General features: G+C 47.2%; 3 protein-coding genes across 5 annotated transcripts in view; all 3 read right to left on the bottom strand.

Annotated features, from left to right (window-relative positions):
• Window positions 1–26017: 26017 nt before the first annotated feature.
• On the bottom strand, window positions 26018–30142 carry HMGN2 (high mobility group nucleosomal binding domain 2). The gene is made up of 6 exons (XM_032863841.1): window positions 29938–30142; window positions 28896–28940; window positions 28694–28723; window positions 28290–28340; window positions 27395–27490; window positions 26018–26887 (listed from the first exon to the last, which is right to left on the bottom strand). The coding sequence occupies exons 1-6, from the start codon at window positions 29950–29952 to the stop codon at window positions 26852–26854; spliced, it is 273 nt and encodes a 90-aa protein (XP_032719732.1). The 5' UTR covers window positions 29953–30142; the 3' UTR covers window positions 26018–26851.
• A 2449-nt stretch (window positions 30143–32591) lies between these two features.
• Window positions 32592–63191, bottom strand: DHDDS (dehydrodolichyl diphosphate synthase subunit). 3 transcript variants are annotated; one of them, XM_032863839.1, is made up of 9 exons: window positions 63088–63191; window positions 62460–62575; window positions 60491–60607; window positions 57393–57535; window positions 53715–53831; window positions 52662–52763; window positions 44319–44433; window positions 41400–41507; window positions 32592–33540 (listed from the first exon to the last, which is right to left on the bottom strand). In XM_032863839.1, exons 2-9 carry the CDS (start codon window positions 62520–62522, stop codon window positions 33304–33306), a joined length of 1002 nt encoding a protein of 333 aa, XP_032719730.1. In that variant the 5' UTR covers window positions 62523–62575; window positions 63088–63191; the 3' UTR covers window positions 32592–33303. The 3 variants fall into 3 exon arrangements, with proteins under 3 accessions (XP_032719730.1, XP_032719728.1, XP_032719729.1); XM_032863837.1 differs by having other exon boundaries at window positions 32592–33543; window positions 62460–62576; window positions 63074–63123; XM_032863838.1 differs by having other exon boundaries at window positions 32592–33543; window positions 62460–62574; window positions 63087–63112.
• Window positions 63192–67000: 3809 nt separating this feature from the next.
• LIN28A (lin-28 homolog A) overlaps window positions 67001–70190 on the bottom strand; it is a 12307-nt gene continuing 9117 nt past the window's right edge. The window contains exons 3-4 of the mRNA XM_032864070.1: window positions 68579–68763; window positions 67001–67818 (exon numbers count right to left, since the gene is read on the bottom strand). Of these exons, the coding sequence (XP_032719961.1) occupies window positions 67599–67818; window positions 68579–68763 (405 nt within the window). The 3' untranslated portion in view covers window positions 67001–67598. The remainder of the gene's footprint in view (window positions 67819–68578; window positions 68764–70190) is intronic.

Below are 70190 nucleotides of genomic sequence, written 5' to 3'. Positions count from 1 at the left end.
CAGGCAGGAAGCCTAATGATGGAGGGCTCCATCCCAGGACTCTGGGATCATGACCTGAGCTAAAGGCAGACGCTTAACTTACTGAACCACCCAGGCGCCCCTACATTATAATATCTTGAAGGCATCATAAACTTCTTATGGACCAAAAAAATTTTTTGCTCACACATCATTAAAGTATTCCCTAGAACCCTTAGTGCTAGTCACACCTGGTTCTGTAAAACTACCAAAAAAAATTACTGGAGAAACCCTGGGGAGGTAGGATGAGGTCAATTTTGGTCAAGCAAGGGTCAACATGTCCCAAGGGGCTTGCTGCTTTTCATAATTCTGAATCTCAGACCTACCAGCATGTCTGATCTTATCTTTCTTAGTTGGCTCCTCATTCTCTTCTGCATAAGGAATAAATGCCTGGAAGTTCCTGGGTGGCTCAGTCAGTTGAGCATCTGACTCTTGATTTCTGCTCGGGTCATGATCTCAGAGTCATGAGATCGAGCCTGACGCCAGGCTCCATGCTCAGCAGGCAGTCTGCTTGAGATTCTCCTGATCCTTCTGCCCCTGCCCTTGCATGGCCTCTCTCTCTCAAGTAAATATATATATATATATATATATATATATGATTTTTTTTTTAAGATTTTATTTATTTATGTATTTACTTTTTTTTTAAGATTTTATTTATTTATTTGACAGACAGAGATCACAAGTAGGCAGAGAGGCAGGCAGAGAGAGAGGAGGAAGCAGGCTCCCTGCCGAGCAGAGAGCTGGATGTGGGGCTTGATCCCAAGACCCTGAGATCATGACCCGAGCCGAAGGCAGAGGCTTTAACCCACTGAGCCACCCAGGCGCCCCATGATTTTTTTTTTTAAAGCAAATGGCTTAATAGGTCTACAAGGTCCTTTGGGATCCTGGTATCGTCCCACCGTGGCCCCATTAGGCTGATGAAGAGAGGAATGCAGGAGATGGGGAAGATCTCCTGGAGGAAATGACACTTGAGCTGAAATCTAACCAATTTGTGGGAGAGAACTAGGTGATGGTGGTGAAGAGCTTTTCAGGTAGGAGGAACAGCATGTGCAAAGTTCCTGAGGCTGGAGGGACTCCTGTGCATGTGAGCAACTGAACGACTCTTGAGGAAGAGTCAGGGAGAGGAGTCTGTAGGTGCCAGATCCTGCCTGTCATTCCTGGAGGCATCACAAGCACTGTGATTTTTTTTAAAGGTTTTATTTATTTATTTGATACAGAGAACATGAGCAGGAGGAGGGGCAGAGGGAGAAGCAGACTCCCTGCTGAGTGCAGAGCCCAACATGGGCCTCCATGTGGGGCTCAATTACAGGACTTCAAGATCATGATCTGAGCCAAAGACAGATGCCCAACTGACTGAGCCACCCAGGTGTCCCAACAAGCTCTGTGATCTCAGTGCTGTGCCCTACGGGGAGCCATTTTGAGTTTCAAGGAGGGGGAAGACTTCTATCTAATCATTAAGTAACAAATATTTTTTGAGCTCGGGATTTTATAGTAACAAGATTCTTATGGTCCCATACCATCCGGAAACTTATATTCTTTTTTATTTTATTTCTTTAAAATGCATTTTTAAAGTTTGTTTACGTAATCTCTGTACTCAATGTGGGGCTTGAAGTCACAATCCTGAGATCAAGAGTTGCACAATCAACAGACCGAGCCAGCAAGGTGCCCCTAAGATCCTTTCTTTCTTTCTTTTTACACAATGGGAAGATTCTTTTTATTTTCATTTTTTTTTTTTTAGATTTTATTTCTCTATGTCAGACCGAGAGATTGAGAGAGAGAGAGCACAGGAGCAGTGGGAGAAACAGATTCCCTACTGAGCAGGGAGCCCAGCTTAATCCCAGGACTCTGGGATCATGACCAGAGCCCAAGGCAGACACTGAGCCATTCAGATGCCCCTAAGATTTTTTTTTAAGTGAAAGTTATACATACACATGGTTTAAAGAACTAACAAGTATTACAGGGTTTTCTATGGAAACAGAAGGCAGTCCATCACCCTTTCCCCACATTTCCACTTTCCCAGAGGCACCTATTTTCAATTCTTTCAGCTGACTGTTTTTTGCATTTATCTCCGTCATCTCTAAGTAGCCTGCTTGTTTGGCCATTTCTTGATGTTTTGATTTTAAGCACCATCTCTTGACTTTCTACTGAGAAAGATAAAGTTTTAACTCTTTCCCCATCACCTGCCCCACTGTACACATAATCTTGCTTCCCCCAACCACCAACACAATTTTGGTTGGTTCAGTAGTCATTGCATACATTATTACATGTAAACTATGTTTCCTTTCTCTCTCTTTTTTTTTTAGATTCATTTATTTATTTGAGGGAGGGTACAAGTGGGAGGGGGAAGGGCAGAGGAAAAGGGAGAGAGAGGGAAAGAAGCAGTCTCCCTACTGAGGACAGAGCCAGAAGGAGGCAGGGAGGCTCAGCTCCACAACCCCGAGATCATGATCTGGGTTGAAACCAAGAGTCAGATGCCCCACCCACTGAGCCACCCAGGTGCCCCTATTTTTCCTTGTACAGCTGTCTGTTTTCCCCAGACTTAATAATTGTCCTATTTTGTCACTTGCTTAGTTTTTGCGAATTTCACCTTTTTTTTTTTTTTTTTTTTTTTTTTTTTTAGTTAACTCCAGCAGTTATCTAAATGTCTTCCCAAAATGTTCACACTCAGCTGGGTGAGGAAGTGGGTAGAAGCAGGATTGGGCAGAGGGAAAGGAACTTCGATGAGGGATTCATGTGCATGTGCAAAGCAGGGAGATTTGGAGCAAGGATTGCCCATCAGAATGTCCCAAGCCCAGCGGAAATCTCAGGCCCTTAGACCCTGCCTGGCTCAGTCACAGTGTGGGGGCTGCCCCAGGGAACGCTGCTCTCTTGCACAGTAGCTCTCCATCTGGGTCCAACCCGGAGGAACAGGAGTTTACACCTGGTGAATGGTTAGCATTCTGGGTAGGAAAGATCTGGATTTTGTAGGGTTTCAAGTTTTAAAGTGTATACAGTCTGGAGACCCTTAAAAAAAAGAATACAAATTTAGGTATAATTTATAGGTTGATGAGATAAACCAATAAATTCCTGGAGCTTCGAATCCCGTGGAGACTCAGGACCTTTTCTTCTGAGATCTCGTCAGGCAGTCTAGCAGAAGTGCTTTCTGATTACAACTTGGCTTCTCCTGCCCACCTAGAGCCCTCTATAGCTCCCAGCGCTCACAGGGTCCCGTGGACGTGCAGGACCCCGGCGCTTAGGCTGTAGGAACTTCTTGGGAAGTTTGCCACTGATCCCGGGATCTTCTTCAGTCTTCCTAGGGATCTGCGATCACATTTTTCTTGATTTACTCCATCCTTTCTGTGGAGCCCCTGTTTCAAAAATCTCTTGGGAGGGGCACCTGGTGGCTCAGTCATTAAGCATCTGCCTTCAGCTCAGGTCATGATCCCAGGGTCCAGCTCCCTGCTCAGCGGGAAGCCTGCTTCTCCCTTTCTCTCTGCAGCTCCCCCTGCTTGTGTTCCCTCTCTTGATGTGTCTCTCTGTGTCAAATAAATAAAAATAAAAATCTTAAAAAAAAAAATTTCTTGGGGAAAAGGGTGTGGAAAGTGACATTTTGAGACCTTGCATGTCTGCAAATATCTTCATTCTACTTTCATCCTTAATAATTTGGCTGGGTACAGAATATATTTTAAAAACTTCTAGAACAGTGCCTGGCATAGAGGGGCACCTGGGTGGTTCAGTTGGGTAAACATCTGCCTTTGGCTTAGGTCATGGTCCTGGGGTCCTGGGATCTAGCCCCGCATCAGGCTTCTTATTCAGCAGGGAGCCTGCTTTTCCCTCTCCCTCTGCTGCTCCCCCTGCTTGTGTGCGCATGCTCTCTCTCTCTCTCTGTCATATGAATAAAGTCTTTAAAATAAACAAATAAATAAAAATTTAAAAGAACAGTGCCTAGCATATTTTAAATATCATTGGAGTTTTGGTATTACTATTATAAAAAATTCTAGTTGGAAATTCTTTTTTTTTAACTTTCTATTTATGTTTTTCTTTTCTTTTTTCTTTTTTTATTATGTTCAGTTAGCCAGCATAAAAGTACATCATAAGTTTTTTTTATTAATATATAATGTATTATTTTTTTCAGGGGTACATGTCTGTGAATCATCAGTCTTACACAATTCACAGCACTCACCGTAGCACATACCCTCCCCGATGTCCATCACCCAGCCCCCACATCCTTCCCACCCCATTCCCCCCAGCAACCCTCAGTTTGTTTCCTGAGATTAAGAGTTTCTTATGGTTTGTCTCCCTCTCTGGTTTCATCTTGTGTCATTTTTCCCTTCCTTCCCTGATGATCCTCTGCCTTGTTTCTCAAATTCCTCCTATCAGTGAGATCATATGATAATTGTCTATCTCTGATTGACTTATTTTGCTTAACACATTACCCTCTAGTTCCATCCACATCGTTGCAAATGGCAAGATTTCAGTTTTTGATGCCTGCAAAGTATTCCATTATATGTATATACCACATCTTTTTTTTTAAAAGATTTTATTTATTTATTTATTTGACAAAGAGAAAGGGAGACAGAGAGACAGAGACAGAGCACACAAGCAGGGGCAGTGGCAGAGGGAGAAGCAGGCTTCCCGCCAAGCAGCGAGTCTGACGTGGGGCTCTATCCCAGGACCCAGGGATCATGACCCCAGCCGAAGGCAACTGCTTAACAGCTGAGCCACCCAGGCACCCCTATACCACATCTTTATCCACTCATCTGTTGATCTATATCTAGGCTCTTTCCATAGTTTGGCTATTGTGAATTTGGAAATTATTTTCTTTTAGTGCTGTTGCTGAGAAGTCCAAAGGCATCAAGATTCCTGGTGCTTTGTATGGGATGTCTTTTCCACTCTGGAAGGTGGAGAATCTTCTCTTTTTCTCTGGGGTTCTGACATTTCACAACCGCATCTTGATACTGGTCCATTTTCATCCATGCACTGAGCACTTTGGAGATACCTTTCAATATGGAAGCATCCATCCTTCAGACCTGGGAATTGTCTTCAATCTTTGGTTGATATCTCCTCTCTTTTTGTGTTTTCTCTTTCTGTAATTTCTGTTGTCCACATGTTGAGTGTCTTGGACCAGTCCTCTAATTTTCTTTTTTTTAATTTCCTCCTTTCCATGTCTTTCTGTTTTAGTTTCTGGAAGGTTTCCTCAAATTTATTCCAACCTTTCCATTGAAATTTTGATTTGCAGGGCCTCGTTGTTGATGATGTTTGTCGCTCTTCTTCTTCTTTGGTGTTTGTTCTTTTTATTTTTATTTTATTTTAAAAATAAAAATTGTACTTTAAAGATTGCATTTATTTATTTGACAGAGAGAGACACAGCGAGAGAGGGAACACAAGCAGGGGCAGTGGGAGAGGGAAAAGCAGGCTTCCTGCCAAACAGGGAGCCCGATGCAGGGCTTGATCCCACAACCCCGGGATCATGACCTGAGCTGAAGGTTGACCTTAATGACTGAGCCATCTAGGCGCCCCAGATGTTTGTTCTTTTTAAAATAACACCCTGGGGGTGCCTGTGTGGCTCAGTCGTTAAGTGGCTGAGAAAACTTTTCTGATCCCCTGCCTGGAGCACAAAGCCCCAGCTGTCATCTTCCTGGGGGGCCAGCTGGGAAACAGGAGCATTTGGGGGGAAGGTCTCAGCATTCCCAGCGTGTATGTTCCCGCCACTTCCTGACTTGGGGAGGTTGCCCCTGCCCTCCCCTGCACCTGCGGTTTTCCTGTTCCCCAGAACTCGGGTTATCCTTTCCAGAGAACAAACCTCCATCCAGTCTTCTGCTGGGATTGAGGAAGAAACCCTGATGTCGGGTCCCCAGGGAACCTGACAATTCTGATTTGAAAGTTTCCAAACTCGTCTTATTTCAGATGCCCCCATGTTTAAACGGGTACCTGGACCTTTTGAGGGAGTCTGTGACCCTGTGACCCTTCTTCCCCACATGCAGCTTAGCCTAGGTTTTCTTTTCTTTTTTTTTTTTTTTTTAAGATTTTATTTATGTATTTGACAGACAGAGATCCCAAGTAGGCAGAGAGGCAGGCAGAGAAAGAGGGGTAAGCAGGCTCCCTGCCAAGCAGAGAGCCCGATGCAGGGCTCGATCCCTGGACCCTGGGATCATGACCTGAGCTGAAGGCAGAGGCTTTAACCCACTGAGCCACCCAGGTGCCCCACAGCCTAGGTTTTCTTGTACTTACCACCCAACCGTCTGTGTTCCAGCTTCCCGATGCCATGCTCTCATGTCTGCCCTCATTCTCCTCATCTCAGTGGGTTTGTGCCTTAAACAAAATCTCTTAACTGTAGTTTTCTCAGGGTTGTAGGAGAAATGTGGAATTAGATATGTATGTTCAATCTGCCACAATTTTCAGAACTTCCATTCTTCCGAAATCAGTAAGCAGGTGAGTAATTAATTATAGGCTGTGAGAGTTATGGAGGGAAACAAACCTGGGGCCAAGATGAGCACAGCAGGCAGGACAACTCAGACCTAAGAAACTCAGATTTTGTCTTTTTCTTTTTTTATGATTTATTTCTTTACTTGAGAGAGAGACTCTGCACGTACCAGTGTGAGTAGGGGGAGGGGCAGGGAAAAGAATCCCAAGCAGACAGACTATCCCGCTGAGCCCGGAGCCTGAAGTGGGGCTCGATCCCACCACCCTGAGATCATGACCTGAGCCGAAGCCCAGAATTGGATGCTCAATTGACTGAGCCCCCACCCCCCCAGGCGCTCTATCAGATTTCTGTCTTTAAACAACACCCCTCACTGCTGGGAAGAGAAGAGACCATCCAGGACCAGGTGTGGAGTCAGAGCTGGTGGGGAAGCCACCAGGAAGATCAAGGTGAAGAGGGGGGAGGTAGGTTTGCAAAGGTGACAGGCTCTAGAGCTGGAAGGAGCGGTTTAGGACAGGGGCCATGAAGGCAGGAACCTCCCAGAGGTCATTGCACGCACCACATCTGTTTTGTCCCCTGCTGTGTACATATCCAGGGCTTACCAATGTCCCTCGCTACCAGAGACACTTTATAAAATGTTTGTGAATGGACACAGTGAGGGTGGGGCGTGAGAAAGGGGGGCGGTGAAGACCATCTAGAGGCTTCTCCTGCTAGTGTGGACTTTGGAGGCCAACTAAGGGCTGTGCAGTGAGCAACCAAAGGGAGACACAGAAGGTGTGGGAGTTGGGGACTGACCAGGTGAGAGGAGGTCTCTCCCTGCACACAGGCCCAGCATCACCATGTCCTTTCCCCTTCCAACTTGTCTTCTGTCACGCCCTTTCCCCTCTGGCCACTCCTGCTGCAGCCTGACTCCTGCTGACACTTTGGCCTCTGCCTGATGCCTCCTCCTCCTCCCGGCCTCACCACTCCACCTCACCACTCCTAACTCCTGTCCTGACCCCAGGAAGCCACAGTCTGATTCTTCAACCATATTCTTATTCTGCGGACACTGACGTCAATCTGCGATTGGATTCTGTGTTTAACGTCAGATTCCCCCACAGAGGTGAGTTCCCAAGAGAGGGAGTCAGCCTGTTTTACTTGCCATTGCGTCCCTAGCAGCTAGGGCTGGGCCTGGTGTGCAAAAGTGGGCTCAGTTAAAAAAAAATATATATGATTTATTTATTTGACAGAGAGAGAGAGAGCACAAGTGGGAGAGGCAGAGGGAGAGGGAGGTGAGCGCCGAGCTGGTCACAGGGCTCAGTATCAGGACCCTGAGATCACGACCTGAGCCGAAACCAAGAGTATGACACTTAAGCGACTGAGCCACCCAGGTGCCCATGGCTCAGTAAATTAAAAAAACAAACACTGAATTTAGATTTTATTGACATATGATTGACATATAACATCATATGTCAGATATTACAAAATGAACAGCACTATAAGTCTAGTTCACACACATCATCACTCATTGTTATAGTTTTTTTTTTTTTCTCATGGCGATAACTTTTACATTTACTCTCTTGGCAACTTTCAAATAAACGATATGGTATTGTTAGCTCTTGTCACTTGCCAGGCCAGTAATTGTTGCAAGAACCAGATGAAAGTAGGCATCATCTTGTGCAGACGGTGGATTGGAGAAGAGGTTGAAGGGGAGACCGTGGCCAAGGTATGTGACGTGGAAAGGAGAGGGGACAGAGCCTGAGCATAGGCGAGGGGCAGAAGTCCTGAGAGAGGAAGGAATAGGTCTCAGGAGCTGGTGGACTTGAATGAAGCCGTCCCCGAGCCTCTGCTCAGTGCTTGGCCCTGAGCCCTGGGCCATGGGAACGTCTGTAACACAGGACTGGGTGAAATCAACAACGGACCAACTGTGCTGTGGGCAGATCACACCTGGTGAGGGTGTCAGGAGGAGGAGGTTGCCCAGGAGATGGATTTTAAAAGCTGAGGGAGGGGCGCCTGGGTGGCTCAGTGGGTTAAAGCCTCTGCCTTCGGCTCAGGTCATGATCCCAGGGTCCTGGGATCGAGCCTCACATCAGGCTCTCTGCTCAGCAGGGAGCCTGCTTCCTCCTCTCTTCCTGCCTCTCTGTCTACTTGTGATCTCTCTCTCTCTCTGTCAAATAAATAAATACAATCTTTAAAAATAAATAAATAAATAAATAAATAAATAAATAAAAGCTGAGGGAGACACGGCCAGGAAGTGGGGAGTGATTCCAAGGCCTCCAAGGTTCTGAGCCTGGGTGAGCGGTTGACTAGTGGGGCCACAGGCGGAGGCAGGGGACGTGGGTTTTGGAAACACTGACCAGTCTGGGACCTTGGAGGATGTGCAAGGACCTCTGAGGGGTCAAGGTAAGAGGCGGGGCAGGGCACGCACCTCAGGCTCACCCCACCCTCTTCATGGCCTTGCTTTCTTCCTGGGTTTGACCTCACCCAGCCCTACTGCACACCCCCATCCCTGCTGCGTACCCCAGCGTAGGTTCTAGGCCACTGACACTGGGTTATGATGGCCCCATTCCCTATCTCATTCCCAGCCTCTCCCCAGTTGGCCTGCCCTTCTCTTCCACCCAGGAGCCTTTCCCCTCCCTTCATCTCCCCTGGAAGTCATCTAGGGAGTTGTGTGCTGGGAACTTTGGGAGATCTCTCTTTTACCCCCTTGCATTTGGTCAGATTTTAAAGCTAGGAAAATTGGGACACCTGGCTGGCTCAGTCAGGAGAGCAGGCGACTCTTGATCTCGGAGTTGTGTGTTCAAGACGCATGTTGGGCCTTCAAGGCCCCAGGGAGGATCAGTAGAACAGATCAGGGAGTTAAATTTGGGTCTGCTGACTCTGATGCTTACTCTTCTCACAGCACTCCAAAGGCCAGGCAGACAAGAACCTGGGGATCAAGGCTATTTCTCACAGCCAAAGCTCTGGGCGCCCTGGGGGTGGAGGGGTTCCTAATCTACCAAAAGAGGTAGAATCTTGAGGGACAATGCAGTGTTTAGAAGCATAGACTTAAAGGCCCTAAGAGCCAGAGTGCTCAGGTTCAAGTCAGCTCTGCTGTTTCCTATACCTCAATTTTCCCTTCTGCAAAATGGGATGAAAATAGTACTTGCCTTACTATGGGTATTGTAGGGATGAAATGAGGTGCATAGAAAACACTGTATGTCATTATCTTCTTTCCTGGAGCCCCTCTGCCCAGTCAGGAGCTCCTGTTCCTCCTATTCTGGCCAGGGGTGGGCACTAGGGAGTGCGGGGTTTCTCCCTGCTCTGGCCTGGGGACCAAAGACAGGAGGAGGTACCATTTCTCTCTTTCTTTCTTTCTTTCTTTCTTTCTTTCTTTCTTTCTTTCTTTCTTTCTTTCTTTCTTCTTTCTTTCTTTCTTTCTTTCTTTCTTTCTTTCTTTCTTCTTTCTTCCTTCCTTCCTTCCTTCCTTCCTTTCTTTCTTTTTTAAAGATTTTGTTTATTTATTTGACAGAGATCACAAGTAGGCAGAGAGGCAGGCAGAGAGAGGAAGGGAAGCAGGCTCCCTGCTGAGCAGAGAGGGGCCCCCCCCACCATGCAGGGCTTGATCCCAGGACCCTGAGATCATGACCTGAGCCGAAGGCAGAGGCTTAACCCACTGAGCCAGGCACACCGGAGGTACCATTTCTTATCTCCATTTTATTAATAAGGAAGCCAGGCCTCCAAGAGGAGAGATCACTTGCCAAAGGTCACGGTCAGGGACAAGGCCAGGATGAGAAACCTGCTCATCACCTGCTCCCCCCGCATGGTGTTGATCCTCTGTGGGCAGGATGGGAAGACCCAGAATCCCCTCTTTCCAGACCTAAGTTAGGCAGAAAACCCGTTATCTTCGGGAATGAGTCTCATCCCCTCCCCCATTGCCTGTTCTGGGCCAGACCCTAGCCCCACACTGTCGCTCAGGAGCCACCTTTTCCCACGCCAGTGAATCCTGGGGATGTCCAGAGGTGGGCATTCGGGGCGCAGAAGGCAGGCTGACACTGGTAAGGAGAGTGGACCCTGGGTTCTGGAACCCAGTGGCCTGGGCTCTTCAACCATGGCCAGCTGTGTCACTAGTTTACTAGATCACTCTGCCTCCCTGAGCTGCATGTCATCCAGCCGTAAAATGACAGATGGAATAAAACATCTCATTAGGCCGCTTGCGAGGTGGGTATCTTGAGGGTGGTGCCAGTCGGCAGCCGGTAACTGGCTGTCGAGGGGCCGCCCAACTGACCAGCTGGAGAGAAAAGGTTGGTTAGCCTGGGGCCTGGCGGGGCACTGGCGGCTTCTGGGGCACAGCTTCTCGGGTCCTGGGATTAAAAAGAAAAAGTAAAAAGAGAAAGGTAAGATTAGTTGTTTCTTTTTTTAAAGATTTTATTTATTTAGTTGACAGAGAGATATCACAAGTAGACAGAGAGGCAGGCAGAGAGAGAGAGAGAGAGAGAGAGGGAAGCAGGCTCCCTGCTAAGCAGAGAGCCCGATGGAGGACTCGATCCCAGGACCCTGAGATCATGACCTGAGCCGAAGGCAGCGGCTTAACCCACTGAGCCACCCAGGCGCCCCTAAGATTAGTTTTAATAATATATGTTTTAACATAATGGATCATTACAACATGATATCAATATAAGAATTATTACTGAGGATTTTTTTATCTCTATGCCCAACATGGGGCTCAAACTCACAACCCTGAGATCAAGAGTCTCATGCTCTACCGACTGAGCCAGCCCAACTACCCTGAGATATTTTCTGTCCTTTTTTTCCTACTAAGTCTTTGAAATCTGGTATGTATTTTACCCCATGACATCTTTCAGCTCTACAACAATACCGTAAACAATGTCCTGCCAAAAAATAAAGCATATTTAACAAATATTTTTGTTTCAAAATTTAAAGTAATTAAAATTAAATTAAATAAAAAATTTGGTCCTTTCTGGCACCAGCCACATCTCAATGGCTCTGGATCCTCATGTGGCTCGCGGTCACCAGGCTGGGATGGCACAGGTACAAAGTGCCCAGGGCCTGAGTTAGGTTCCCTGGGGAAGTTCAGCTATGATTATTAGTGATCTGGAAGATGTCTGTGCTTTCAGTTGAGTGGAACAAGAAAACCACTGAGCACCGTGCACAACATGATTTCACTTGTGCAAACAAAGAAAAACTGCACCCCCACACTATTTCTGTTTATTAAATATGTAACCCAGATGTAAACAGAAGCCTCCTTGCCTTGTAAGAGCTCCAGGCCCAATCCATGAGAGCAGCAGGAGAACATGAAATGTGCCACAGATGTCTGCTCAGGAGAGTGGGCCCAGAACAATGGAGGGCCTTTGTGTTAGCACCAAGAGGGGTTGACAGAGGTGCTGGGGGGCTGAATTGCTTGGGTTAGGAAGGGAGGAGAGTGTGAATTTCCTGAGGGTCAAGGTGGTAGAATGAATGGGGCAAAGAGCCAGGGAGCACCCCTCCCTGGGAATGGGGAGGCCTGAGAGGGCATGAACCCATCAGAGAGATGATACAATGGTTTGCCATGTGGGGTACGATGTGAACACTTCTGGGACCCCTGAACCCTCTGGGAAGTCTGTTCGACTGACTGATGTCTGTGTGCGTGAGTTTTAGGGTAGAGTCCAGAAAGAAGCTGACCTTTCGTCCAGGTCAGAGAAAGGAGATGGCCAGGGCAGAAGCAAGAGCCAGGGACTGAGGAGACCAGACACATTTAAGGGTTCCCTTCTTTCTCCCAACACCATTCTTGGGACTCAAAGAGGTGACTGTCAACCTCTCATGATTCACGGGAGTGGAGGTAGGAGCCCCTCTCAGCATGTCCTCTATATCTCAGAGGCAAAGGGGACCTCAGAACACATCTGGACTCGTCCATGTTTGTAAATAAATGTCCAGGAAAAACCTAGAAGGGTCCGTATTCATATGACAGGGGCTGCCTCTGGGAGGAGAGTGGGTTTGCAAAGGTGAAGATTTTCACGTTTGCCTTCGGTATGTCTTTATTGAGGTGTTTCAAAAAATGTTTTTATACTGAGCCAGCAATACTGTTATGTTCAGAAGGAAAAGATCACTGCCCAGCTCCTTCCTCCGGGCCCACCCAAGGAGTACGTGGCCGGTGTGGAAAACTCAGGATGTATGGGTAGGTAAGTAGGAGTAAGAAGCACGAGTCATTTTACTCACTGCCTGGCAGGTACCACTCTCCCAACTGCTGCTGAAACTCTGGGGAAATGTCTGGCTTCTGGGCTGGCCCTCTGTAGTGCAGGCCTGAATAGGCCTTGCCATTTTGCCCCAGCCTCAGACAAGCCAAAGGTCAGAGCAGCCAAAAATGTTGCCTTAGGGCCCAGGGCTGTGAGGGGTCTCGGTCCTGTGTCTGGAGTGCATTGGTGGAAAATGGGGCCTTTGCTTTGGCATGGGGACTGCTGTGGGCCTTGGGCATGTCTTTGTTCAATTTGGGAACTATGCAGGGAAGCCGGGAGCCCTCCTGTGGCACTGAGGATACCGCCTTCTCATGACATAGAGGTCAGGAGTTTGGTCAACTTACTGGGGGCAAGTTACTTAGCCATTCCAGGCTTCTGTGTTCTTTTTTGTAAAATGTCGTGAGGGTTAAATGAGATAATACCTGCCATACGGTCGGCATAAAGTAACCTTAGGAACCATAAGGATATTCTAAGAACAGTCTTTGCTCAGCTAAGCCCTCTAGCCCTCATGAAGGAGGTGAGAGGGGATGAATTTTTTTCTCCTAAGGGAGTGGGAGATGGAGCACGAGGGCCAGTGTTCTGTCTGGTTGGAGCGGGAAGAGTTGTGACTCCCTGTCTTGGGGCAGCGGCACCAGCAAGGAAGCTGGACACTTCCAAAGTTTCAGTGGTAGAAAATGGTGGGTAGTGGGGTGGCAATTGGCTGCTTTAAAGGGTGGTGCTGATCCGGGGACCAGACCAGTGTGGAGGCAGGTGTGGATTCTAGTCTCCACTCTGCCATCAGTGTGGCCCACTGGGCCTCAGAATAGTGTGGAGGTTTCTTATTTTTTTTCTAAAGATTTATTTATTTTGGGGGCGCCAGGGTGGCTCAGTCGGTTAAGTGTGGAACTTCGGCTCAGGTCCTGGGTCCTGGGATCGAGTCCCGCATCGGGCTCTGGGCTCAGCTGGGAGCCTGCTTCTCCCTCTCGCTCTGCTGCTCCCCCTGCTTGTGCTCTTCCTCTCTGTCAAATAAATAAATAAAAATCTTTAAATTAAAAAATTGTTTAATTTAGAGAGAGAGAGAGCACATATGAGTGGAGGTGGGGTGCGGAGGGAGAGAATCCCAAGCAGACTCCCGGCAGAGCCCGACAGGGGTCTGGATCTCACCTCCCTGAGATCATCTGACCTGAGCCGAAATGAAGAGTCGGATGCTCAACTGACAGAGCCACTCAGGCGCCCGGTGTGGAAGCTTCTAGAGTGGCCTTCCTTCAGGCTCATTGCATCCAAGTCAGATCAGGTTTAGTCCCTCACCAGCTATGCAATTTGGGGCAAGTTACTTAACAGTCCTAGTGCTTCAGTTGTCCCATCTGTAAAATGGGAAGCATGATGTTACGAGCTTGTTGTGAGAATTAAATGTGGTAAGTCCGGCACATTCCGCAGAGGCTGGTAGGCTTCTGGCGAGGGCTTGCTAACCATGCGGACTCGCTGGCGTTGGCTGGCTGCAGCAGGATGTGGCGGGTGATCCTTGGGATTCTTTCTGGTTTGGGAAGTCATCACCTTTCATGTCTGACCCAGCTTCTCCGAGGGCAATTTAAGAGCCATCCTCTCCGGTTCCATCTTACGTGCAGCCCGGAAGAATGACAAAGCTCTCGGATAACTGAGAAAACCTTCTCTGCCCCCTGCGTTGCTGTGGGAGGAGGAAGGGAATGTTTCTGCTCTGGCCAATGGTTAATGCTCCAACTTCTCGGTCCAGAGCCCAGTGCAGGCTCTGATCATTTACGTTCCCATCTTCAAAGCCAGCTCGCTCATTCCCATCGCAAATGTCCTCTGAGCATCTGCAGAACTGAGTCAAGGGTCACAGAGTGGGTCCTGGAGCCAGATGGGCCTGGACTGGACTCACGACTGGATCCCACCGGGTCTCCCAGACCTTGTTTCCTCACCTGTAAAATGGAGAAATTGTTTCCCACTTCTCACGTGAATGTGAGGATAAGATCAAACAATCTCTTGAATCCTTTGGGGCTGTTTTAGCTGCAAGTGATGGGTTACCTGACAAAACGAATCAAGGGATTTCATTCTCTCCCAGAAGGATCTGGATTTGGTAGCTCTGAAGCTGGCTGGGCAGCTACCTCAGGCTTGCTCTTTTTGCTCTGCTGTCCTTAGGGTCTTGAACTTATGATCCCAAAGTGGTTGCTGCAACCCCACACTCCATATCCTCATTCAACACACTCAAGCAAAACGGCGCCTGGGTGGCTAAGCTGGTGAAGCATCTGCTTTTGGCTCAGGTCACGATCCCAGGGCTCTGGGATCGAGCCCTGGTCAGCAAGGAGGATGCTTCGCCCTTTCCCTCAGCGGCTCCCCCTGCTTGTGCTCTCCTGCTCTCTCTCTCAAATAAATAAATAAAATCTTAAAAAAAAAAAAAGAAAAAGAAAAAGAAACCATACTCAAGCAGGAAGCCAGCAGGAGTAGGAGAGAGCAACAGCCCTTCTCCTCTAGAAACTCCTTTCTTTCCTTGAACAATCTTTCTCCAACTTTAGCAGGCACAAGACTCAGCCGAGCAGCTTGTCGAATCCCGGAGTCCCAGGCTCCTTCTCCAGAGATCCGGACTCCAGGGGTCTGGGGCAGGACTCAAGAACTGTGTGCTAAGCTCCCAGGGATGCAGAGGCCCCAGAGTTCACCACGGCTCGCATTGGGGAATGTGTCTCCCCCTAGTGTTAACTTTGGTCCTTAAGAAGGAAGAGGCTGGGGCATCTGGTTGGCTCAGTAGGTTGAGCGTCTGGCTCTTGATTTCAGCTCAGGTCATGATCTCAGGGTCCTGGGATTGAGCCTCAAGTCTGGCTACCTTCTCAGCAGGGAGTCTGCTTCTCCCTCTCCCCCTTCCCCCTGCTCATGCTCTCTCTCAAAAATAAACAAAATCTTGAAGGAAGGAAGGAAGGAAAGAAAGAAAGAAGAAAGGAAAGAAGGAAGGAAGGAAGGAAGGAAAGAAAAGAAAAGAAAAGAAGAAAAGAAAAGAAAAAAAGAAAAAGAGAAAGAAAGAAGAGGCTGAGGAATGGGTCTAAGCGCTGGTCCTTTATCGGGAAGGTGCAGGCCCAGGGAGCGGGGGGGCAGGGAGGAAGGAAGAGGTGAAGCAGCGCGCGGTCCAGTCTTCTGCTTCCCAGCAAGTGCAGAGAGGCACAGCTGAGCACTGAGCAAATGTAATAATGAGCACAGACCCTTTTCTGGAAGAGCTGGAGGGAGCAATTTTGGAGAAAAGGAGGCAGTTAGCCCAGTTCCCTCCCTTTCCACCTACCATTTCCTCCTTTTCGACATTTGCCACTGGGGAGCTAATGTCTCCACAGTTCTGGACTGAATCACCTAGGCATTGGCGACCTCTGAGGAAGTCAGATCTCATGGCCCCTTGGAGTGGTTTTTCATCCAAAACCGAAAACGGAGCGGGGACTTGGTGCAGGGTGGGACTCAACAGTTAGTGGGATCCACTAACAAGGCAGCTGAGAAATCTGTGGGAAGCCACAGGCTTCATCCACTGCAGGCGGGATCATGCGGACCGTGGCATCTAGTTGGGTCCAAAGCAGATTTAAGAAAATTGAGCCAACAGGATTTATTGGTGGATTGATAATGGAGTGTGGAGGAGAGGGGGAAGTTAAGGTTTTGGTGGATGATGGAGCTGTTTACTTAGATGGGGAAAGTCTGGGCGGTGGGGGGAGTTACTTTGTGAGGAAAATAAATTTTCTGCCCGTGTTCAATGCATGAAGTCTACTAAGTGATCTAAGCCTTGACCTGAGCGGGGAGGTTCTATCTGAGGATCAGAGTTTGCGTCCCTGTCACATCCATGGTATCTGAAGTTAGACTACTGGTCGTGGTCACCTAAGAAAAGAGGTTGTTTGAACAGAGGAGGGAGAGACGAGGTGGAAACTTGGACTCAGTCGAGCTGCACACACAGTGGCCTGTTGAACGGGTGGTGGGAGCAAAGGCCTCCTAATCTGGGTGGGCTGAGGAGAGAATGGAGGGTTGGGAGTGGTGATGGGGAGCTTTGGGGAGCTCTGCCATAAAGGGGAGCAGAGAAATGGGGCAGGGGCTCACGAGGGCCAAGGTAGGATGCTTTTGGTGTCTGCGGGTGGGAATGAGCCAGCAGGGAGAAGACGGATAATGCAAGAGGAAAAGGGGACGGCCGCCCGGATTGAGTCTCAGAGCTAAGAGGGATGGAACCAGACCACAAGTCGAAGACTCGGCTGTAGAGAAAAAGGGGATCCCCCCACAGTGAGGGATGAGGGGTGTGGGCACACTGCCCTGCAGGCAGGGAGCAGAGGAAGGGGACGATGAAGTCACTCCGCTCTGACTCCATCTTCTGTGACTGAAGTTTGAGTCACTGAAGTCATTGAAGAGGGTGTTGGAGACGGGAGAGGAGACAAGGGTGAGAAGCAGGCTTTCCGGGTGAGAAAAGGTGACTATTTCAGGGAACTGTGGCAGGAGAGCTTGGCAGTGTCGGGGCCCACTTGAAGTGCGGCCCTAACTATGAGGGGCATCGGGTTAGCGTGGTTGTCGGGTTCAGCTGCTTGGGTGCAGGTAGCTGCTGGGGTGCGAGGGAGAGCTGGGCCAGAGTGGGAGGGGGGTGCTTAGAGCTGGGCAGTGAAATCTGAGCCCAGGAAGGGAAGTGGAGACAGGAGAGAAGAGGTGACTGGTGCAGAAAAGGTGCAGAGAGGTCGGCCCAGTGGGCTGGAAATCTCAGTGAGGCTGGAAGAGGGGAAGGTTCTTCTAAAAAGCACTAATAAAAAGTTAGCCACAGGACAAAAACACACCTTTCAGAATACCAAAAACAAACAGCTAAAAGAAAAATGAAAAGAGGGGGCGCCTGGGTGGCTCCTTTGGTTAAGTGTCTGCCTTTGGCTCAGGTCATGATCCCAGGGCCTGGGATCGAGCCTGGCGTTGGGCTCCCTGTATAGCCTGCTTCTCCCTCTCCCTCTGCCACTACTCCCTGCTTGTGCTATCTCTGACAAATAAAGAAAAAAAAATATTTTTTTCCTTATTTGAAAAAATATATATGAAAATATATATATTATATATATATATATAAAATATATATATTTGAAAAAAATATATATATATTTTAAAATCAAAACGGGGGCACCTGGGTGGCTCAGTTGGTTAGGCATCTGCCTTTGGCTCAGGTCATGATCTTGGGGTTCTGGGATCGAGTCCCGCATCCGGATCCCTGCTCAATGTGGAGTCTGCTTCTCTCTCTCCCCTGACCCTCTCCCTTGCTTGTGCTCTTGCTCTCTCCCAAGTGAAAAAAAAAAAAAAAGTTTAAAAAAAGAAAAATGAAAGCAGGAAAAAATAGACAACAGAAGGACTATATATAAAAGACTTGGGATACATGTAAATCTAACAGAAAACAGTATGATGGATCGAGGCCGAACAGATTTACCGTTTGGTGCTGCTGTAGAACTGAGGAGCCTCTACAACGGATTTCTACAATATATTGGCTTTTGTTTTTCTCTAAGATTTTATTTGAGGGAAAGAGAGAGCATGTGCAAACTGGGGGTAGGGCAGAGGGACAGCAGCTCAAGCAGACTGTTGTGGGGCTCAGCCTCACACCCCCAAGACAGTGACCTGAGCCGAAATCAAGAGTCAGATGCTTAACTGACTGAGCCACCCAGGTGCCCCCAGGATATACTGTTAAGTGACATGCAAGACGGAGAAATGTACTGTATGCTTTTTTTTTTTTAAAGATTTATTTGAGGGCGCCTGGGTGGCTCAGTGGGTTAAGCCTCTGCCTTCGGCTCAGGTCATGATCTCAGAATCCTGGGATTGAGTTCTGCATCGGGCTCTCTGCTCGGCAGGGACCCTGCTTCCCTCTCTCTCTCTGCCTGCCTCTCCAACTACTTGTGATCTCTGTCAAATAAATAAATAAAATCTTAAAAATAAAAAAAGATTTGAGAGAGTGAGTGTGGGGTGGTGGTGGGGCGGAGGGGAGGAGCAGAGGGAGGGAGAGTCTTAAGTAGACTCCACGGGCGAGCCCCATGGGGGGCTTGGTACCACCTCCCTCAGATCACAGGGTGGAATCCAAGAGTTGGACGCCCAACGGACCACGCTCCCCAGGCACCCCTAGATGCTCACTTTATGTAAGAAAGGGGAACAATAACATATTCATCTGTTTAAATTTTTAAAAAGATTGGAATAATTAAATCAAATAAAAAAGGTCACTAAGGGGCGCCTGGGTGGCTCAGTGGGTTAAAAAGCCTCTGCCTTCAGCTCGGGTCATGATCCCAGGGTCCTGGGATCGAGCCCCGCATCGGGCTCTCTGATCAGCAGGGAGACTGCTTTCTCCTCTCTCTCTGCCTGCCTCTCTGCCTACTTGTGATCTCTGTCAAATAAATAAAATCTTTAAAAAAAAAAAAAAGCTCACTAAATGGGAAGGGAAGGAGTAAGGTGGAGGACATAGGAACAGAAATTAGACTTTGAAGAGATCTTGTTTTGTAGGTTAAGACTTGGAACTCTAGGGGCACCTGGGTGGCTCAGTGGGTTAAGCCTCTGCCTTCAGCTCAGGTCATGATCCCCAGGGTCCTGGGATCAAGTCCCACATTGGGCTCTCTGCTCAGCGGGGGGCCTGCTTCCCCTCTCTCTCTGCCTGCTGCTCTGCCTACTTGTGATCTCTGTCAAATAAATCTTAAAAAAAAAAAAAAGAATTGGAACTCTATTTTATGTATTAAACTAGGAGAATTTTTTTTTTAATTCTATAAGGAAATGCAAGTTGACATTTTCTCATGTCCGAGACACGTAGAAAGGATGGATCTGCACGTACATTTCCAGGTGTAACTCCACTTTGCTCACATGTCACAGACGGCTTTACAGGAATATTTTTATCATGACATTTCATCACTTCCTTATTCAATACCGCACATCGTGCTTTGGTTCATCGTTCCCTCTGCAGTAACCCACTGAGCGCCGCAGGGGGCATGGAGCCCCTCCCGCATCTGCATGGCATCCTCCCACGGCGCCTGTGCTAATCTTCTCTGGGTTGTTCCAACTCTAGTCTGTGTACTGCCGAGGGCAGCCCGAGAAATTCTTTTTATATATATATATTATTTATCCATTTGAGAGAGAGAGAGAGTGAGAGAGAGAGCACGAGAGGGGAGAAGGTCAGAGGGAGAAGCAGACTTCCTGTGGAGCTGGGAGCCCGATGCGGGACTCGATCCAGGGACTTGGGGATCATGACCTGAGCAGTGGCTTAACCAACTGAGCTACCCAGGCGCCCCAACCCGAGAAATACCTAAATGGAAAAATACATAAAACAGGTTAATGTAAATGTGCATCCAGTGAGTAGCAAGCCACACAGAGGAACCACAGTAAACTGAAACACCGTGAACAGACTAGCTGTGTTGCAGGAAATATTCCCAAAACAAAGAACTACAAACAAAACCTTAAACTCCCTTTTGTTATTACTGTTGTGTGATATGGAATATAACAACTGAGTAATTGTGATTATCTATTTCCTAATTCAGGGTACAAATGGGAATCGGGATTCTCAATGTTGGGGGAAAATATACAGATGGAAGATACAAGAGTTAAGAAAAGTCTCTTAAGTCTTGAACTTGAATGCAAAGTACAGATGTGTTTTCTCTTAAGAAACCATGTCAAAAAAAAAAAAAAAAGAAAAAAAAAGAAACCGTGTCCTTGCTTCGTCTACCAAAGGCCATAAATAATGATCAATAAAGCAGCAGACCTTCTAGAACCTTGATTTTGGTGTTGCAATGCCATTCACCACTAAATGGAACTAGGATTTTGGTTTTTTTTTTCCTGGAAATAGATGACCCCAGGTCTGGAGCAGGAAATGTACAACCTAAATCTGGAATAGCCTACCATACTAGTTAGGAGAGGAGTTACCACAAGCTACCATCAAAAAGGTTGTTATCAAAAGGACTTGGCAGTCACTTGAGACCCCCCACTGGACAGAAAGAACAGTTTGAGCATCATTAAGTGTAATTAAACTACAATGAACTGAAACATATAAAACGTTTAATTCAGTGACCATGAAACTAACATTAAAAAACCACCCACTGGTCACTTTCATTTGGAGGATGCTAGTAAACCCAACTCATTATTTTGGAAACTGACCAAAGATTTGGGCATTTATCCTTTTTCTGATACGAACTCTAATTCCAGCTAACCGAAGAGCAGATGAGTAAAAGTTTCTCTTCACGCTGGTATTTTGGGCATTATGTGAAGAAGGGATGGTAGAATTAGAGGGTCCTCATTTTGCAACCCTTGATGAATTAATCAATCTAGGAACTGAGCTTCAAGGGCCACAGTATCTAGAGACAACCAGGCGTGATGCGTCTCCAGCACACAGCGCTGTGCGGTTTTCTTACCACTAAATCTGAATCCAAGCACACATCTGGATCTACTCCTATTTAGCAGGAAATACAAAGGATAAAGAAACCTGTGAAATGACACCATGGAGACAGAAAAGCAAAATGCAGACTGGGAGAGAGATGGAGGGACCTTACAGGTGCCAAGAGATAAGAAATATGCCAACCATTTGCAATACAGAGATGCTCATTCAAATACATTACTAAGAAAAAAAGCAAAAAGACACCCAATTAGAAATTTGAGAGTTTGAGGACTTCATAATATTAAGGAATTAATGTTATTTGGGTATGCTAATGGGATTATGTTTTCTACAAAGTCCCTATTTGTGGGTGAAATGGTGTGTCACGTTATGGTAAGGGAGAGGGGCCAGTGGTATAAATTAAGCGAACTTAACTACTAGTTGATAATTGCTGAAACTATGTGATAGGTACATGGGGTCTTGCTCAGTCTACTTTTGCACATATTTGAGGCTTTTTTTTTTTTCTTGGAAGATTTATTTTAAAGAGAGGGAGTGCACGTGGTGGGGATGGCAGAGGGAGAGAAGCAGACTCCCCACTGAGTGAGGGTCCTGACACAGGGCTCCATCTCACCACCCTGAGATCATGACCCGAGCCGAAGAGTCAGATGCCTAACTGATTGAGCCGCCCACAAGCCCCTAACTGAAATTTTCCACGACACGAAAAACAAGAATTTCCAAAGTCAAGTCATCATGATTTAGGCTGTTTCTGGAAACTTGTGATGATGGGGAGGAACGAAGGTATCTGGGGTATCTTTCAGGTTTCTTGTGTTGAGGAATAGAACAAGTGCTGGTTTACTAAGTTCAGGAAAAGTAGGGAGGTGGGGTTGTGAAGCACGCGAGGAGTCCCACCCCATCATGCTGACTTGGGCTGCCTGAGGCCCATCAGGGTGGGACTGCACAGGAGCTTGGTGGAAATACTGAACTCGAGAGAGATGTGGGCAGGGGTGAAAACTGTGAGTCACTGGATGACATCACAGGGAGAAACTGCAGAGAAGGGGCTTGAGACGAGGTCAACCAGACAAATAGTATCTTAGGAACTGGCAGGCCCCAGAGGGGTCTAGAACAGTTTTTAAAAAGAGGGGAATACTGGGGCGTCTGGGTGGCTCAGTGGGTTAAAGCCTCTGCCTTCGATTCAGGTCATGATCCCAGGGCCCTGGGATCGAGCCCCGCATCGGGCTCTCTGCTCAGCGGGGAGCCTGCTTCCTCCTCTCTCTCTGCCTGCCTCTCTGCCTACTTGTGATCTCTGTCAAATAAATAGATAAAATCTTAAAAAAAAAAAAAAAGAGGGGAATACTTACCTCACACTGTATACAAAAATTAACTTAAAATGTTTTAAAGACTTCAATTTAAGAGTTAAAATTATTCAGAACTCTTAAGAGACACCAGTATAAACCTTTATGACTCTGGAGTGGGCAATGGATTTAGACAGGACACATAAAAAATAAGCAATAAAAAATTGAGTAAACCGGACTTCACCAAAACTAAAAACTGCTGTATGACAAATGACATTATCAAGTAAATGAAGAAAACCCAGAGAATGGGAGAAAACACCTGCCAACCATAAATCTGGTAAGAATCTAATACCCAGAATATATAAAGAACTCCTACACTGCACCAGTAACAAGATAAATAACCCAATTAAAACATGAGCAAAAGGGGCGCCTGGCTGGCTCAGTCTCCAGTCTTCTCCAGGCTCAGTGTGGGCCTCTTGATCTTGAGGTTGGGAGTTCAAGCCCCATGTTAGGCGTAGAGTTTACTTATCAAAAAAATAGGCAAAGGATTTGAATACTTAAAAAAAAAGATATACAAAGGTTCATTAAACATGGAAAGATGCTCAACCAGGCGTCACAGGACGAGGAAAATACAAATCAATACCGCACTGAAAGATCACTGCATACCCACCCGGATGCCTGTAATAAAAAAAGAAACGGGAAAATGCGTGCTGATGAGATGTGGAGAAATTGGAACCCTCGTGCACTGGGGCTCTGGGAGTGGAACCCAGTGCAGCTGCTGTCCCAACACGGCCCCGCAGCTCCTCGGGAGGTATAGGTCTGTAAGAGCTGAAAACATCGCTCCATGCCAACAGTGTGTTCCCGGTAGAGAAGGCGTCAAAACAGACCTAACGTGGAAACAACCCAAATGCTCTCAACTGATCAATGAATAAACAAACTCCAGTACAGGTCTGCCCCACTATCCAGAAGCAGAGCTCCCCCATGAACTCACAGACCCAACAAACCCCACTCATATAGATGGACACATTTGTGTTTTCCTGGACCCCAGAAACACCTCTCGGGCTGGTCTGAGACCTGAGGACATGCTTGCTAACGTATACACAAAATAAATCGATACAGCACGGATGCAAAACGCAGTTCAGATTGAGACTGACGCGCTGCCTACTGCGCTAAGGCACTACGCTCACGCAGTTCAAGGGTGTTCTGTGCTTTGGTCTGGAGTGTAGACTGTGGGGAAGGAACCTGGAAGGGCCAGCCCCACAGCTCAGGGGGGACCGCTGCCTGGAGAAGGACTCAGGAATGGCTCAGTGCTGCTATTTTTTCGTTTTTTTTTTTTTTAGGTCTTTTGTAAAAGCAAAGTGGCATAATGTGAACTTTCAAAAAGCGGAAGAGTTTACCTGTAAAAGGGAGTATTTGACAAAAGGGATCGAGCACGCACTAGAACACCGTGAACCTCCAGAACCTCATGCTTCCAAGCCAGTCACAAGCCTACACTTTATAGAATTGTCCAGAATAGGCCAATCTAGAGAGACAAAATAGATTCACAGTTGCCTAGGCCAGAAGAGGGAACAGGGAATGACTGCTAAGTCTGGGGTTTCTTTTTTGAGTGATGGAACATTCTTCAATTATATAGTGTTGTTGCACAACCTTGTGAATATTCTAAAAACCACCGAATTGCATGCTTTAAAATGGTGAATTTCTAATGCAAATTCTAGTTCAACTTCGGGCTTCTGCTCAGCAAATGCTGCAGTGAGGCCCATCTCAGGGAAGCCTGGAGATAGCACGGGCCCTGAGCCCGGGTGGTGGCTGGCCACTCGTGGCACCTGTCCTCTTCTGTCATCTCTCCCCCGGCCCCCAGTAAATTCCAGCAGCTCTGGCCAATCTGAAGCAGAATCTGTGGTTTCATCCCTCTCGCCAGGATTGGTTTAAGGGCAGGCAGGTGGTCCAGCTCTGCCCAAAGAAACCCCGGTTGCTGAGAGGCTTCTGGGAAATCTTCAGGAGAAACCAGTCTTCTGCCTCTGGACACCAGAGTGTGGAGCTGAGGCCTGGAGCAGCTGACTTGGGGGAGATGGGGTGGCTGGACAACATGTCAAGGCCAACAGGGCACAAAAATTGGAAAGAACCAGCTGGGTACTTAGAACTACCCGAGCTCAGGACTTCATTTAGGGAAATCGGTCTTCCTCCTTGTAAGCCATTTTCTTTTACTTAGAGCCCAAAGCATCCATTCTATCTAGTCCAGGTTATGGTGACTGCTCCACAGAGATGGGATAAAATGGTCTTGGAGACAGGGACAGGGCTGGCACGAGCTTGATTACAGCTGGCTGAAACAGCTGCAGCATGTGTTCTCAAGATTGGGTTCCTGGTCTGTAAGCCCAGATACTCTCATGGTCCAGGGCTAGTCCACTCAGCAAGTATTTCCTGTGAAGGAAAAATGAAGTTCAAGCTCACCCTACTCATCCTAATTCCTAAGGAACAGGAATAGAGGATTACTACGGGCATTAACGTCAGCCAGTCACTTCGTGTTTTAACTGTAAAACGGGGCTAAACACCGAATTTTTGACACAAAAATTAAGAGGCTTGGGCTGAGGTCCCAGTACGGTCCACAGCTGAACACATCTGACTGAATCTGAAGTCCCACAAACACTAAAGCAACCCCAGCTGTGGCTTCCTCCAACTCTGCAACTTCTGCTCCAATACCAAGCTGCTGTCTCCCTGATAGCAGTAATGTCCCCTCCGCAGAGGACACCTCCCTCGGAGTAAAAACTAGGTGTACAACCTAGAACAATTTCAGCAATGGAGAAAGCAAGTGGCTGCAAGTTGCCTAAGTGGACAAAATTATCCAAAAGGTGCCCCCAAACAGAAGTCAGAGGTTATTTTTGAATAAAGCTGGGAGTCTGAACCCTGACTTTGCTACTCACTCTTGTACACAGACAGGACCCTGAACCAGTTTCTTCATCTGAGCTCATTTCCTCACTCATAAAAAGGGCGTTAACACTTGTGTTACACAATTGTCCCAAAACCGAAGACTAGAGATAACGCACCAGAAAATGATCAAGTGCTTCATAGAATAGTGCTATCTTTCCAAGGAGATAAACAAAGCAATGTATTTTTTTTTTAATCTCTACTTTGCTTTATTTCTCCCAAACGATAGAGGTGACTTGTGAAAGCACATTCCAATTGCGAGCATCAATTTATTACAAGCTCTATTTCCCAAGAGCTAACTTCTTGCTCTTTCCTCTGGAGGAAAGGGGGTTCACTGCAGGGTCTCTAAACGGAAGCAATCAGAGTCCCCATTAACAGCTCTGGTTTGCAGTTAGAGCAGTTCATGAGCAAGAACAAGAATGTAATCAATTCACAGAAGACTTGCGCGTCTGTTTTAAGAACAGAGTGCCCGTCGGTCTTACACATCTACAGCCGATTGTATAGACACAGAAGCACTTTTTCCTGACACAAGGACTATAGTTGGACCTACCAATTTTCTAGTTTTAGGGAGATTTTAAATGTGAATGAAGTGGAAAGGCTCTTCTGCTATCTACTACCAGGCCAAAACCTCAGACCTACCCAAACTCTGCCTTGAGAAATACACTTCAGGTAACGCTGCACAACCAAGTACAGAAATCGCTCCTCTGCTCCCGGCCTCCACCAGCAGTCTGCTCCAGGGATCTTTCCTAGCTGCACTGAGCACTGTGTTCTACAGACGGACTCGAGACCAGAACGGCTGGACCGGAAAACCTCTACACCTCACACCAGAATGCGTCCTGTCCCAAGAGACCTGGAGAAACCAGGCTCCCCCACTCCTGGGAAAAGATTAGAGGCAGCATTCCAAGCCAAACTGTATCCAGCTTTATTAAAGATACTTTTCATAAACAATCATGGTATTTCAGGCAGGACATGGGCAGACAATCGTTAACAGTATACAACAACTTTCAAACTCCCTTCTTCAATGGACTACCAAAATCAGAAAGCCACTATAAAACCCAATGCAGTCTTCATGTGATGCTCAGAGCAGGGAAGTTTAGAGTGAGGGCGGACAGTTCACATTTAGCATGTTGTTTAACAACTTTTCACAAGCCGACCCTGACTTTCAGGAAATGAAATGAAAATGGCAGGATTATCCATCTGAAGATCCACGAGCTAAAAAAGGAACTCTTTTGAGGGACGCCATCTCAGTGGTGACACTCTGTCAAGTCCAGATTGCCTGACATACTGGGAACCATGTCTTGGGGGTCAAGTTCCAACAGGTAGGTCTCTGGGTTTAAGGGAGTCAAGTCTATGTTGAAGGCAGAGGGGGAGAAGAGGACATAAAAACTGAATTTTAGTTTTTTTCCAACGCCACCAAGGGATTTGCACCCAGGCGGCTCATGTGTGTCAACGTCAAGGAACCCCTCCTCCTGGGAGCCAAGAGGAAGTTTCTCAAAACTAGGAGGGAAAGGTGTTTTTCCCCTTGTGTCAATCTAGCTTCAGAGATATTCTATTAGTGACATATGCCCTTCCCCCAAAACAACAATGAAGTGTTCTGTGTGCTAACAACATAGCTTAAAAAAAAAAAAAAAAAAGTAAAACAAAATTCTGCATTTTTATAAAACTTGATAAAAAATAGTATTTCAAACTGTACAGTCACCAGAAGTACACAGTTATCAAAAATGCACACCCTTCACTTGGCATCTCCAGCACCTTCAGCTTTCTGTGCCTAGAAGAAGAAGAAGACCAATACAATGTCACCACCTACAGATTTGACATGATTTTCATTCACATCCCATCCCTAGCACTACAATTGCGCCCACACCCAAGTTCAGATTTTAGATCCTTCCAGACTCAGTCCTTGTTTTGAGGAGAGCTTGGTAACCTTCCCTCTGGACCTCACTGGACAACTGGGGAAGGGGTCACATTTGCATCAGAAGAGGAGTTTATCCTCAGCTTGAAAACATTATAGTGTAGCATGAGCTCAGAACACGGAGCTCACACTACAGTGCCCATTATTGGACAGCACAGACTTTAGGAATCCAGAATGTAAGCTAATGGAAAAACCATAAGCAAACTCTGGGCTGAAAAGCACATTTGGGGCGATACAGGAGCAGGAGAAAGATAATAGAAGCTTCTGGGATTGGTAACGGAGCAGGAGAAAGATAATAGAAGCTTCTGGGATTGGTAACGGACTCAGAGCCGGCTCCACCAAAAGTCGGGACAGCAGTTGTACCTGGTCTGTTTTGGCATCTCCGTTTTCTGCAGGGTTATTCCCGTCCTTGCTGGCATCAGCTTTCCCCTTTTTCCCTTTGGGTACCTTCTCTCCCTTCTAAAAAGTAGAAGGGAGAAAAACAAACAAAAAAAAGAGCAGTTTCCTCAAATTTCGCCTGAGCAGGGTATGGTCTGCAAAGTTCTGTACGACACAGGTTTATCAAAGATAACACACCCACAGACTATAAACCCTCAACCCTCCCCCACTGATAAAAATGGATCAAAACAAGACCAAATTATCATTTGCTGTGGTCTTCAGTATACAAGTTTTTATTTGAGTGTAAAAAATAGAAGAAACAGTGCCTTGAATACTTGGGTTTAATATGTACAATCTCTTGTAAACTGTGGACTCCCCTGCCCAGAACGCTGTTGCCCAATTATTTATTATCTTCATAGAGTTCTTGATTAGAAAACCAGTACTACAAAATGTCAAGGATAAATAAGGGAAGCTATCAAAACAAGTTAGAGGGGCGCCTGGGTGGCTCAGTGGGTTGAAGCCTCTGCCTTCAGCTCGGGTCATGATCCCAGGATCCTGGGATCGAGCCCCGCATCGGGCTCTCTGCTCAGCAGGGAGCCTGCTTGTGATGTCAAATAAATAAGTAAAATCTTAAAAAAAAAAAAAAAAAAAAAAGTTAGAATGTCCATTAACGGGGTCATCAGCCTGCTGAATTAGGACACTGAAGGATAGGCCTCATCCTGCGAAAATGACCACTTCCAACATAATTTTTAAGGCCCAGTTCAAATAACTTTCTCATATCAAGTCTGTGTCAATGGATGAAAACTGTTAGCAGAACTGCCAGCAATGTGGGAAGCCGCAGCAACTCCGAGGAGCATCCTAGTCTTTCAGTTCCACTCACCTTTGCTGGGGCCTTTTTAGGCTTGGGCTCTGGCTTTGGAGGAGCAGGTTTCTTTTATTTCAGGAAAAGAAAAATAGAATATTAGTATGATGGGCCAAAGAAACAATCTACCACCAAACCACAGTACCACCGGTACAGAAGTTTCTCTTATTTCCTAAAGCCTCTGGGGTTGACTTTCCGTTAGGAGTTTTCCATCTCCAGGAACCCATTTAAGTAACATGCCAAGGTGTCCCACTTTGGCTATATGCGACCTGAATTTCAGAACCACAAGTATCAATCAGGTGAGAGCCCACAAGGAGTAGATCATTCAAAAGCTGCCACTAAACGTAACCCATGGGAAACAAAGGGAATTTTTAATACTCTTTAGTTTCAGGGATAAACATAGTTTAATAGCAGACACTTACCGCAGATAACCTTGCAGATCTTCTCTGTGGCTATTAAAAGAAAAAAAAATTAGAAATAGGACAGTTAAGAAAAACCAAAAGGTAAAAAATTTTGTTATCAATCTGGTCTAGACTACAGGAAGTGCAGAGAGCATAGGGAAATTCCGGACTAGAGGTGTGATTAATTACCAGCAAAGGAGTCCCAAAGCTGTTTAAGACTCACCTCGTCCTTCACCTTGGCTTTATCTCCTTTAGCATCCCCCTCAGCCTGTAAAAGACAAAGCCTAAGAAAGTTGTAGCTTCGAAGGCAATACTTACGGACTAAGCATAACAGTCCTAAGGAAAAAAACTGAAGGGGGAAGTCTTGCACACAACTTTTCCAAGACATACAAATCTTCAGGTTTTAGCATCCCCAGCTCCTATGAAAATGCCCTGAATGCTCAGCAATCTGACTGCTCCTCTGTGCAAGCATCACGCCCGAGATGGCGCAAAGCGCGCAGGAAAAGCGGGTGTCCGAGCCCCAGGCGGCCTGGAGCCACCGCCGAGCCGCCCCGGGCAGCGCGCGCTCAACTGGAGCTCAGAGCTTGGAGGAGCGCAGCCCGCGCTGCGGCGCCAAGCAGAAGCAACAGCTGCAGATGGTGCAAACAAACCCCTCCGGAGGCGGGGCCCGAGCGCCGTTACCATGGCAGCCGTCGAGGGCGGGAGACTGGAGGCGCGCGCAGCCGGGGGAACTCGTGGGCGGCAGCGGCGCGCACCGGCGCGAGTCTCGTGCGCCGGGGCCGTGGGCGGAGGCGGGGCCACACAGCGAAGCCCCGCCCCAAGGGACACGGGCCCCGCCCCCTCACGGCGGCGGTTTTTTGGCGGCAGCGCGCTCCCCCGCCCGCCAAGCTCGAGCACCGCCTTCCCGCCCTTTCGGGTTTGAATTGCCCGCCCGCGGGGAGGGGAAGGGGCATGGCGATGGGGGAGGGGGCGCGGGGCGGGCACGGCGAACCCGAGGGGAGCGGGATAAACAGCCGCCAACATGGCTCCTCCCGCCGCGGCCGCCGCTCCTCCAATATGGCCTCTGGCGCCCGCGGGCAGTCGAGCCGCGCAGGGTTAGCCCGGGGCAGCCTGACACCGTCTCGAGCTCCTGTGCAAGGCGTCCGACCCTGCTCCAGCCCGGCGCCGATTCTCGCGCCCCGAAGCCGGGGAAGCGGCGGCGGCGGCAGCAGCGGTAGCGGTGGCGGCAGTGGCGGCCCAGCGCCTGGGGCCCTCGCGCCACGTACCTTTCTCTTGGGCATGGTGGCGACGGCGGCGGGACGTAAGCGCTGGACGCGGGGATGCAGCGGCGCGCGGGCTTTGGCCGGTCCGGGGGTCGTTCTCGCCTCTTCTTCTTCACACTGCTCGGGCTCCGGGGGGTTTATAAAGTTTTTATAGCGCTGGGAGCCCCGGACCGGTTAGAACCGGATTTCACCTCCCGCCGCCGCTCATTGGCCCAGCTGGGGTCACGTGGGCGGGGTTTAAACTCACCTCCTCTGGAGGGAGTGAGGAGGGGGGTACGGCGGGGAGGGCGCGCGAGACGGCGGCGCGCCTAGGGGGGTGGGGGCGCAGTGGGGGAGGCGCGCGTCGAAGGCAGTAAACGAGGAGGGGGTGTGCGATTCGCCGAGTTCTGCGTTACAGCTCCCGCCAAGCGCTGGCTTTTGCAAACTACCAAGTTCCTTCCACCTTATGCAACCCAGCTACCCACTTCTCCAAGCCATGCGACACTTAGGGCGCATCTCGGCCGCTTTCCTTCCTGTTCCCGCTGGGGGCCCCAGAAGAAGGGTTTGCGAGGCCTGGCCGCACCGCCCTTCTCCGCCGGAGGCGGGAGGAAGCGCGCGGCTTGGAGGCACAGTCTCCAATTCCCAGGGCCAAGGCTGACGCTGAAGTGGGGAAAGAGCGGGGAAGCCAGCTTGGCGCAGCCGGACGTGCATCCTTCCAAGCTGCCACTCCGAGGAATCCTTTCGTGCTCTTCACCTGGAAGGCGGTCCGCTCGAGGTGGGGTGGGAGCTCGAGGGGGGAGGCTTTACACGCAGAGGTCCCCTTCGGGTGCTGTGGGGCAGGTAGGAGCTGTCCTTTCAGCACCCGTTTCCCAGCCGCCTCCCCAATGCCAACGAAGCCCCCCCACCCCAAAGCCTGTCGAGTGGCTCCCTTAGGTCCCTGTATTCTGTATTCCCGGACCTCGGAACCCCGCCACAGAATGATGGAGAGCAGCCGCCTAGGCCTACTAGCACTCCCCTCCCCCTACGCTCCACCCGCTCTGGAGACATCAAGCTCAGCTGCCCCCACCCGACGCGGCCACCAAGCCTGGGCGCTGCAAACGCAGCTGGCGAAATCCCTCCTTTCCACACTGGCAGGCTGGCTTCCTCTCACTTGCGGGAGGACAAGGAGGGTGGACGATAGCGACCGGGGATTAGGAAACAAGTAAAGGAACAGGTGTTGCAATGGCAAAAGGGCTCTTCCACTGGCTCCCCCACCTCGCATGCCCCCCAAAGCTGGGGATCCTGGAGGCAGCCAAGCGCACCTGAGGGAGGGCAGACAATTGCAGCGGCAAAACCAGGTGTTCTTCTGTTGTACTGTTTGGAGACAAGTTTTACATCTAAGAATTTTTAAAATTCTATTTGAAACCCAGGAGAACACAAGAACACAATAAATATCCTCAAGTGGGGGACTAGCTCACAGGTGAGGGGACATTTACATAGGTCCCACCTCCTTTCTTGAGGCAAGGATTGAGCCGTTTGTACAAATCCTGCAGGTAGGAAGCAAGGAGTTCTTATCTGCAGCTTCTGTACCTCATCAGTAGTGGTCCCTCAGCCCCTGCCTGTCCCACTCTGTGTACCTTACCCCAGAATACAGGACCTAAACCCAGAGACATCAGCTTCATTCATCTCTGCTGTACCCCAGTCATATTAGGGAAAGTCAGACAAGAACGGAGACAGGACTCAATAGTCAGGCTCACTGGGCAGATTCCGTTTGTTGCCTCCAGCCCCTCATTCCCGCCTTAATTGTAGGGCTCTGCATTATAGCCGCATAATTCATGCCTCCCTAATTAAGGCTGTCAACAGCCCCATTGTAAAGCTGGAAAATGTACGGCACCTGCTCTCGGGGAGCCCTGTGCCAGGGACTGGTTGTGGGGAATGCCAGGTGTGTGTAGGGGGCTTGCCAAAGGGTGCATTGATTGGCTTCTCAATCGCAGTGTCTGGCATTTCTGCCTGCTTCTGGGAGCAGGGATGATGGCCAAGGGTCTCTTGTGCCAGGTATCCTGGCACAGGAAGGGGAAGAGGAGACTGGAATATAGGGAAGTTAGGTGTTTCAAGACTGCTAGGAGCACTGCTTGCAAGACCCCACCGCTCCCCTAGAGGGAGGTGCTGGGGAAACAGTTTGCAGAAAGTAAAGCGGTGTTGTTTGGCTGGTGTGAAAGGCTGGTGCTTGCTGCTCCAGGCACCTGAAGCAGAGCTGTTCAGGCAGACAGCTCTACAAAGGCACTAATCCTCTCAGCAGCTCTGCAGCAAGGCCTGGCCGGGAGATGTAAGGGGCAGGAAACAGTCCTCAACTTGGCCCTCCTCTCCCTGCTGGACAGCGTTAGCCCTGACAAGGTGAGACTCCGCCACGCTGAGAATAAATCGTCTCAGGGGCTACTCGGGGCCGGGTCAACAACGGAGAAGCCTCAGAGACAGGCGGCAGGAGGCAAGAGTCTGAGATGGTGAGGACAGCAGTCAGTTGGGAGAGTGCTTGTTTCTACGCTCTGGATCCTGTGACGTGTTCCAGGGAAGGAGGCCTGTGGTGGATCAGACTCACCAGGGCCTATGGGCCCTTCTGTTACCCCGTAGTCATGGACGGGGCGGTCTCTCAGGGGCGTGGAGCCTGGCCCCATGCCCCGCAAGAGGAGGAGAAAAGCTTGTGTGGGCTGAGTCGACAATAGGTAATTGGATTGTAATCACCCGCTTGGCTTCCGAGCGCCATTGGGGGCGCTGAGCCTTTCAGTGAGCAATCAGCGCTGTGCGGTGGGAGGGGGGTAGAGATTCAATAGCAAATCCCAGGTGGAGAGCCCAGGGGGAGGAGCAGCAGATGGGCAAATTTTCTTTCTGTGTCTCCCTCCCCTTCCTTGCCCAAATAACGCAGGCTGCCTATTAGCTATTCACCAGTGGATCCAAGGTGGAGCCAAATCTTTTGTGAAAGTCGGGTAGATTAAGATGGATTGGTAAAGGGCTAGGGTTTTGGGTAGACCTCTGCCCTGAAATTCTGTGTGTTAAAGGATGTGCTGGTGAAAAAATAAAGTGCATTTGGCGCACACGTAGAGGTGGCAGAAGCGGCAGAGGCAGAAGGATCAGGCAGCGAAGACCTGGGGCTCCCTGCTCTCCAAACCTACTGCTGACCGGAGCTGGCTTTAGTGTACTTGTGGACACTCTCATCTAAACCCTTCCCAGGGGCCACTGGGCCAGGCGGTCCAAAAGGTGTATCTGTGGCCAGCAGACCAGGCCTCTGAGGCTCCCTTGCCAAGCAAAGGAAACACAATTCATCATTAGGAGGGAGGGGCCTTTCACCAAGAAAAGAAAGGGGAGTGGGGCCCTGGAGGCAGAGGGCAGGGCAAAGTGGCAGGAGGCCAGCCTCACTCAGGCTGATGCAGTGCCCAGACGTGCCAGCCAGTCAGCCCGCTTGAGTTCCAAGGCCTGCAGGAAGCCCTGGACCCGCTCTTCCCGTCTGGCTGCGAGTTTGTGCAAGCGTGTCCTTCGGAGCTGGGCGTCCCCACCGGCCTGGAGCCCCTCGCGCAGCAGCTGCTCTGTCACTGCAGCCTGGTCCCTCTCCAGCTGCTGCCTCTTCCGCTCCTCCGCATACATGTCTCGGGCCTTCTGCTAGAGAAAAGTGGGGATTGGGTGGGGAGATCATTTTTAGGTGTGAGTGCAACTGGGATGGAGGCGGTAGGGGGGTAGGGCACCCAGTTGGCCAAGCTAAGCGGAACAATGGTGGGTTTGTACCAGATCAGGAAGAGCTGGGGAGTCGGTGTGCATGGGTGGCACCCAGGAGGCAAGGGCCCCGGCCCTGGCCCCGGCAGCTCTGGGTCCATCATGGTTTGTTTGGGGTGGGAGCCTCTGTCTTTCATGAAATTCTTCTCAGGCCTACACTTAGAAGGGAACCAGGCAAACGTGGGTCTGACTTCTTGTTCCCCCACCAGCTAGCTTTGTGGCTTTGGGCAAATCCTCTCCTAACCTCATTTCTTCATCTGTAAAGTGGGGGTTGTGTCTACCTTGAAGAGTGGTTTTAAGGATTAGAGATAATATATGCAAAACCCTGTCCCGCATAATAGCAGGCTCTCACACGGAAACAGCAATTTCACAAGTTACTGTCTATTCTCTGCCACAGGAAAGGTCCTATTCCTGCCTGGGGCACAGCCACTGGGTCATCTCCTTTGGCTTCCAGGGTCACTCTACGGGTACCATTGTCCCAAACCCCTCAACTGTTTTTTCAAATTTGGCTCCAGACTTGCCTCCTATAGGGAGACCGACCTGACTCTTCCAGCAAAGGATCCTCATAGCAACATTGTGAGAAAGAGCTTTGGCTCTCTTAAGCCACTTACTGCATTCTACCAAGTAGAACAGGTATTAGTGTCCACAGTCCACTTTTCTGTTAGAAAATAAAGCACGTGAAGGCTTGCCCAAGCGCCCAGGGCTCCTGGAACCAGCTCTGACACCAGGGAAGGGATCGTGCTTGCTGGCAACACTTCTCATTCGCCTGTGTATCTTCAGACAAACCATCAACTCCCAGGAGGCAGAGACCATGTGGCTTTTCCTCTCTGGCACTTGGGCACCTGGTACATGTGAAATACTCAACTGACCAGGTGACCTTAGAAAGGCGGGGAGGAAGCTCCTGGAGAGGGGAAAATCCCCCTGGAGTGGGACCAAGGCCTTGCTGTGCCTCCCTGACATGCTGCCACCCTGACTGGCCAGGGAGCCTTGGCACCAGAGCTCCTCCTCCAAACCCATTCCACGTGTAAGAAACCACACTCTGCCGCTAACTTGGCGTTCTATGCCCTGATGACCCTTACCACATGCTACCTTGTAGTACAGTACTTGTGTACCTGTCTGTGTCCTGCTCAGCCTGTAAACCTAGATTGCTTTGTCCTCCCCCTTTAAAGACTATCTTACATATGCACAAGCACTTGACCCTCTCAGTGGAGCTACTTTTTATCTGTTGGAGACAGACATAGAAGGTCAGAGTAGGGAAGTGATTTGCTAGGGTCTCAGCAATAAAGGTTTACTGCAAGGAAAGATGACAAATGGAAATTCTGGAAAATCCCTCCCTAGGCTCCTGTACAAACCCACGCAATTCAAGGGCACTCTTCTGCTAGGGTGATGAGCTTACACATGGAGCTACGAAGACCAGAAGAGTTTGAGGAGTTGCTGGGAAGGCCCTCCATCTTGCTGGAAGGGCCTCTTCCTGGCCTTGGTTGGGAGGAACCTTGGGTTTTGCGTATAGGACCTTAATAGGGTGTGATGTACAGGATATCGTCTCAGCAATCCATGTGCTTGTGGGCCAATTAGGACACAGATCTAAACACAAAGTCCCATAATACAAGGGAGAGAGGCAAGAGAAAAGGTCAAGTAGCTCAGAGAAGAGAGACATTGTTGCTGATGAAGGTCAAGGAACAGTGACGCCTCATGGACAGGCAGAATATGAGCTGGGCTTTAACCAACGGGGAGGATTTGGATAAATGTGGGGTGTATGGGGGGAAGAGAGTACCAGGGAGTGGGAATCATGGCAAAGACACACCGAACTGATTGAAGAGCTTGACCAGGCCCGAGTGAGTTCTCTGCACAATGGGTGGCTTAAGGAAAAATGAGAAAATGGGAGCCAACATGGCGGCTGGCTAGTCATGGTCAGCTGCTCTTCTCTCACCGCTGCTTGTGGCCAGAGCTAAGTAGGTACGTTCTGGTAGGACAGAAAGGAGAAGAGCACCAAGCCACAGAGGGAGGAAACATGGAGCTGCTTAGTCACTGTGTGAGGCTCAGGCTTCTTCTGATGGCATCCCCAGACTGAGTGCCAGGAAGGAAGGCTGCAGTCAAGGAAGAGCGCGGCCTCTAATTGCCAGGAATCAGATTCACTGTTAGGATGACAGAGCCAGGGGAGCTCCTCGAGACCCTCTGCCCAGCTCCCCATTGTACAGACAAAGACACTGAGGCTGGGGTGGGGAGGGACATGGTCTAGGTCACAGCAGGCTGAAGTTCCACTGGTTTCTCCACTAAGGCAGCTTCTTGAGAGATCGATGGGCAATGTGTCTCTGGAGAGGCTGCACTGGGTAGGGGCGGCGTGAGGCATCAGAGCGTATAAATGCCGTCTATCCGGCCTCCACATAGTCTGGATCTACTGCCACGTTTCAGACGTGTTCGAAGTGTTCTTAGGCACAAAGCCTCAGACAATCCAGGCTCAAGAAGTCCTAGCAGTCAATCTCTCTCTCCCCGACCGTACTGTCTACTGTCCCTGTGTAACACCCAATCAAGTATGGGGGTATTAATAATTTCCTTAGAGGGGCACCTGGGTGGCTCAGTGGGTTAAAGCCTCTGCCTTCAGCTCGGGTCATGATCTCAGGGTCCTGGGATCGAGCCCTGCATCGGGGTCTCTGCTCATCAGGGAGCCTGCTTCCCTTCCTCTCTCTCTCTGCCTGCCTCTCTGCCTCTTTGTGATCTCTGTCAAATAAATAAATAAATCTTAAAAAAAAAATAATTTCCTTAGAGACTTTTTGTACAGACCTTATGCCATCCTGGTGCAAGGGCTCCACAGAGCTTGCTTGGAGAAATGGGGCTCTTACCTATTCATCCAGACCTCTCCTGAGCATTAAGGCTCTCTGCTCTTGTTCTCTCCTCAGTAGAATTAGGGAGCAAGATGTAACAGCCCCTCCAGAACATAAATCCTCCAGTCCTCCGCTAACACTGTCTGGGCCTGCAGAGAGGCTATGGGCACTTGGTCACAAAACATTCATGAGCCAGGGACAAGTCCTCCCAGAAGTCCCCATTTGCCACAGCCAGCGTGCCAGGGACAGGGGATGCATTTTGGAAGACTGCCTAGACAGCTACCCTTGCCAGAAACACCACGTACTGAAGCACCCAGGGTCTCCCTGCCTAAGAAACTGTACCGGGAGAGGACGAGAAGGCTGCTCCGAGCCTACGGCTTTTGTGGAGCCAGAAGAACTCTGATGAAGAGCTCAGAGACACAGACGGGAAACGATACTGGTCACCATTCTCTTAAGACAAACTCTGTTCCAGCAGGGCTCTCAGCACTTTTGCTATATCAGCTTACCGCACCCTAGCACAAACCTGAGGCAGGCCTTCTTTTTTTTTAAAGTAGGTTCCATGCCCAGCGCAGAGCCCAGTGTGGGGCTTGAACTCACGACCCTGAGGTCAAGACCTGGGCCGAAATCAAGAGTTGGACCCTGAACCCATGGAGCCACCCAGACGCCCCAAGCAGGCACTCTTACTGACACCACTCCTCTCATTTTACAGATGAGGAAAATGATACTGTGCCGGGTGAAGTCACCGCCAGTCAGCCCCAGAATGAGCAGGATTAGCAGGCGGCGCCATGATGCAAAGTCAGGAATGTCTGAGACAACAGTTTAAGCTTTTAACTTTTCCTAAGGAGAAGATAGCAACTACCTGAAGAAATAAAGTAGAAATAAAACAGACGACTGATCCAGCCCCATGTTTAATCTCTGACAAGTGCATCAAAGGAAGTGTGGTGGGAACACGTATCTTCCATGACACCACTCTCACAGATGAGATGGACCAAACATTTACTGTTCACATCTGTCCATGACCCCTCATGGACCTTCCATCCCTGCAGCTTGTAACCGAGGCTCAGTGGCTCTGCACTGCCGCCCATCCCTCCCCTGCTGATGTTCCCTCTGTCCTACTGCATCTGAGTCAAGACTTCCTCCTTTAACCAGCCCCCATTTTCCACAGCTGATGGGTGATCACCTGAAGACTGCCAGGGTCCCTTCAGATACCAAGGTCTAGCCCCAAACAACTTGTGGCTGAGTCCCTGCTTCGCTTAGCCTGCACCAGGGACGATCAGCCCAATGAGCTACTTTAGAAGTCACCTCCCTGGCCTCTGCCCTGGCTTCCTGTAGGAACAGAGACACACTGTGCAGGGCTTAGAGATAGAGCAGCTCAGATTTTAACAATGGGAAGTTGGGAAATGGGATGGGAACACAGATGTGGAGGTTGGAAACTGAAAGGCAAGATCCCAAACAAGGAACCATAAAGAGTCTAGTTTGGGTACATAAGACAGGGTACATAAAAGGGAGACCCTGGAAAGACCAGCTTTCCAGTCTGAGGCCAGACTGGTGAGGATGTTGTTAGTCTGGAATCTACCTTAATGCTTCTGCTAAGGTGCTGAGATTTCTAGAAACAGAGCTTTGAGGCCTTCTGGGTAGACAGAGCCTGGCCAGGATCCCCAAGGCGCCCCCTGAAAAAGCGTTCAGGATGGTCAACATCTCTGTTTTAACTTTGGTTTCCTCACTTTAAAAATGGTGGCAATGGGGCGCCTGGGTGGCTCAGTGGGTTAAGCCGCTGCCTTCGGCTCAGGTCATGATCTCAGGGTCCTGGGATCGAGCCCCGCGTCGGGCTCTCTGCTCAGCAGGGAGCCTGCTTCCTCCTCTCTCTTTGCCTGCCTCTCTGCCTGCTTTGTGATCTCTCTCTGTCAAATAAATAAATAAAATCTTAAAAAAAAAAATGGTGGCAATAACCATGGTATTGACCTTCTAGCACTATAAAGAATCCATGTAAAGGATGCCTGACATGTGGTAAGAACTCAGTAAATGTCTACAATTAGGGTTCCCAGGTACAGGATGGGACCTTTAACACTTGTCCTCAAACACCGTCCCCCCTCACCCCAGGAAATAGCAGAACCATCCTCCTAACCATCTAGGCCAAAACCTGCATGTCTGGATTCCTAGTAACATTAATATTTGTACTCACTTTGTTTTATCCTCCGAGATCCATGAGTTTCAAAATTATATCATCAGCATTACCAGTAATGGAAACCTCTTGAGTAATGGTTAAGTTTCCTTTCAGTTTGTATTCTAGTCCATCTCACTAAAGGTGTATAGTCCGAGAACTATGTTCAGATAACCTGAACTAACTCTTTTCTCTAGGGGTTGTATTATTAACTTTCATTTGTTTCTGTTTCAAATTTTGCTTTTCCTCATCTCGGTCCACTCAGCCTTTCCCCTCCCTACAGCCACCCCCCGACCTCGCGGCACATCCTTTCACCTGGACCACTGTAGGAGTTTGGTCCCCCTGACTGCTGCGCCCCGCGCAAAAATCCTGAATGACTGTTGCAAAATAAATCAGATCCTGTCATTCCTCTGATCAAAATTCTTCAGCTATGTCACCATGGCTCATAAGGTCCTATATAACCAGAGGCCTAACTCACACCCAGCCTCATTTCACACCCTTCTTTGTACACGAAGGCCTCTTTGCATGTTCTTCCAAGATCCAGACTTGACAACCTCAGTGTCCTTGCACTACTGCTCCTCTTGTAGAGAATAATTCTTTATCGCCAGATTTTCACACATCTGGCTGCTTCTCATCTTTTGTATCATGGCTTAAAAACCACCTCCGCGGAAAGGCCTTCCTTGACTGCTCTGTTTAGTACCTCTTAGTTTCTTCATTACTTTCTAGCATATCACTCTGTTTCCTTCACTGCCTTATTACAGTCTGAAATTATCTTATATACTTGTTTATTATCTATCTCAAGGAAGACGATAAGCTCCATGATGGTAGGAATCTTATGCTTAATACAGTCCTTGACTCATAGTTGGTATTGTTTGTACAACGAATGAAAGTAAGTCCTCTGACAGCCATGTAGGAAAGCTCCTGAGAAACCTGAAATGAGGGGCGCCTGGGTGGCTTGGTGGGTTAAGCCTCTGCCTTCAGCTCAGGTCATGGTCTCAGGGTCCTGGGATCGAGCCCCACATCAGGCTCTCTGCTCAGCAGGGAGCCTGCTTCGCTCTCTCTCTCTGCCTGCCTCTCTGCCTACTTGAGATCTCTGTCAAATAAATAAATAAAATCTTTAAAAAGAAAGAAAGAAAGAAAGAAACCTGAAATGACTATAAATGGCTTCTGAGCAGCCAAATCTGAGATAAGAGTATCCATGCACCAAAGCTCACACACCAACATCCTCTGGGCTTCAGAGCCAGTTTATTCTCACTTTACAGACCTCTTTCTAACAAGCCCGACTGACTGGTTTCCTAGCCTATAGCTGATTTTAAACAGTAAATAGGAAGAGGAGGAGGGATGCTGTCAAAATTAGCCATTGACGGTGGTAGAAAATGCCACGGAGGATGTACGGAAATATACACGAAATCCCAAAGCTAAGTATGTGGGGACCATCGAGCTTAGGGCAAACAGTCCCATCCTCCACAGGCATCACTGTCCAGTGAAGAGCTTTAAGATGGCAGTTGCCATCATCATTATTAGCAAGTGCCTGGTATATACCAGGTGTCGATGATTATGTACAAGACACATTTCGGAAAGTTTTCCAGCAAAAAGGGATAGAAAAAAAACTCAGGTTCTTAAAGGAGCTTTGGTCATGTGGAAAAATATGATATTCATTCCTCACTGATGGTGGATAGTTGAGACTCTGCCGTTTTTCCTTTCACTTGAACAAAACTCCCTCTTTCAATTCTTCATATTCTAATGACCAAGCACAGGACCAAAGCTTCATGACTTGACGGACTTTTTCCAGGAGTTCTGGACTTGGGATTCATGGACAGATTCCAGGGGTTACGTAAACCCCTGACATCTGTTTCGGTGATGAGTACAATTCTATGCAAAATGCCATGTGTTAGAATGATCTGTGCAATTTTTCTAGGGAGATGGTCTATGGTTTCCATCAGATTCTCCAAGAGGATTAAGAAGCCCTGAGTTAAATCATTATTTCCTCCTGGTCATTGTCTTTCTAGACTCAAGAAACGGGAGCAGCAGCTTTGGGTTTAAAAGCCTGTGGCATCGAGACAGTGATTCTGCCCTCTATTTCCAGATTTGGAAAATGCAGATACCAAACCTAGGGGATTGCTGAAAGGGTTAAGTACAGAAACATACCGGGATACATCTAACGCACTAACGACCACGCACACTACCCTTATTATCAAGAATTCTAATCAGATGCAGGTGACTCTGCCTCCTATTAAAACCTGTTTCCAGATGTGGTGATCAAAACTGAGAGAACTTCAAATGTTGGCAGAACATATTTTATATAATAGAAAGACAGTGCTACTTTGTTTTTAATCCCTTCTGGAAGAGGCTTGAATTTTGCATACTTTCACTTTTTACAATCTTTTACTAGCTTAATACCATGAGGGAATAGCCAATCTCTCTGAGAAGTCTCCTATGTCTCTGTGCAAAGAGATTAGAGACATGTAACTTGAATCCCAGTTCTGTGTCTTATTGGTTATACATCCTTAACAAAAGAATTTTGCTGTATTCACTTAAACAAGTGGGGCGAATGATACCTAGGCCACTGGGATCTTGGGGGCATTAAATGAGATAGTACCTATAAAATGTTCACATTGCCTGACATATAGTAAACAAGGAGTAGCTACTATATTCATTAACATGCCTATTAGCAAGTGCCTCGTGTAAGCAGTAGGCGGTCAGTCGATGCTAACCTTTTCTTCCATCACATCCAGTCAGACCAGCCCTGAACTCTTTCTTACCTGGAGCATGCTGTGGTTCATCTGGTACTGCAGAATGGCCTCACAGAGGTTCCAGAATGTGTATTCTGGCCACAGAACGGGTTGGAACACCAAGCAGGAGTGGGAAGTCTGGGAAAGCAGGGGGAAGGAAGACAGGATAGTTGAGTAGCATGTAGCTGGAACATACTCCTGGTTCAAGCTTCCAAAGAAGGAGCAGGCTGAGCATGACCCAGGGTCCCAGAGCTGAGAGGGCCCAGGCGCCCTGAGCTGCAGCTACTGCCGTTGCCAGCCCCAAAGTGCCTTGCTCATGGTGTGGGGTCATCTGAGGCACCTGTGTGCAGCGAGGCAGAACTACAGCAAGACTAGATCAACATTCCCACCAGGATTTTTCTAAGAGCCAATTTTAGGACTATGAAATAACATCTGGATTATGTTATTGGCTCTTGGCCCTTAGATGTCATCTGGGAGACATGTTGTCTGATAAAAGTCAGCAATGAACAAAGGGTGGCCAGGGCTGTTATTTTTAAGGAGCAGAGCAGGGCACAGTGGTGAAGAGCTTGGGCTCTGGGGCCAGACTACCTGTCTTGGACCCTGGATTCACCTTTTATCATCCATGTGACCCAAGGCAAGTTACTTAACCTCTCTGGATCTCGGTCTCCTCAACTGTAAAACTGGCTGACAGGAGTACCTAGTTTTTAAGGTATGATGAAAATTAAACATGATAATGTACACAAAGCAGTCAGACTACAGAGCTGGGTAAACCCTAATAATAATCACTAATGTAAGAGTTCCTTCTGCAACATTCGTGACAGCCATCGCTTGATACTTTCAGTAGTGAGGAATTCAGTGCCTCAAGAGGGCTGACTTTAGGGCACCTGGGTGGCTCAGTGGGTTAAGCCTATGCCTTCTGCTCAGGTCATCATCTCAGGGTTCTGGGATCGAGCCCCACATCAGGCTCCCTGCTCAGCAGAGAGCCTGCTTTTCCCTCTCCCACTCCCGGTGCTTGTGTTCCCTCCCTTGTTGTACCTGTCAAACAGATAAATAAAATCTTTAAAAAATAATAATAATAATTAAAAAAAAAAAAGAGGGCTGACTTTAGTTGTCCGATAGCTTGTTCTGCTAAACCAATGACACCTTCCCTGGAACTTCTATCAAAGTCTCAGGCCTTTGCTCTGGAACAAGTCTGTTTCTTCTTCAAAGTGACATTCTTTTTTTTTTTCTTTAAAGATTTTATTTATTTATTTGACAGACAGAGATCACAGAGAAGCAGGCAGAGAGAGAGGGAGAAGCAGGCTCCCCACTGAGCAGGGAGCCCGATCCCAGGACCCTGGGATCATGACCTGAGCCAAAGGCAGAGGCTTTAACCCACTGAGCTACCCAGGCACCCTTCAAAGTGACATTCTTTCAAATATTTGAAGGCAAGATTAGAGCTGCCTGTTATTTGTCCCCAAGGTTGTCATGACTTGTTCAGTTTGTCTTTGCCTACAAATGATACATTTTAAGGCAGCAGGGATTATCTCTGACTTGGTCATTGCCATATGCCCAGCACACAAAGGAGGAACTCAGTATTTCTTTCTCAGAGAATGAACTGTCACCATGCCTCCTTTTTTCAGACCATTATCCTTCACTCATTCCTTACATGGCATGAGTTCCAGATTCCTTGCTATCCGGGTTGGCCACTTCTGCTAAGTCCTCCAGTTTGCCAATGCAGTCTTTTAAAACTCAGTGCCCGGGGGCACCTGGGTGGCTCAGTGGGTTAAAGCCTCTGCCTTCGGCTCAGGTAATAGTCCCGGGGTCCTGGGATAGAGCCCCGCATCCGACCTTCGGCTCAGCAGGGAGCCTGCTTCCTCCTCTCTCTCTGCCTGCCTCTCTGCCTACTTGAGATCTGTCAAATAAATAAATAAAATCTTTAAAAAATAAAATAAAATTCAATGCGTGGAAGTAAACTTTCTGGACATGATCTGACCCACAGAGCAGACCACCAAACCATAACCTGCACATTATCTCTTTCAATATAGCCAAAGACCAAAAGTATCTTCAGTAGCTAAATCTTTTAAGACTATGGTCCATTGGGGCGCCTGGGTGGCTCAGTGTTGGTTAAAGCCTCTGCCTTCAGTTCAGGTCATGATCCCAGGGTCCTGGGATCGAGCCCCACATCGGGCTCTCTGCTCAGCAGGGAGCCTGCTTCCTCCTCTCTCTCTGCCTACTTGTGATCTCCATCTGTCAAATAAATAAATAAAATCTTTAAAAAAAAAAAAAAAAAAGACTACGGTCCATCAAAATTTCTGGAACTTGCTACAAAGCAGAGTCTCTCCAACCTCTCCTTGAATGGTGATGTGTTTCTTAGGGGCCAAGTTAACAGATGATGGGAGATTTTCAAGCAAAAGCAAACTGATCTGGCTATGAGCTTTCGGGGAACCACAGGGGTAACTGAGCTAAAAGACAGCAGCAGGCCCCTAAGAGTCTACATATAGTTTCTATCCCTGTGGACTGTGCTTGCATAGACACGGCTGCTTTCTCCAAAGGAGACAGACCTGTGACTGCAAGGCCAGGTTCTAGCCCAGAGGGGCTGGAGTAGCAGCTGGCAGATTACCAGGGCAGCAGCTTAGGCTCAGGAACACAAGACAGAAGTCCAGTGCTTTGAACAAGAGCACAAGTGAAGTTTTCACCACAGCTGGATAGCCTTGATTTTCCTCTAGGCACTTTGGAGAGCAAGAACCACCCAGGCTGGCAGAGCCAGGTACAGAAGAGGAAGGGACAGCAATGTGACCAGGCACAGCCTGGATACATTTCTCCAGATTCCCACCCCCTACCCCACCCCCGTTCTCCGGTGCCAGCATGGCTGCGAGTGGGGAGCAGCCCTGCTACATCCATCCTGTGGGTGCGATCGCAGTCTTCAGGCTGACACAAACACAACCCCCGTGGTTGCAAACTGCTTACCTGCCAGAGCAAGAAGTCGCTGAGCCTCACTTCCCCAGAAGTCCGTATCAAGATGTCAGGGTGCGGAGAGTGGTTGGTATAGAGGCACTTATCAAGCAGAGACTCAGAGACATCACTAAGGTGAGTGGGGAAGAGACAAGGGTAAGCACACATCTCTTTTCGGATTATTCTCAGGGTGAACTCCTACGTCAGGCTTCCCAATTCTTAGAACACCATGAGCCAATATAGGCGGAGGCCCTAAACATTCAAATGAATGTATGATTTTAGTCCTCACAACTATAGGAAGTATTTCTATCCTCATTTTATACATAAGGAAACAGGCTCAGAGAAGATAAATAACTTGCCCAAAGTCATTTCACTGCAGACTAAAACCAGATGCACCCACTAGAACGTGTCCTTCACTTAAAACATCTTATTTTCTACAATGCATACATCTGGGGCACGTGGGAGGCTCAGTCAGTTAAGAGACTAACTTCAGCTCAGGCCATGGTCTCAGGGTCCTCCGATGGGAGCCCCGAATTGGGCTCTGAGCTCAGCAAGGAATATGCTTCCCCCACTCCCTCTCCCTCTGTCCCTCCCCTGCTCATCTGCATACATACACACTCTCTCTCAAATAAATAAAATCTTTTTTCTTAAAGATTTTATTTACTTATTTGACAGACAGAGATCACAAGTAGGCAGAGAGGCAGGCAGAGAGAGAGAGGCGGAAGCAGACTCCCCACTGAACAGAGAGCCCGACGTAGGGCTCAATCCCAGGACCCTGGCAGAGGCTTTAACATACTGAGCCACCCAGGTGCTCCTAAATAAAATCTTAAAATAAGTAAAATAAAATGTACACAACTGACCCTGCAATTTGATACAATACTAATGCAACTATTTCAATAAATCTAAATGCACTGACTGGGAAAGATCAGAGTTAATATTAAATGAAAAAACAAGCTTCAGAAAATATATAGTGCAGAGGCGCCTGGGTGGCTCAGTCAGTTAAGCATCCAACTCTTGATTTTGGCTCAGGTCATGATCTCAGGGTCATGAGATCATGTCCCATTTTGGGCTCCACAATGGGCATGGTTAAGCCTGCTTAAGATTCTCTCTCGCCTTCTTCCTCCGCCCAACAACTCCCTCTAAAAAAATAAATAAATAAAATAAAAGGAAAAAGAAGAGATAGAGTACAAGGGCATCTGGGTGGCTCAGTTGGTTAAACACTTGCCTTTGGCTCATGTAATGATCCCAGGGTCCTGGGATCGAGCCCTACACTGGGCTCGCTGCTCAGTGGGGAGTCTGCTTCTCCCTCTGCCCTTCCCCTCATGTGCATGCTCTCTCTCTCTCTTCCAAAAATAAATAAATAAATACAAATTTTTAAAAATAAAAATGAAAAATAAAGAAAGAACAAAGTTTAGAAAGACATAAACACCATACTCTCAATGGTGATTACTTTGGGAAGGCTAGATAAATAAGGAAAGACTATCTCTTTTTTACTTTATGTACTTCTGTTATCGTTTGAATGTATTATAAAGAAAATTTTTTAGGAGCACCTGGGTGGCTCAGTTGAATAAGCATCTGCCTTCAACTCGGGTCATGATCCCGGTGTCCTGGGATCAAGTCCTGCATCAGGCTCCCTGCTCTGCAGGAAGCCTGCTTCTCCCTCTGCCTCTCTCTCTCTGTTTCTCATGAATAAATAAATAAAATAATTTTTTAAAAAAAGAACATTTTAAAAAAGATTTACTATTTGAGAGAGAGACGAGTGAGGTGAGTGTGCGCACGGTGGGGCGGGTAGCAGGAAAGTGGGAGAGAGAATCTCAAGCAGACTCCCTGGTGAGTGCAGAGCTTGACCTAGGGCTCCATCCCAGGACCCCAAGATCATGACCTGAGCTGAAATCAAGAGTCAGCTGCTTAACTGACTGAGCCATCCAGGTGCCCCTGAATAGCACTTTTAAAAACTTCTAAGTCATGAGGATCTTGAAACACTACAAAAAATCCATGTTCCTTAAGATTTTAAAAAACAGCAAAATGATCAGCCCCTGTTAAGAGCTACTTTCTCAAACAGAGGGACATTTAGAAAGGAGATGGAATGGAAGAAGAATGGGGACTGCTACCGTTTATCAGAAGTAAAACACTCCTGTCCGTGGAAAGAAGGTATTTGCAAGGCTAGTTGTCCTCTGGTTCTAAGAACACTGTTTACCTGCCCTACCAAGCACCAAGAGGCAGAATTTGGAATCTGTAAGTTGTAAGACTTGTATCTCGGGAGGATCTAGAAGATAAAATTTCTTCGTGGGAACATTCTTCAAGGAGCACAGTTAAAAAAGCAGGGATCTGGGCTGTCTATTTCCCAACCCCCATCCTCCCACCCTGGTAAGATTTATTTATTTATTTGAGAGAAAGAAGACAGAGAGGGAGCACAAGCTGGGGGAGGGGCACAGGGAGAGTGAGAGAATCTCAAGCAGACTCCCTGCTGAGCACAAAGCCCAGCTTGGGGCTCGATCTCACAACCCTGAGATCACGATCTCAGCTGAAATCAAGAGTTGGACACTCAACTGACTGAGCCACCCAGGCAGCCCTGGGCTGAGTATTTAAAATGAGACTACATTTACCATCTGTGTGCCTTTGGGTCCTCTTTCTGCAAATCACAGAGGGAGTTTTATTTTTTGTGCCATCACAAGGGAAACAGTTTTCACTTACGAACTGCAAGAAGAATTTCCCTGAAAATCAGATTTCCCTGAAAATCTGATAGTCTCATCTTAGCAGCATGGTCTTAATTCTCTAAGAAATCTGAGGCCCTGTATAATAAATCTAATTTCTCAGTTCCCTTTTCTTTGAAATGGGAACATTTGTCCTATCTACTTATAGGTTACTGTGAGGGTCAAATCAAATCAAGTAACAGGGGCGCCTGGGTGGCTCAGTTGATTAAGTATCCAACTCTTGGGGCACCTGGGTGGCTCAGTTGGTTAAGCATCTGCCTTCGGTTCAGGTCATGATCCTAGGGTCCTAGGATCGAGTCCCACATCGGGTTCCCTGCTCAGTAGAGAGCCCGCTTCTCCCTCTCCTTCTGCCTGCTACTCTGCTTACTTGTACGCTCTTTCTCTGTGTCAAATAAATAAAACCTTAAAAAAAAAAAAGTATCCAACTCTTGATTTCAGCTCAGGTCATGATCTCAGGGTTGTGAACTTGGCCCTGTGTTAGGCTCCCTGCTGGCATGGAGATCTCTCTCTCCCTCTGCCCCAACCCTAAAAAACAAAAACAAAAACAAAAACAAGTGAAATAACAGATCTGAGTGTACCTCAGGAAGTAACTATAAAGTATTATGTAAATAAAGAAGAAATGTTATTTCCAGTCCCACCACTTTACTGTGTGACTTCAGATCCCCACTTAATCTCTCTGAGTTTCAAATGTGTCTGCAAAAGGTTTGCTCCATCTACGTCAAGCAGTGGGCAGAATTCTTACCGAAAATGAGGTAACTCTAAGGGGGTAGGAGGAGATAAAATCAACAAAATGAAAATAGAACATCTGCGCTATGGCCAACAAAAACTCATCATTACTTGGCCTTAGCTGTCTACATGAAGACTTTAAAGAAATAATGTTTTCTTTTTTTTTTTTTTTTAAGTAATCTCTACACCCAATCTGGGGCTGAAACCCACAACCCCAAGATCAAGAGTTTCATGCTCTACCGACTCAGCCAGTCAAGTGCCCCAAGAAGTAATTTCTCTTAAATAAAGTAAAATACCAGCTTTTGCCTACAAAACTAGAGTAGTTTACAATTCTGTTTGGCAAGAATAAGATGAAATGGACACACCCAGATCCTGAGGTAACAAAGCAAAATTCTGATAAGAGTTAAATTTATAGACTTCCTTGTAGCATTATTTGTATTAAGGACTAATTAGAAACAGCCTACATAACCAACAACTTGAATGATTAAGTCAATTAAAGCAAGACACATTCTGCAGCCATTAGAAATGATAAGACAAACGATGAAAAATATGAGGCATAGAAAAGTGCTCATATTACAACATCAAGTGAACAAAAGCATAACGCAGGTTGTAATGTGTTCACAGTGTGATTTCTTTTGTTATAAATATTTATGTCATTATTGGATTTGTGTTTTAAAAAGATGACTCTGGGGGCGCCTGGGTGGCTCAGTCGATTAAGTGGCTGCGTTTGGCTCAGGTCATGATCCCAGTATCCTGGGATCGAGCCCCACATCAGGCTCCTTGTTCAGCAGGGAGCCTGCTTCTCCCCTGCCTGCCATTCCCCCTGCTTGTGCTTGCTCTCTCTCTCTCTGTGTCAGAAATAAATAAAATCTTAAAAAATAAATAAAACAAAAGAAAATAAAATAAAAAGATGACTGGCTGAACTTTGAACCACAACTGATCACTGCTTTCATCACATCAGCTTGTGCCCTGTGCATCCATTAGCGTGACCCAGCAGCACGGGTGACTTATGTGTGTACATGAACCAGACTCAGAGCTGCCCGAGGGCAAACCCCATGAAACATTCAACTCTGTGTTCTTGCCCTTCTAGCATGTCAACTTCTTGGGACAGAGAAAGACTTGATACATGTTTGAATAAATGAGTGAATGAATCACTGAAAACAGATCTCAGAAACAAATACATATTGGTTTTCTGAATGTGAGGAGCTTACAGGCTAAAAAAGTTTTGACAATGTACTTGCAAACAACCTAGAACGTAAACACAGGTAACAGACATTGTCACAACTTGATGGGAAAAATCAACTCAGTTGATTAAACTCACACACACATATCTAAGCAAACAGTAAGACCTACAAAGACATCCTAAAAATCAAAGTGTTACCAGGAGTGTTGCTGATCCTGGAAGACCTAAATTTTCATCTTTCTATATCCAGTAGTTTGTAAATCCTCTCTGATGAACATTTATAAAAGTATGTCCATATTGGGGCTCCGATTAGCCCAGTCCAAGTAGAACACTAACCTTTCTAAGCTTGCAGCCTCCTTCCCTGGCAACCCTGACCCACCCACACCATATCTATCTGCTTGACTAATCCCACGTAGGCAGGTTCCTAAGCCATGTAAGGCAAAGAAAATTAACATGGGAAAACTTCCTAGGCAAGAAAGATGAGATAAAGGTCAGTGGTTGTCGCTGTGGTATGAGTATCAAGAACACGGAACTAAGAGGCATGATCAGAGTCTAGTCCCAGGCAAGAATACACACAAATCTACTAGCCAAAACCTTTCTTTCTTTCCAGCATAAACATTTGTCTCTTTAAATGAAACATTAACCGGAAAGCACAGTAATGCTGTGAACAACTATGAAATCACCCCATTGGTCAAGAATCAGAAAATCACAATAACCTGCATCTACTCATACAACCCTGTTCCTCTTCGTCTCTCATCTTCCTGCCCGCCCCCCACTGACTTAACCAGCATCTTAATTTCTTCCCCAACAGTTCACTTTCAATCCATAGCTTAATTGACCTCTCTACAGCATTCGACACTGTTGCTCCCACCAATGCCCCCTTCCTCCCAACCTACACCAGCAAAGTCCCTCTTCTCTTGGCTTCCGTAATACCGACTGCCTGGTTTTCTTCCTGCCTTTCTGGTTGTTCATCCTTTTTTCCCCTTAAGGCTTCTTCTCCTCTACCCAGCCAGCACAAGTCAGAGTTTCTCAAAACTCCATCCTTGGCCCTCTCCCCCTCTCATTCTAGACTCTCCTCGAAGTCCTCATGCCCTCTTTGCTTTGGTTACCGACTCACAGGTGACCTCCACACCGTTACGTCCAGTCCCCACCTCTCCTCGCAAACTGTAGACCTGACATCTACGTTCAACATCTACAGTTATCCCAAATCAAACTGCTGACCTTCTTTCTCAAACTGGATCCTCCCTCAGAGATCTCTAGCACAGGGAAGGGCACCGCTGTGCACTGTTTCGGAAGTCAAAAATCCTGGAGTCTCACATAACACATCTTTTTCCCAGACCTGGCCCATGAAGTCCTCTCAATTTTATCTACTACATAACACTCGATGCAGTCTACTTGACTTCTTCCTCCTCCGCCACCACCACACAAGCTCCATTCCAGGTAATCCCTACCTGAATTATCCCAACAGCCTTTCTGTAACTGACAACCTCCTCACACTACTACTGCCTCTTTCCTGGGTTACTGCTTTTCCTTCCTTCTCTGGCCACTTATGGTTTCCCTAGCAAAGCCTTCCCTACCAGGTCTATTCCTCTTACTCTAAATTCTTGTTGTACCACGCACGGATGCTTTTATAACATTGGTCACCATTATAATTGTATGTCAATGTGTGTAATATTGATTATGGCCTGTTCCCTTTACCAGAGCTCCCTGAGCACAGGAAATACATACTTTTATTTTTGCCACTGTACCCGCTCTGTACAACAACATGCTTGGCCTACATTTATGTGGCATTTTAAAAACATTTGTTGAGTGAATAAATGATTGAATGAATGAGCTATGTGGCACAGAAAACCACCCAGCTGTTGGAAAGGAAAAGGATTTACAGAATAGCCTTAAAAACAGTCTCCTTTTGTGCTTATCTAATTCCATTCTCACTGAGCAACTTTCTGATCGTTAATTTAGTTTCACAGATAAATCTAATTATACCCAAGAAAGGAATCAGACAAATTCCTGAGTCCCAAGGTCCAGGTGACAGAGGAAAGGGACAGGCACTCTGGAATCAGAAAGCTCCAGCGATGAGTCAGCTCTGGCGCTCACTAGCAGAAAGGCCTGGGGAAAGCCGTTCAATGCTCAGCTCAGTTTTCTCATCTATAAAATGGAGAAAACACCTGAACCTCTCACACATGAGATCAAGGACTAAGTAAAATACAGAACATAACACATCGCCTGTGTTATTTTTGCTGTTATTTTACTTTTGCTATTATTAGCTGATTAATAATATTACTAAATGTTACACTAACAATAACATGAAGGGACTGAGAGGCTAGATGGCTTCCAAAATCTCTCAAGCTCTAATAGTTAGGATTCCACATGCTGCTTGGAATGAATAATTGTCTTTTTGGAAAATACCTGAATTTTGCATGAAACTGTAAAATGAGAGACCTAAAGGACTTTACCCCGCATGAGCTGCATTCCTGAAAAATCATTCGAGGGCAAACACTGCCAAAGGGCCAGAAAGACATCTTTTTTTTTTTCTTTTAAGATTTTATTTATTTATTTATTATTTTTACATATATTTTTAAGATTTTATTTATTTATTTGACAGACACAGATCACAAGTAGGCAGAGAGGCAGGCAGAGAGAGGGAGGAGGAAGCAGGCTCCTTGCTGAGCAGAGAGCCTGATGCGGGGCTCGATCCCAGGACCCTGAGATCATGACCTGAGCCGAAGGCAGGGCCTTAACACACTGAGCCACCCAGGCGCCCCTATTTATTTATTTTTTAAAAGATTTTGCTTTTAAAGTAATCCCTATACCCAATGTGGGGCTTAAACTCATGACCTCCGAGATCAAGAGTCCCATGCCCCACTGACTGAGAGCCCCATGCCCCATGGAGGACATCTTTTCTTTTTTCTTTTTTTTTTAAGATTTTATTTGAGAGAGACAGAGATAGTACACATGAGCAAGAGGGAGAGAGGGAGAAGCAGATTCCCTGCTGAGCAGGGAGCCCGATATGGGGCTTGATCCCAGGACCCCGGGATCATGACCTAAGACAAAGTCAGACATTCAACCTACTGAGCCACCCAAGTTCCCTGGAGGCCATCTTTTTAAAAAAATTTGTGAAGGCATCTGGGTGGCTCAGTCGGTGAGGCGTCTGCCTTCGGCTGAGGCTGTGATCTGGCGGTCCTGGGACGAGGCCTGGTGTTGGGCTCCTTCCTCAGTTGGGGGGGTCTGCCTCTCCTTCTCCCTCTGCCCCTCCCTCCTGCTCATTCTCTAGCTCAAATACATAAATTTTTAAAACCTTTAAAAAAAAATATTAATTCCAGAGGCACCTGGTTGGCTCGGTCAGTGGAGCATGAGACTCTTGATCTCGGGGTCATGACTTCAAGCCCCACGTTAGGTGCAGACTTACTTAAAAATAAAATCTTAAAAAAAAAATTAATTCCAATATAGTTAACATAAGTGTTATATTAGTTTCAGGTGTAAGGACATCATTTTTTAGTGAATGCCACAGCTTTGCTACCTGCTATGCCATTTTTCTGGCACTTCCTGGGTTATGGTGAACACAGAAATTCTGAAGTAGGCTACGGCAAGCCTATCCTAAGCTCTGTGTGGGGAGGGTCGTGCCCCTCACTCTGTCTACATGCATCCCTCATTTGACTTTCAGCCCAAGGACATGGCTTCGTAGGGGCAAGCCTGGCTTCCCTATCGGTTACCACGTTAAACAAGCAAGGATACCTGGGATCCAGCAGGCCCTGCTCCACTCCCCAGGCCATCTCTCTCACAGCATTACTGATCTCGTGACGGGATGTGTAAGCAAAGCAGACATTCAGGAAACACCTGAGAAGGGAAAAAGAGAATAATTTACCAGAGGAAAGGACTAAGTCACTGTCTGAAGAGTACTGCTTCCCCAGAAGAACACACACACACACCCCAAATGTGAATCATGGATATCTCTGAAAGGTGAGATCATGAATTCTTTGCGTTTTCCAACTTTTCTTAGAATAAACATGTTATTAATTTTGTAATAAGACAAACACTAAATGACCCTTTTGCCCCTAACCCTCTCTACTACTGCCAACCAGCTTTCAGAGGACGTGAATTCACTGTGATACTAATACAAGCAAAGTAGAACAGGAAGGAAATTTGATGCAATCCAGCCCACAGCCAAATACATATTATATTCCAAAGGCCTCATGAAATATACGTATTATATTCCAAAGGCACACCTCATGAAATTTGATTACTGAACTCTGGTCACCTCTGCATCTGCATGACCTCCCAATGTCAGCCTCTCCATGGGTTAAAGGAGTGGGACAGAGAAAGATTTTCTTGAAGGATCTGCCTTCAGAGACAGAGATATACCATAGACGGAAACAGAATATATTATAATACGGGGTATCAGACAGGTCCTAGAGAACTCTGATCCAGAGCTCAAGGCCACATCCATAGCTTACCCACCCTATAATGCTCATTTCCACCCTAGCCCGTCAAGTAAAAAACTATTACATATATGTGCATATGTAACCTATGTATATGTATGTATCATGGAGGGTAGGCGCATAGAGGAGGAAGAGGATGAAACACTGTATATGTATGTTCACGCACATCTGACGAGGCAATAAGAACCATCTCTGGCCTGTCCTGAAGATGGAAGAGGTCTCTAAGCATCCCCAACCCCTCCTGGCCTCTTGTACCAAATGCGTACCAAGAAAGCCCAGCATGTCTCCCTAAAGCTAAAAGGGAGTCAGAGACCACTCTGGGATGCTCCAGGGAAATGGGAACACTTACTTGTTATAGTTCTTGGTGGCCTGCACCGCCTGTGCAATCAGCTCCTGGAGATCCAAGGGCAACAAATGCAGATCGCCCAGGACCCGGATACACACCCCATGCTTCTGCAGTTTCTCCCTGATCAGGAAAAGGAGGCAGGGTTGGGACAGAGAGCCCGTGGACCTAGAGAACTGCTTACACTCAACTCCCAGTTCCTAAGTGATGCCCTGTGTGTCGGGCACTGTCCCGGGTGCACAGTGTCACCGCATCCCCTCAATGACTCTGACCCGAGTCTGCCACATTCCCCATTCCACTGCAGGAGATGGACACTCAGACAGGCAGGCAGACACGGCCCAAGGTCAGCTGGCCATTAAGGGCAGTATCAGAACTGAAAGCCAGGTCTGCCTGATTTAAGAACCTGAACCCAAATTCTTTACCACACGTCACACTGCTTCATGTGTCCTTCTCAGCAAGTTACGTTTTATATACCCTGTCCCATTCTGACAAGGGAGTAAACTCAAGGGCAGAAGCTATACTGTTCGTTACTTCTGTACCTTCTGGTAAAAGATGTTAATAACAGCAACATCTCAGATTTATTTTATTTTATTTATTTATTTTTTAGATTTTATTTATCCACCCAACGGAGAGAGAGAGAGATCACAAGTAGGCAAAGCAGCAGAGAGAGAGAGGGAAACAGGCTCCCCGCCGAGCAGAGAGCCTGACGCGGGGGCCGATCCCAGGACCCTGAGACCGCGGCCCGAGCCGAAGGCAGAGGCCCAACCCATTGAGCCACCCAGGCACCCCCTCAGATTAATTTTATGTTTACTAAGTGCCAGACACTGGTCTAAGTGCTTTACACGCATCAGTACGTCCTATCCTTACACCAGTCTTTAAGGGAGACAATATTATCATTCCTCTTTTACAGACAAGGAAACTGAGGCACAGGAAGGCTAGGCAATTTACTCAACATCAGACAGGTGGTGAGTGGAAAGCTGAACATGAACCTAGGGAGCCTGGTTCCTGGGCCTGTCCTCTTGGATCATGGCATCTTGCTGCCTCCATACAGTTATTCCCAAACTCTGCACAGTGGGCATGAATTCAGTTACCCAACCAGCTCCCCTCACCTGGGGTCACTATGGAAAAACTGAATGACAAGTGTTTGTCAAATGGGAACTTAGTAACAAGAAGATTCCGTAGGGCGGGCAGGTCCTTGAGATCCCCGGTCCGGAGTGCAAGGCCGCATCCACAGCGGGTCCACTCCATAACCCACATCACTCTGTTTCCAGAGTGAAGCAAGATCTAACCGCCTGTTTTCATGAATCCATCAAAGCTGCTATAGTAGACAAATGAATACTCGGGATCAAGGCAAAACCAGAATGAAAAGAGCTAGATTCAATTCCCAGAGGCAGCCCTTACTGGATGACCTTGTATAACAGCCTCTCTCAGCCTCAGTTTCCCATACCCTGTGAACTGGGGTAATAACCATCCCTATCATATGCTCCACAGTGGCCTGTGCTGAGGGAGAGAATGTACCTGAAAGTGCTTACTCTCAGACAACAGTCGGGTTACTTGAGTGAGGTCTACAGGGAAGGAGAGGCAAAAGCCCTGGCAAGGAGCCAGGAGACCCGGGTTCCCAACCTGGTTCTGCCATGAGCTGGCTGGGGAGGTTTCCATACCATGGGCATGCCTTGTGCTTCTATCCACTAGAGTTGTCTCCCAAATTATGAAACTGAACTAGTCCTGTGAACTCATTAAAGAACTCATTCTTTAAGTCACACATTAAACAGAAGCCCAGGGGCGCCTGGGTGGCTCAGCTAGTTAAGTGGCTGCCTTCAGCTCAGGTCATGATCTCAGCGCCCTGAGATCGAGCCCTGCATAGGGCTCCCAGCTCAGCTGAGAGCCTGCTTCTCCCTCTTCCTCTGCCTGCCACTCCCCCTGCTTGTGTTCTTTCTCATTCTGTTAAATAAATAAATGAAATCTTAAAAAAACAAACAAAAAACACACCAAAAAACCAGAAGCCTAATATATAAAATAGGTAAATGCCAACCAGAACCCTGTGCCCCCTTCCCTCTGGCTTCTTTGCACACCCACTCCTCAGAACTCTGAGGTTCTACTGCACATTGCTGGAAAACCACTGAAAACATTTCTTCTTGTTCTGTCCAGGACTTTAGAACTTAAGACCATTTTCTCTCCTGCTGACTGATTAGAGCAATCTCAGAGGCACCTCTACTGCCATGCATTTTGATCTCTCAGGAGATCAAAGATTACCTCCTGTCTTTCGGAGCAGAGTAGCAGACAACACCTCAGCTCTAGAGTTGGAAAGGTCTTGTCTGTCTTGCCTCTGCCTGTCTGATAGCTGTGTGACCCAGGAGACACACCTAAACTTCTCTGGTTTTCACTTTCCTCCTCTCTGTAACTGGGGTAATAATAATCTCTTTCTCACAGGATAATGTGAATATTAAATGAAAATACATGCCAGGCTTAGGGCCTGGCACACTGTATAAGCACTTTAAAAAGGTCGGATCAGAAGAATTTCTGTACATATGACGTACAGAAGAATTCGAATACCTGGGAAGTGCCCCGAATGCCTCCAAACCCAGCCCTTGCGGGGGGGGGGGAACTCTGAGCCACACGGGCTCTGTTGGGGACCAGGAAGCTAGGTCTGTGGCCAAATCTCGTTATCCTATTATGGACAGAGAGAATCCTAGCTATCTTCCCCAACCCAAAACCCACCCTGGAACAGAAATGACAAAATTGGGCCACCTGGGTGGCTCAGTGGGTTAATCCTCTGCCTTCGGCTCAAGGGCATGACCTCAGGGTCCTGGGATCGAGCCCCGCATCGGGCTCTCTGCTCAGCAGGGAGCCTGCCTCCCCCTCTCCCTCTGCCTCTCTGCCTACTTGTGATCTCTCTCTCTCTGTCAAATAAATAAATAAAATAAAAATCTTTAAAAAAAAAAAAAAAAGAAAGAAATGACAAAATTGTTCTAGGCCCAGCTCCACGAATGCCCTAGGCTCTCTGTTCTCTCATCCCCTTGGGTCCTGGTACAGGGAAGAGCTGGGCAGAAAAGGGTTGTAATGAAGATTGGAGCAGTCCTGGCTGGGGAGGTTTCCACACTTTGAAGCAAATCGTCTCCATCAAACTTCCTCTTTTTCCTTTTTCAGCCTTGCTCCCTAAGTTAGTTTAAACTTAGTGACAGCTAAGAACAGTACTGAGTCTTCCCCCTAAAGGCCTCATACACATCATTCTGTCCCTTCCAAGAGAATATATAGGGCAGCATAGTAATGTTTTAGGATGATTACATGGCAGAAAAGGACTTTTCCAACATTTCTCTGATGCTACCCCCCGGATCACAGTTTATTGGTTGTGGGGTAGAAATGTAAAGTGGGCTATTTATTAAGGGCTTTAGTTCGTTCTGGGCTGCTCTCGTGAAGCGATGAAAGGCGGACTACAGAGAGTAGGAAGAGGCCCTATCTAATGGATTTCAATTCCTGGTTTCAGTTTTGCTTGAGGCTGGTTATACTTGTCCTTGAATTCTGGGGAATATCTCTATATCATCAGGGAAGAAAAACTAGCTTGCATTGATGCCATCAGAGATCTGACTAACATTAAAAGGGTTTAGAGTTCCTTAAATAAGCCCGAGATGAGAGGGGTGAGGGTTATGGTGTCCGAGCACAGTCCCCACTCCGGTAAAATCTTACTGTTCTTCCATCAAGCGGCCGAACTTCTGACGGGCCAGATCCATTAGCCCGTCTACCTCACTCTTGGAGCGTTTGAAGTTCTCAATGCTGAATGCGTAGACCGTCACCTCTAGGATGCCCAGGTTCAAACACCAGCGCAGGGTCTGAGAGGGAGAACGCAAGGAGCCAGGGTACGAGGAAGAGCAGGGAGGCAAATTAAGGGACGCCTCCGCTCCCACTCCGCCCTGGAGGCGAGAGACAGACTTTTCTCCTCCCCAAACCAGGTAAAGCTAGGATAAGCCCAGTGTTTCTGTCACAATAACAAACCAAGTAAGCAGAAAGCCACCACTTGAGAAACTGAAAAATGTGAACTTAATAAGTAAACTGTGGTTTATTACAAAGAACTCTTTACCGACAAGAGTCAAGATCTGGGTTCCAGTCCCCAACTCCAACGTGCACTCGCTGTGTGAGGGTAGGCAAATCATTTAACTTCTATGGGCCTAACTCTCCATATCTGTAAAACAGGAGCACTGTCCATCACTCGCAAGGTGGCTGAAGGACAATATAAAACACAAGGTAATAGGGGCACCTGGGTGGCTCAGTCAGTGAAGCATCTGACCTCAGCTCAGGTCATGATTTTAGACTCCTGGGAATGAGCCCCACATCAGGCACCACTCTCAGTGAGGAGTCTGCTTGTCCCTCTTCCTCTGCTCCCTGCCCCCCGATCATTCTCCCCCTCTCTCTAATAAATAAATAAAATCTCAAAAAAACAAACAAACAAACAAACCCACACACAAGGAATTATTACTCTCGACATAAGCTCATTTTTCCTGTTAGATTGAGAGGCTGATGAGTTATAAGAATGAAGGCATCGAGTACACAGCTGTGTAGCATTAAATCTAGAAAGGGTTTTCACATACATTATTTCATTCGATTCTCTGAAAAACCTCTTGAGAATGGCGCTGCTGACTTCATGTCTACTTTACAGAGGAGAAAAACTGAGGCTCGGACAGTGGAAGAAATGTGTCAGAAGGCTACAACTCCAGTGTATGAATCCATTATATAAGGTTCTAGAACAGCAAAAACTAACCTCTAGTGATAGAAATCAGAATAGTGGTTGCCTCAAGAGGGGAAGAGGAGGTGGGACAGGCTTTGACTGGGAGGGGAGGGGCATAAGGGAACTTTCTGGAGAGGTGGAAATGTTCTATATCTTGACAGGGGTATGGATTAGACAGGTAGATTCAACGGTCAAAACAAAATGCACAAAAATGTGCATTTCACCGTATGAAATTATACCTCATTGAAAAGATAAGTGAAACTCATATTTAAACCCAGTCCTTGGGGCATCTGGGTGGCTCAGTGGGTTAAAGCCTCTTCGGCTCGGGTCATGATCCCAGGGTCCTGGGATCAAGCCCTGCATCGGGCTCTCTGCTCAGCAGGGAGCCTGCTTCCTCCTCTCTCTGCCTGCCTCTCTGCCTACTTGTGATCTCTGTCTGCCAAATAAATAAATAAAATCTTTTCAATAAATAAATAAATAAACAAACAAACCAACCCAGTCCTTCGGGGGTGCTCTAACCCAGAACCACTAAAGGCAGAGAACTAACTAGAGCTGAGACTAACAGTGTTGAGATAGGGAGCGTGGAGGTTAAGGGCAAGGAACAGAAGACATTCAATCAGACCTGAACCTAAAGAAACAAGGCTGAAGCGAGCTGCCTTTCTGATCCCTTAACAGACATACACACAGCCCAGTTCATTGCCACCTGGGGAAAACGACCAGTGAGAACCTGACACTTCAACAGACTCAGGCTCCACAGATGACGGGGAAGCCACCTTTTGGCTGGCACAGCTGGGGCGGAAACTACCACCGACCAGTCATTATAGTGGTGAATGGTAACAACGCCAACTTTTTGAGCACTTTATGCCAAAACCGTTGCCACACACTCTTCATAGTGCCATCTTATTTCATCCTTACATAATCTCCGAAAGTAGAGATTATTATTGTCCTCATTTTACCGATGAAGAAACGGAGGCAAAGGGAAGCTGTCTAACTTGCTGCAGGTCACAGAGTCGGGAAGTGGTAGAGCAGGGGTGCCCACAAGTTCTGAGTGATTCCAGAGCTTAAGCTCCCAAGCACTGGGCCAAACTGCCTTTTACTTAGTCACAAAAGAGAAGCTGGGGTCAACAAACCTAAAGACCTCCTCAGGGTGTTCAACTGAGTCCCACATCCACTCACTCCAGGCAAAAAGTATCACTGCCCTGGCATCAGGCCATGTTCTTGTGCTGGGAAGCTGAAGGCTGTCCAGACTGAATTTCCATCCTTCTTAAAGTTAGCTTCACAACGACAGACCACATCCTGTTCTTATAGTTAAATTTAATGTTTTCCAATTTGCAACATGCATTAAAAGCATAAAATCCCCTTGGCCTTTGTTTCCAGTGATGACCCAGGCTGTCTGGCACTCTTCCCAGTTTAAGCACTAAAAGGCCTCAGTCAAACCGGGATAGGCAGTCACCCTACCTTTGCTCCAGAAATGTTACATCCAAGAATTTATTCTAAAATGGAACTATTTATAAGATCGGATAATAGTGGAGCAGCTAAACAAGTTATGTCAGATCCTGGTAATAAAATATTCTATAGGCATTAAAACATATAGTTAGACAAGCTACATATCAACCTTGGAAAAGGACTTGCCAAAATACCCCATAAAATAAGGTTACTAAAAATACACGTGTAATTTCACAAATATTAAGTCATGTTAGAACATATTACAAGGACTGGGGAGATGCACAGAAAACGATAAACTGCTGGTTTACTGAGGTGGTAAGAGAAGTCAATTTTGTTCTTATTTCTAATTTTCTGTGATGATTCACTATATAACTTAATTTCTGTTCATGTTGATATGAGACCTAAGCAGGTAAGCAAACAACAACAGACAAACAGCTGTTAAAAAAAATATATATATTTATATTTATATAAATTATTATTTATATATATTAATATATTATATATATCAATTAATATCATTTATATATCTCTCCATAGTAAACTCAGGGCCTGATTCTGTAGCTATTGTCCAATTCTCCACACACTATTCCCGCTGGGTTCTGCCGCCCACACTCACCTCGGCCAGCTTGTTGAAGCCCTGTGAGTGGCCTTCCTGCCGCTCTACCTGACACTTCCTGGCATAGCGACGGTTTCCATCCATTATAAAGGCAATGTGTTTGGGCATTGGGCCCGCCTGTGAAATAAGAAGACAAATGATGCACTCAGGGAGACACTAAACCCCTGGCTGAAAGGCTTGACTTAGATGATAAGAGCCCCCATGAGGAAGGAACTGGGTATATTTTGAGCTGCTGGCTCAATAAATTGGTATTAAGCACTTTTACCTATTTATATAAATTCATTTATATTGAGCACTTACTACACGCCAAGTATTATATGAGGCTTTTTATACTTCATCTCAGTTTTTCCTTCATATAAACCTATAAAGTAAATAGTATTAGCTTCATTTCACTGGTGAAAAAATAGGCTCAGAGAGGTCAAGTGACTTGCACAAGTCACACAGCTAAGAAAAGTCCAAGTGGTTATTCAAACTGAGGTCTGTATGCTTCCAGAGTTCATCTTTTAACCATACACACTTGACCACCACTTTGGTTTCATGTCTCCACCTGGAAGGCACAGGAACGATATTAATGGCTACGGCCCAGTGGTAAGGGTATCCTCCACAGACAAGAAAAATCTACTCTATCCGACCACAAAAGGGGGGTCAATGTTGTTGCTCCCCTAATCACACATGAGAAGCCGAACACTGGTATTTTCATCAAAATGTAAATGTCAGGAGCCATTTCAAAGCGAACAAATAAGACAGTTTGGGGACCCAATAAAATGTTTTATCTGGCTTAGAGTAACCTTTTGTTGTCCATCACAGCAAAAACGCACTCCTTAGCCTAATTTCCCTCACTGAAGGACCTTACCACTGACTAAGTCCCCCACACCTAACATTTTCAGCTTTTGTCCTCCACGTCTTTTTTTCGTTTTGTTTTTTTTTTTAAGATTTATTTATTTATTTATTTATTTGATAGAGAGAGAGATCACAAGTAGGCAGAGGCAGGCAGAAAGAGAAAAGGGGAAGCAGGCTCCCCGCTAAGGGGCTCGATTCCAGGTCCCTGAGATCATGACCTGAACCGAAGGCAGAGGCTTAACCCACTGAGCCACCCAGGCGCCCCTCTCCACGTGTAGTCTTAAAAAAAGAAAAATTCCAGTCAAGTCATGCAGCTTATTCTTCCTAACATGTGACTGCAGTGGTTCCCCAGGAAGATGCTTTCTGTTTTCCCGCCTGACAGAGATCACTTGGCATTTGTGTATGAATGTGCGGTGGGGGGATGGGGTACAAGGCTTGCTGACTCATAAGTTCACTGCTACACACTGCCTGACAGATTGCTGAAAGACAAAACCAGGCTGACTGGCTTCAATCTCAAACCTGTTATATGCAGAAAATATAACATTATTGTGATCCCCAGAGAAAAGTGGAGGCAAAATTTGGGCAAGGGGTGTAGGAAATAGAATGACCATAGTCCTCAAACAGCTGAAAACAGCCCCAATAACAGCAGTCATTAAAAACCGCTAGACACTGTGCTGTTTTCAGTCTGTGTTTCGTCTCATCCTCAAAACAACCATATGAAATCACATGGTTAGTAAATGATAGACTAAGACTTCCATTCTGTTTGTCTCTAGAGTCCAAACTCCTAACCGTTATGCTCTACTGCAACATCAAGGAATGATTATTCTATCTAAATCCAGAGAACAGTGCAAGGGAAGGTAGATTAAAGTTCCAAGTTAACAAATTTCAGCTCCCTATAAGGAAGACCTAACGGTCTAGGTTACTCAATGATATTGGGAGGTCCTGGGGTTCCTAAAAGTGTGAACGTTAGGACAATAATCTGCCAGATGTAGACCTGGAAGTTACCTTGCAATTCAAACACTCATTGGCTCCATTATTAAATTCCACTTAACGTCATGTGTTACTCAATTTTAATAACAGGTTTTGACACAAGATTACCAAACTAACCAGGAGGACAAGTGGTACTCACCTTTATGATGTTGGCACAGAACCGTTCCCAAAGTGACAGCTCTCCTTCCTTGATCCATGACATAGCTCCTGCCCTGGCAGATGAGCCCAGAACAAGAAGACACCAGACAGGTAACCCTGGATAAACAAGAAAGATAATAAATCACCAGAGCTTGCAAACTGCTTTGGATGACTTTGCAGAGATTTATCTGGACTGTGGAAAGTGGCTAGGTTTAGGATCCAAAGACCCTGGTCTGTAATTCTTCACCACCCAGAGTTTATAAGCTAATGAGACCTTTGGGGCAGAGGCCTTTCCTTGGTTTTGGCTTGGTGAACCTTGCTGCTATCCCCTTTTCCTCGGCATCTGCACTGACTGTTCCTGAACATCCCAGACTGCTTCCTGCCACATCGTAGTGCCTACATCCTGATCCTTCCCCGGTTTCTTTCTTCTCCATCTTCCCCGAGACCGTTTCCCATTCCGCGCACCAACACACTAATCCTTTCAGGTGTCGCCTCCGTCACCTCCAATCTCAATATTCTCCAAATTATTTATTCCCTCACTCATCTCTTCCACTGTCCCCTCTGTTTCTCCCACAGCCGCCTCCCCGCCCAGCAGTCTCCCCCTCTCGCCGACCTCTTGAACCCAGCACCTGCTCGGATCCGCCCGGCGCCTTCCAACTGCTCCACTTCCTCACGACGTGGCGCTGGAAGAACACGTCATCGTTGGGCGCTGGAACACGCCCCCTCTGTCAACTAATGGGCGGGGCTCCGCCCTGCGCTTGCGGGCTGGGAGGAGGGGCGGTGCTAGCGTTGAGGGCGAAATTCGCACTCCCGGGATACGAGAGAGAAGGATGGTGGGAGGGAAGTGCAGAGGTGGAGATCGAGCGAAAGACCGAGCGCCGCGCTCACGAGACCGAGGAGGCGGGGGAACGGGCTACGGGCCAAGTGGCGGGGACCCGGCCGGGAAAGGCGGGGTCCAGATCACCTGGGGAAGCAGGGAGGTCTGTAGAACCAGATCAGAGGCGTCCGGCAGGCTGCCCCACAGGGCAAGAATTCGGGGATCCCCATCCCAGAAGCGCAAGGGCTTATCAGCAGCTGGTGGCAGGTTAGGACTGTTAAGAAATGGGGCTGCTTGCTGGAAGTCCTGAGAAGTGGGCGTTGGAGTCCTGGTTTAAGTCTTAAATTCTGTATTTATATGTTGCAGTTTTATTTAGTGGATTTAATTGTTTGGTGACTTCCTAGCCCTAGTCTGTCTCACAGACGCACTTACTATCAATGCTTCTTGTGATTTAAAGCACTTATATTTTAGGCTTTTCAGATTCAGGACCTGCCCAGAGCAACTCAAAATGGGGTTGAGGCTGGGAAGAGCTCTAAGAATGACGAATGAAAGGCCATCAATTAACCCTGATCGAAAAATCAAAGGCATTAAGCTCTGTAACCTTTAAGGAAACTGTTGCAGGAACTTGAGGGATTCACAAAAGAAACTAAAGAGTTCAATTTTCTCAAAAAAACAAAAACAAAAAAAAAAAAAACTTTTCAATTTCTAAAGAACCTTCTTGTAGTTTCTCACTTTATAGTCTCATCAAGGAAACAAGGCCAGGAAGAGTTCTTGCACTGGTAGCTCTCAGTTCATCATGTCATGTGAAAGGGTTACTCTTAACACACGTGATCAAAGAAAGCCCTAGAGATGAGTAACCCACCCATGAATAGTCTCAAGCTTTTCCATGCTTCCTGCTTTGCATCCTGAAAATTAAGTTTCAGCCTAGCTGATTAGATCAAATTTGCAGGAAGACCATTTACTGAAGCCCTGCAGTTTGCTTTCAGCTGCTTCCGTGGTCAGTTTTGACTTTTGGTATGAAGTTTCTGGAATGCATGTATGAAAATTCTTACCCTTGTCCTGCCATTTCTGTGCACTTTGTGTACTAGATGGCACGCCTCCAATCAATTTTTTTAAAAACCCCCTCCCTTGTTGGGGAAGTGGGGGGGGGGGACTAGATGTTTTAAAATACAATGTTCATTAGAAAGCTACCACACTTGGCCTCAAAGAAAATGTTAACGTTTTTGTATAGCTAATCAGTGTTACTTCCTCTGGCCTCAATTTCCCTAGTTTCACGTATTTCCCTCCCTGGGGTGCTGCAGGGGGCTAATTAATTAAGACTTGTAAAAGGCTTTGAGGAGCAGGGGAGAAAGTATTAGGGTCTCATGCCCCAAGCCATGGCCCCATCCTTTCATCCCAGCCAGTGGCACAGGCAACCCCATTCTTATGCATGCCATGCTCCTAATCCCCTCTTGAATGTGGCAGCTTCCAAGAACAGGACAAGAGGCCTTAACTAGAAACAAAACTCTGCTGTAATGAGGTGCTAAGAGGACTGAATTTTCAAGATTCATTTTTAACAAAATGGCTGAACAGGAAATGTAATGGTTCTTCCCTGACTTCTGAGTCCCAGTCCAAGAAGGTAGGAATTATAGAAGAAAAAACAGCCTAAAGACCCAAAAAGAGGACAGTTTCAGTACCAATAAGTTTTTATTTATTCATTGTATTTTCCCAGGGTAAAGAGAGAAGGGAAAAGGCATGTGTGTTACAAAACAATAGCAAGTGGGAAAGGAATTATCTGGCACAGCAAAATCAACCATCAAATAAACACTCCCCAGAGATGGAGTCACTAAAGCCCCAGGGGGCTCAGTCTCCTGCAGTTCAGAAAGGAGGGGAGGGAATCAGGAAAAGAACAGATAGGTACAGCTTTCCTACCACCCCCCCCCATAAATTCAAAATTCAAGATTTCACACAAAGCTTTGGTTTCTAGCAGTAAACATGGAGTTACATTCGTCCGTCTCCTATTAAACAATCTTGTGGCCGCTTTGACATAAGTTTCTTACACCTGCATAAAAGTTCCTGAGTGACTTGGATATACATTCATCTTCCCTTTCTTGGTCTCCCAACCCTACTTTCTATATGGAAGGCCCCCACCCTTCATTGCTTCTGCTGCTCTCTACCCCAAGACTGGAGATTCAAGTAGGTTTATTCCAACCAAATATAAGCATATTAATATGAATCACATCAAGGAATGGTTTTGGCACAGGAGATTGGGAACAAGGGAGGAAGTGTTCTTCGCTTCTACCAGATGGAAATGTGTATATGTGGGGGCTTTTGGGGGGAGGGGAGATAAATGAGGGGCAGGGTAGGAGTCAGGTTTTTAGGACAGAAGACCTGGCCCAAAACAGGAAATAGGGGAAGGAACACAAAAGAAAGGCTGGTTTAAGACCGCAACGCTTCCAGAGGGTCACCAAGCAATGTTCCAGATTCTTTTCCTGGTGCAGAACTTCTGTCAAAGATGCTTTGGCTATTTTTCTCAATACAAAGAGAAGTTTGTAAACAATAAAACCCCAAAAGAACATGGAGAAGACCAACACAGTCTATTTACACAAACCAGGCCACCTAGCAATCACCCAATCTGCTATTAGTGAAGTCCTATGAAACCCAGACAAATAAGGTAACTGGGGGGGGGCGGGCAATGAGCAGGGGAGACAAGAACCCAGGATCAGACACACATCACCCAATGCGTTCTATTGCATTTGCCCCGTTTCAACAGTGAGGTAGGTTTGTAGTGATCTCACAGCATGTAAATAAAACCTTTTCTCCTTTAGCTACCACGATACTAATCACTGCTACAGCAGGGCATGGCACTGGCTCTGGGCACCTCGAAGAAGCCATGGTTTATGGACTCTCTGGAAGCCAACAAGAAAAGCCCAGAATTTATAAAGGTTAAGAAATTTAGCCTTTGCTTCACACACCCATCCCTGGGCAGCTCAAGATGGGTCCAGAGTTATTATTCTTAAACCCAACCTTACCAACTCATTTTAAAACACGCACGTGCACACACACACTCACACACATACACCCTGTTGTGCATGGTAGGCCTAGCCCCAATCCAGTGGAGGATGGATCTGGTATGTAAAGTGAGTCCTGTGCCCTGGGATTAGAAATCTGGAACAGGAATCCCTTATTACACGTATAGACAACTAATCTGGGCTTCCCCTCCGCACCTTTCAGCTGGTGCAGCCTCTCCTAATACTACTTCCTGGACCATCTTTTCCTGTTCAGACCAATTTCCAATCTTCCAGCAGGAGGTCAAGTCATGGGGAAACGGGAGTTAAAACCTAGTCTCCCACGGATCACTGAAGGTAGAGGGGTTTCAAGAGAACACTACGGCAGAAAAGCCAGCTCTAATTGCCAAAACTGAGGTAGTTCAATAGGCTATGCACTCCAACTAGATGTTCGCCCTGGTGCTCAAACAGCAAACGTTCCTGCTGTGTAGACCCGGAGCTGCTGCCGACTTATCCCTGAGATCGCTCATGTACCTGAGAACACAGTGCAGGAATGAGGGCCTTAAGATTAAAATACACAAAAATACAAAACCAGAATATTTATATTACGAAAACAAAGTTAAAATGCACAAGATACGTCATTCGCACACAGCTAGTGCAGTTGGCATCCTGGAGAAAGTGGGGCCCAAGGTGCGCTTATCCATGGGAGCAAATAAATAAAATTCTATTGGCCCGGAATGGGGTGGGAGTCAGCTTAGGAACAGTAGGTCTGTGGCCGTTCCCCCGACCATCCTGTGGCTACTGTCACAACCCAATGCTTGAGACAGTCCTCGGCACCCTATATCCCAATGGTGGGTTACGAGACAAGATGCGGAAAAACCCTGCCTTACCCCTGAGAGACTCCTGCCCACAGAATGTAGTGGTTCGTGGGTTGGGCCCATCAATCTGGTCTCATGCTTAATCTCTACATTCTGGCATGGGAAAAAATTACTATTACATCTCCTTCTTCAAAAGGAAAACCATTTCCCTCTCCAGGCCACGTTCCAAAGCTGGAGATCCGGGGGTGGACATTCAGATAAAGCACACAGGGAGGGATTTTCTCCAAAACCCTCAAAAGCATCTGGATAGAGCACGGTTGGAGTTCATTGGCCTCACCCCTTCCCCCCTACCCTGCGCCAAGAGGGAAGAGGGGGTGATGCTGTGGACCCCGGCCTGAGATGCACGGCAGAGCCAGCTGCCCCCTACCCGCCCTGCCCCCACTTTCTCCACTCTGCCGATTGCTGCCTCCTCCTCAAGACTTCCTGATCGCAAAAGAATTGCCCCCACCCACTGTAGCTCAATTCTGGGCCTCTGGGAGCAGGGCAGGGCTATGGATCTCTTCTTCTTCTTCCTCCCGAAAGTAGGCAGGCTTTCCCTGTGAGCTGGGGGCCTGCTGGGCCTTCAGGGGACACGAGGCCACCATATGGCTGATGCTTTGGCAGAAGTGGCACTTCTTGGGCTGGGGTGGCAGCTTGCATTCCTTGGCATGATGGTCTAGACCTCCACAGTTGTAGCACCTGGTATAGAGCAGGACGGGAAAGTTGAGAAAGGAGCTAGAGCACAAGTCTACCTCTGAGTGAGGACACCTGGGCTCTGGTCAATTATCACTCCCCTTCCTGGAAACTCATTTCCCCACTTAGAAAAGGAAGAATATGACCATGACTGATACCTCGAAGTTCTTCCCAAATCTGTAATTGTCTAGATGGTATCTTCAGATTCAGGTCAACCTGAAAATACTGAAATATCAATGGAAGTCATGGACCCCAATTAGAACTGCAATTTGGAAGATAGGCAAGATGCTACCTACCATACTCTTAAGAAACGGTACCTGTCCTTCACTAAAAAAGAGAGATAATTAAAGGAGTCAGACTATATGGTCTGCTCCAGGACACAGGGAAGACAAAAGAAACCAGCCACTTGGGAGAGACCTAGTGAAGAAGCAACAGGGACATACACCAGTTTGTCCCCAGCACTTAGACTTTCACATTCGTGGTCTCCTTTGCTTCTAAAATAATCACATGAGGCCAGCATCACTACCCCTAATTAGCCATGGAGGCAAGAGCACACAGAGCAAAATTACTTAACAAGTCAAAGAGCTAGGTCATCAAGTGCCCTTCTCACCTACAGCCCTCTCCCCACCTCCCACACCCTAAGGCAGAAACCCAACACCGAATTGTTGCTTCATTTTGTTCTTTGGTATCCTGGTCCAAGAAAGGGGCTAGATCGGGAGAGCACTCCCCTTTCAAGCCGCCTTCATACCTGTCTCCGCCTTCATACCTGTCTCCCTTTGATCTGCGTTTCTGCATGTTCTTCCCTTTGGGCCGCCTCTCACTCCCAATACAAAACACCCCACCAGGGCCGGTGACCCTGATGGATTCTAGGCCCTTAGCAGACTTCTTAAAGGTGAACTCCACTGCCTCACCCTCCTTCAGGCTCCGGAAGCCCTCCATGTGCAGCTTGCTCTGGGGAAGGGAAACATGATAAATTTTAATATTAGTCTCCATTCTTACACCAAAAAACTGCAGACACACATCTTGTATAAGTTATGAAGAACAAGTGCCTGGGTGGCTCAGTGGGTTAAAGCCTCTGCCTTCGGCTCAGGTCATGATCTCAGGGTCCTGGGATCGAGCCCTCGCATCGGGCTCTCTGCTTAGTGGGGAGCCTGCTTCCTCCTCTCTCTCTCTACCTGTGTCTCTGCCTACTTGTGATCTCTCTCTGTCAAATAAATAAAATCTTAAAAAAAAAAAAAGAACAAGTGTAATATTTCCATGTTTTCAGTAAAGAAAATGTCAACCCAAAGAGCCACCACAGTTAAGAACAAGGGATCTACGTTACATGAACAAAGAACAATCATTACATAAACAGATGCTGTAATATTTTGGGTAGGGTAGTTATTCTCATTTAAACCAAAATAGAACAGATGAGAAGTTCTTAAACTTAGCATTCATAAGAAATCAACAAATAGGGGTGCCTGGCTGGCTCAGTAGGTGGACTGTGTAGGTCTTGATCTTGGGGTCATAAGTTCAAGCCCCGTGATGGGCTTAGAGATGGAAGGAAGGAAGGGAGAGAGGCAGAGAGGGAGGGAGAGAGGGAGGGAGGGAGGGAGGGAAGGAGGGAGGGAGGGAGAGAGGAAGGGAAAATAAACAAATATAGAATTGTAAAATGTAACAACCTTGTACACTTTAAAAATATTGAGGTGTGAAAAACAAAGTTTGAGTAAGTACAGAAATCGAACAATTAAGTGGGATGCATGCTCCTGGACTGGGTCCTGAAACAGGGCAAAAAAAACCCATTAGGACAACTCACAAAATTTACATATGGAATACAGATAAATGTTTCAATATTAAATGCCCAGGTTTTTTTAATCTTTGTACTGAGATTGTGAAAGGGAATGACCCTAGTTTCCAAGATACACACTGAAATATTTAGCAATAAAGGTGCCTGATGTATCTTATGATTAAGGAGCCAAAAAGACAAACCATAAGAGACTCTTAGTCTCACAAAACAAACAGGGTTGGGGGCGAGGGGGGGGGGGAAGGGTGGTTGGGTTATGGACATTGGGGAGGGTATGTGCTATGGTGAGTGCTGTGAAGTGTGTAAACCTGGCAATTCACAGACCTGTACCCCTGGGGCTAATAATACATTATAGGTTAATTTAAAAAAAAAAAAAAAAAAAAAGGAGCCAAAAAAGTTTATCTGTACATGAAGAATGACAAGGCAAATGGGACAGAATATTACAACTTGCTTAATCTGGGTGAAGGTCCTATGGGGAGTTCTTAGTATTATTCTTGCAACCTTCTTCCAAGTCTGGAATTCTATCAAAATAATGTTCCTGCAAGGTCAAGGGAAAAGACAGTATGACCCAAGCAGATGGATCAGTAAGTTTAGT

The sequence above is a fragment of the Lontra canadensis genome, unplaced genomic scaffold (genome assembly GCF_010015895.1).
Source record: "Lontra canadensis isolate GAN:19392208 unplaced genomic scaffold, GSC_riverotter_1.0 scaffold25, whole genome shotgun sequence".
Lineage (NCBI taxonomy): Eukaryota > Metazoa > Chordata > Mammalia > Carnivora > Mustelidae > Lontra > Lontra canadensis.
This window is presented reverse-complemented; position numbering and strand designations above follow the sequence as displayed.

What these genes read in the sequence shown, in the direction of transcription:
- DHDDS (XM_032863837.1), bottom strand. Translation starts at nt 62,522, where the DNA reads ATGTCATGGATCAAGGAAGGAGAGCTGTCACTTTGGGAACGGTTCTGT. An exon ending in CAGGGCCTGCTGGATCCCAG is followed by an intron (nt 44,434 to 52,661) that starts GTATCCTTGCTT and finishes CACTCACCTTAG; the next exon opens with TGATGTCTCTGAGTCTCTGC. An exon ending in GCGACTTCTTGCTCTGGCAG is followed by an intron (nt 41,508 to 44,318) that starts GTAAGCAGTTTG and finishes CTGCTTTCCCAG; the next exon opens with ACTTCCCACTCCTGCTTGGT.
- HMGN2 (XM_032863841.1), bottom strand. An exon ending in AAGCCAAGGTGAAGGACGAG is followed by an intron (nt 28,724 to 28,895) that starts GTGAGTCTTAAA and finishes TTCTTTTAATAG; the next exon opens with CCACAGAGAAGATCTGCAAG. An exon ending in GATCTGCAAGGTTATCTGCG is followed by an intron (nt 28,341 to 28,693) that starts GTAAGTGTCTGC and finishes CTGAAATAAAAG; the next exon opens with AAACCTGCTCCTCCAAAGCC.